At 34.0% G+C, this 72089-nt stretch overlaps 7 protein-coding genes and 2 long non-coding RNA genes across 21 annotated transcripts in view; 5 read left to right on the top strand and 4 right to left on the bottom strand.

Annotated features, from left to right (window-relative positions):
• The window catches only part of LOC126754416 (protein eiger), a 9749-nt gene extending 6906 nt beyond the window's left edge, over positions 1-2843 (top strand). For all 3 annotated transcript variants that reach the window (XM_050466363.1, XM_050466362.1, XM_050466361.1), the window contains exons 6-8: positions 1669-1805; positions 1952-2053; positions 2297-2843. In XM_050466363.1, coding sequence (XP_050322320.1) covers positions 1669-1805; positions 1952-2053; positions 2297-2667 — 610 coding nt within the window. In that variant the 3' untranslated portion in view covers positions 2668-2843. The remainder of the gene's footprint in view (positions 1-1668; positions 1806-1951; positions 2054-2296) is intronic.
• An 11081-nt stretch (positions 2844-13924) lies between these two features.
• On the top strand, positions 13925-27809 carry LOC126754410 (DNA ligase 1). The gene is made up of 8 exons (XM_050466337.1): positions 13925-14051; positions 18813-19092; positions 24323-25087; positions 25166-25346; positions 26233-26375; positions 26440-26677; positions 26749-27145; positions 27204-27809. Exons 2-8 carry the CDS (start codon positions 18879-18881, stop codon positions 27396-27398), a joined length of 2133 nt encoding a protein of 710 aa, XP_050322294.1. The 5' UTR covers positions 13925-14051; positions 18813-18878; the 3' UTR covers positions 27399-27809.
• Positions 27810-32609: 4800 nt separating this feature from the next.
• Positions 32610-34844, top strand: LOC126754423 (prenylated Rab acceptor protein 1). 2 transcript variants are annotated; one of them, XM_050466374.1, is made up of 4 exons: positions 32610-33045; positions 33136-33315; positions 33377-33570; positions 33626-34844. In XM_050466374.1, the coding sequence occupies exons 1-4, from the start codon at positions 32957-32959 to the stop codon at positions 33721-33723; spliced, it is 561 nt and encodes a 186-aa protein (XP_050322331.1). In that variant the 5' UTR covers positions 32610-32956; the 3' UTR covers positions 33724-34844. The 2 variants fall into 2 exon arrangements, with proteins under 2 accessions (XP_050322331.1, XP_050322329.1); XM_050466372.1 differs by having other exon boundaries at positions 32614-33045; positions 33109-33315.
• On the bottom strand, positions 34701-37286 carry LOC126754411 (dolichyl-diphosphooligosaccharide--protein glycosyltransferase subunit 2). Its single transcript, XM_050466338.1, has 5 exons — positions 37159-37286; positions 36715-36956; positions 35624-36658; positions 35326-35572; positions 34701-35268 (listed from the first exon to the last, which is right to left on the bottom strand). Exons 1-5 carry the CDS (start codon positions 37169-37171, stop codon positions 34874-34876), a joined length of 1932 nt encoding a protein of 643 aa, XP_050322295.1. The 5' UTR covers positions 37172-37286; the 3' UTR covers positions 34701-34873.
• Positions 37287-37506: 220 nt separating this feature from the next.
• On the top strand, positions 37507-42883 carry LOC126754428 (uncharacterized). 2 transcript variants are annotated; one of them, XR_007666292.1, is made up of 3 exons: positions 37507-37778; positions 37924-38006; positions 42699-42883. It is a non-coding gene; the product is annotated as an uncharacterized LOC126754428 (long non-coding RNA). The 2 variants fall into 2 exon arrangements; XR_007666291.1 differs by lacking the exon at positions 37507-37778 and having other exon boundaries at positions 37785-38006.
• LOC126754426 (uncharacterized) lies at positions 38145-39264 on the bottom strand. Its single transcript, XM_050466378.1, has 2 exons — positions 38675-39264; positions 38145-38610 (listed from the first exon to the last, which is right to left on the bottom strand). The coding sequence occupies exons 1-2, from the start codon at positions 38742-38744 to the stop codon at positions 38309-38311; spliced, it is 372 nt and encodes a 123-aa protein (XP_050322335.1). The 5' UTR covers positions 38745-39264; the 3' UTR covers positions 38145-38308.
• LOC126754412 (putative sodium/calcium exchanger 7) lies at positions 40011-59929 on the bottom strand. Of its 9 annotated transcripts, none has more exons than XM_050466347.1 (10): positions 59288-59682; positions 53309-53634; positions 52584-52658; positions 52488-52526; positions 51683-52045; positions 51492-51610; positions 51204-51438; positions 51086-51150; positions 42876-42922; positions 42759-42811 (listed from the first exon to the last, which is right to left on the bottom strand). In XM_050466347.1, exons 1-9 carry the CDS (start codon positions 59317-59319, stop codon positions 42920-42922), a joined length of 1257 nt encoding a protein of 418 aa, XP_050322304.1. In that variant the 5' UTR covers positions 59320-59682; the 3' UTR covers positions 42759-42811; positions 42876-42919. The 9 variants fall into 9 exon arrangements, with proteins under 9 accessions (XP_050322296.1, XP_050322298.1, XP_050322297.1 ...); XM_050466345.1 differs by lacking the exons at positions 42759-42811; positions 42876-42922 and adding exons at positions 50722-51018; positions 54971-55083 and having other exon boundaries at positions 59288-59681; XM_050466346.1 differs by lacking the exons at positions 42759-42811; positions 42876-42922 and adding exons at positions 50722-51018; positions 54971-55078 and having other exon boundaries at positions 53309-53658; positions 59288-59681.
• LOC126754430 (uncharacterized) lies at positions 43763-45650 on the top strand. Its single transcript, XR_007666293.1, has 3 exons — positions 43763-43839; positions 43907-44042; positions 44099-45650. It is a non-coding gene; the product is annotated as an uncharacterized LOC126754430 (long non-coding RNA).
• Positions 59930-71371: 11442 nt separating the features above from the next.
• LOC126754971 (putative 1-phosphatidylinositol 3-phosphate 5-kinase) overlaps positions 71372-72089 on the bottom strand; it is a 22296-nt gene continuing 21578 nt past the window's right edge. The window contains 2 exon segments of the mRNA XM_050467207.1: positions 71372-71641; positions 71702-71863. Of these exon segments, the coding sequence (XP_050323164.1) occupies positions 71454-71641; positions 71702-71863 (350 nt within the window). The 3' untranslated portion in view covers positions 71372-71453.

Raw genomic sequence — 72089 nt, 5'->3', positions numbered from 1 at the left:
ATTCTCAAAATAAAACTGGTATGGAAGAGTTAAGTTCGGGTGTAACCGAAAATTTTATACTCTTGCAAGTATCAAAGCTGGAAAAAACTCATTTAGAGTTTTAATAATACATGTACTATCTGACAGGTTTACCGCTACTTTAGATAAGAAGTTTGCAATAGGAACTGCTGTCCACATATTCCGTATCTGGGGCTAGAATAGATTTGATTCCACTTGAAAGGCACTACTCGTGCAAAGTTTTATATCGATAAATTTGTATACTGGAAAGTGGAAGCTCCCAACTTTAGTTCTTAAGAATTACAATTTCTTCGTTTTCTGTAGCCATCTTTAGTTTTTAACGCGCTTAAATATGCGCTATACAAAATCTATGGGCATGAGGAATTTTTGACAGTATTTTGCCACTGCTGCTTTTATTTAAGTTCAGTAGTTAGTGTAGTGTTATGGCTGATTCTCATAGAACTTCTGCGCTTTGACAAAAACAGTAGTTTCCAGTTATAATTGGTAAATGTAATGTAAAACATTAAAACTAAAACCCAATTATTAAAAATACTACTAATAAATAATTGTATTCGACTGTAATTTTAAGTTAACTTAAGAATATTTTAAATATATATAATCAAGTTCATTTTTTAATTACTACAAAATATCGAAACTGACAACCCTGCGAATGAGAGATCTAATTTGCTCAAATGTCTGCTTTACGGACGGTGGAAGCGGTGGTGAGTTTTCATTTATTGATCAAAAGAGAACAACAAAAACTACATTGTCACTGCGGAAGGGCGGCACGTCTGTCACTAACTGAGGCATTAAGTGCGGAACACAATGACAGCGACAGACTGCAGCAGCACGACAGTGAACTGAAAATGGCGTTGTGCTTCTTACTACATGAACATTCAACACAAGACAACACAGCTGTCCATTTTGCATGTACACAATTTCGTTGTGGCCATACTAATACCTTGCACTTCAATGGAATTTTAATATTTTGTTCAAAGTGAAAATTTGTATGCAAAAAATAAGTAAATTATCAATTGTTATTACAAATGATATAATAGAGCTATTTTATGCTTTTATTTGCAAAATAACGTCAAGTTTGTTAGAGCTGTGAATAATTTTACATTTTACATATTAGTGGCATCACCACTCTACCTCCTCTTTCTATCTTCCATTCTACTGTCAACTCTACTGTCGTTGGCAAATATAGGAGGATATTGAAGTTAGCGAGAACGACAACTGTCGGCCTGCAGTCGTGTAGTCGTGCAGCTGTCAAAATAACAGTGTCCATAAGAGCGTGTGTATTTTAATATTTGACAGATGTAGTTTGCAGTCTGTCGCGCTCTATGTGTTCCGCACTTTAGTCGTCATTCAGAATAGCGGTATTATATAGTCGAAACTGTTTACTGGTGTGGAATAGCATATGGCAGCTTACTACCCAATGTTATACCATAACATATCAGAGTGGGATAATTATGATGTCAAATAGTCTATTGCTCACATTATTTATGTACATATGTATTTCGCAATTAAAAAATTAAAACTGGAAGTATTTTATAAAATCGTCCTCCGAAGATAATATTATAAAACACATATTATTAATACGATACTTATGTATGTATGCATATACATATTCAAAATATAATACCCATATACATATAATATAATTTTTAGACTGCCACTTTTGCGCAAAGAGTTATCAGATGGTAAACATGAAGAAAATATTTCACCAATGGAACAAAAAAGTTCAAAACAATCTCAAAGGAGAGGAATGAATCACCGAAGGTATAAAAATTCGATTGTTAAAAAAGGTAGGTTGCTAAGGTTAAGTTGGTGGATTCCTTTATCCAAAAATGAAAGATTCGTTCCTATGAAAAACTACATTTTAGTACACAAATGTCTGTAATTTACTAGCTTGAGCTGACGTTTTTTTCCATATTTACATATTTTTTTGCAGCTAAGTCCGCGCGTCAAATAGAAGCTGTAGCGAACACTCCCGCCGCACACTTTCATTTGAACCACAAAATCCCAGACCGTTTTGCCAGCATTAGAATCGATTGTAAGTATTTATGGATATACATACATATGTATGTATGTATGTACATTCATAGGTAACAAACTTTTAATATACAGCTTATACAGCGTTACAAATATTTAATTTGTATTTAGAATTTATTTTGTTTGCATAATTCAAAATTTTTTATAGTCTTGTAACCTGTTGCGTAGATTTTTTTATAAGTCTCCAGTATTTCAAGCAAAATACACATGTAATTTTAATCATTGCTTTATTTGTGTTTAATAGCTTTTTCCGGCGATATTTATATTGGTCATCCCAGTTGGCCAAATGAAATTGACGTCGATAAGTATTTCAAAGTGGAAAATGGCGTATTAACAGTATATGAAACGGGCCTTTATTACGTATACGCGCAGGTTTGTTACAACAATACTCATGATCAGAATGGATTTGTGATATTTCATGGTCATAAGCCATTTCTTCAATGTTTAAATACTGTACCAACGAACATGCCACACAAGATTCATACTTGCCACACTAGCGGTCTTATCTACCTGAAAGAACATGAAACAATTCATTTACGTGATTTTCATAGTGATAGAAATGCTATTTTAAAGGAGTCCAATAATCGGAGCTATTTTGGGTTAATAAAAATATAAAATATATACAGAAATAATTACTAAATGTGTAATATACATGTAATACATACATATATACTTACTTATAGCTAATTTTTCTTGAATTTGGCTCTTAAATTGTTACTAAAAGTTTTGTCCAATTTGTACACGGTTTTGATTGATTCTAAATAAATTGATTAAGATTCTAAATAATACAACTACAATTGTGTATGAATATTCATGTCCGCATTATTTACTAGTTTATATAAATACATATATGAAAGTTAATATATCACATATATGTACATATGTACATGCATACATATGTATAAATAGTTTTAAAATATATTTGCTTCAAATATTCATTCTCAATTTCTTAAAATATTTTATTGCAATATATTGTGTTGATCAGTCGCGCTACTCGCTTGTTTCCAAGTGTATTATCCTGTGTAATATATAGTATATTAGTGAGAGTGATTGTTATTATCTGAATCTACCTGAATTGCATTATAAAATGAATGCATCAGGAGAAGATGAAGACAACGAATATGCAAAACATAAATGGCAAAGCATTTCAATCAAAAATGGAAAACGTTCAAACAATGAGTCTCCTAAAGTCCATCAAAAGAAGAAACAAATTCTCATACATCCAAATAGATTTGACCTCCTAAGTGATGATGAAAACACTTTTCCGATCGCTGAAGAGGATGTGACAGTGCATGAAACAGAAGTGCTGAATGCTCCAAAACCGCCGCCGTTGATTATACCAGGTGTTTTTAATATAAGTGAAATGATAAACTCTATTGCTAGCGTAATTGCCAAAAAAGATTTTAGATATAAATCGTTAAATGATGGCCAAATTAGAGTTATCATAAATGATATAGATTCTTACAGAAAAATTGTAAAATATTTAGACAGTCATAAAAGATCGATCATACAGAGTAGTCATAAAAGGTATTCACTTTTCCACTGCTTTGGATGAAATAAAAAGTAATATTACTTCATTAGGTCATAAAGTAAGAAATGTAAGTAATATTAAAAGCAGGATAACTAAGCAACCGTTATCAATGTTCTTTGTTGATTTGGAGCCCAACGCCAACAATAAGGAAATTTACGAGCTTAAACATTTAAATAATGCTATCATTAAGGTAGAGGCTCCCCGTCAAACTAATGACATTATTCAATGCTATCGATGCCAGGAATTTGGGCATACCAAAACTTATTGTAAAAAACCGTATAAATGCGTTAAGTGTAATTTAATGCATCCTACTAGTCAATGTACTAAATCCAAAGACACATTACCTATATGTGTACATTGCTTACAAAACCATACAGCAAATTACAAAGGCTGCGCTGTATACCAACAACTCGTTCGAAATAAACCGCTTTCTGCAAGCATTAGAAAAGAGATCAAACTCATACATACTTAGATCAACAAAACTTCCCTAGCTTAGGTAATGGGTTACCTAAATCAAATTACACTAACAATGTGACAAATAACAACACTGAGCAGACTTATGCTAATGTATTAAAAGGTAATGTTACAGATAACCAAAATGAGAAAAATGAACAAACTACGATGAAAAAAATTGAAGAGCTACTAGCAAAACAAATAGAATTAACAAACACTCTACTTAACATGATGTCTCTACTTATTAATAAGTTATGCAAATGAACTTAAGATTAGCAATATGGAATGCCAATGGCTTATCCCGTCACGCTCAAGAAATTGAAATATTTTTAAATGAGAATTATATTGACATTATGCTAGTGTCAGAAACACATTTCACAAATAAAACGTTTTTACGAATTAAAAATTATAATATAGTCACTTCTAATCATCCCAGTAACAGGGCTCATGCTGGTTGTGCTGTTTTAATTAAAACTTCTATCAATTATGTTGTTCTTGAACCAATTCAAACACCTTCAATACAAGCTGCTGGAATAAAAGTTAAAACCAACAATAATGATGTATATATGTATTTATGCTTTGTACTCACCACCAAGACACAATATACTATCTGCTTTTGAGTACGAAAGCTTATTTAGTGGTCTCGGTCCAAGATTTTTTGTAGGAGGAGATTACAATGCTAAGCATCCCTGGTGGGGCTCACGTATTCTAAACCCAAAGGGTAGAGAGCTTTACAAATGCATTATAAAGAATAATTTAAAAACTCTGTCAAGTGGTGAGCCAACCTATTGGCCAAGTGATCCATTGAAAATTCCTGACCTCTTAGATTTTGCTGTATATAAAGGTATCCCAACTCAGCTTTTAGATGCGGTTAGCTCAGAAGAACTAAGCCAATTATTGTCAGCTACAACACATTAATCAATGTTAAACCACGAAAATATTCTGCTTTAAACAACAAAAGTAATATTTGCATATTTCAAAACTGGTTAACTCAAAATATAGTACTTAACTTCTTCTTCTTCTTCTTCTTAATTGGCGTAGACACCGCTTACGCGATTATAGCCGAGTTAACAACAGCACGCCAATCGTTTCTTCTTTTCGCTACGTGGCGCCAATTGGATATTCCAAGCGAAGCCAGGTCCTTCTCCACTTGGTCCTTCCAACGGAGTGGAGGTCTTCCTCTTCCTCTGCTTCCCCCGGCAGGGTACTGCGACGAATACTTTCAGAGCTGGAGTGTTTTCATCCATCCGGACAACATGACCTAGCCAGCGTAGCCGCTGTCTTTTAATTCGCTGAACTATGTCAATGTCGTCATATATCTCGTACAGCTCATCGTTCCATCGGATGCGATATTCGGCCGTGGCCAATGCGCAAAGGACCATAAATCTTTCGCAGAATTTTTCTCTCGAAAACTCGTAACGTCGACTCATCGGTTGCTGTCATCGCCCAAGCCTCTGCACCATATAGCAGGACGGGAATTATGAGCGACTTATAGAGTTTGGTTTTTGTTCGTCGAGAGAGGACTTTACTTTTCAATTGCCTACTCAGTCCGAAGTAGCACCTGTTGGCAAGAGTTATCCTGCGTTGGATTTCCAGGGTGATATCAATATCTTCGGCATACGCCAGCAGCTGTACACTCTTATAGAAGATGGTACCTTCTCCGTTTAGTTCTGCAGCTCGAACTATTTTCTCCAGGAGCAGGTTAAAGAAGTCGCACGATAGGGAGTCGCCTTGTCTGAAACCTCGTTTGGTATCGAACGGCTCGGAGAGGTCCTTCCCGATCCTGACGGAGCTTTTCGTGTTGTTCAACGTCAGTTTACACAGCCGTATTAGTTTTGCGGGGATACCAAATTCAGACATCGCGGCATAAAGGCAGCTCCTTTTCGTGCTGTCGAAAGCAGCTTTGAAATCGACGAAGAGGTGGTGTGTGTCGATTCTCCTTTCACGGGTCTTTTCCAAGATTTGGCGCATGGTGAATATCTGGTCGGTTGTTGATTTTCCAGGTCTGAAGCCACACTGATAAGGTCCAATCAGTTTGTTGACGGTGGGCTTTAATCTTTCACACAATACGCTCGATAGAACCTTATATGCGATGTTGAGGAGGCTAATCCCACGGTAGTTGGCGCAGATTGTGGGGTCTCCTTTTTTATGGATTGGGCATAGCACACTTAAATTCTAATCGTTGGGCATGCTCTCGTCCGACCATATTTTACAAAGAAGCTGATGCATGCTCCCAACTAGTTCTTCGCCGCCGTGTTTGAATAGCTCGGCCGGTAGTCCGTCGGAACCTGCCGCTTTGTTGTTCTTGAGGCGGGTAATTGCTATTCGAACTTCTTCATGGTCGGGTAATGGAACGTCTGCTCCATCGTCATCGATGGAGTTCGGGTTCTCCTTCTCCTGGTGTTGTGCGTTCACTGCCATTCAGCAGGCTGGAGAAGTGTTCCCTCCATAATTTAACTATGCTCTGGGCATCAGTGACTAGATCACCTTTGGGGGTTCTATAAGAGTATGCTCCGGTCTTGAAACCTTCTGTAAGCCGCCGCATTTTTTCGTAGAATTTTCGAGCATTACCCCTGTCGGCCATCTTATCAAGCTCTTCGTACTCACGCATTTCGGCCTCTTTCTTCTTCTGTCTGCAAATGCGTCTCGCTTCCCTCTTCAACTCTCGGTATCTATCCCATCCCGCACGTGTAGTGGTCGATCGTAACGTTGCGAGGTAGGCAGCCTGTTTTCTCTCCGCTGCGACACGGCACTCCTTGTCGTACCAGCTGTTCTTTTGCTCTTTCCGAAAACCAATGGTTTCGGTTGCAGCTGTACGTAAGGAATTTGAAATGCCGTCCCACAGTTAACACCTCTATTAAAACAGTTGAAGGTTTTACAAACTTAATTTATGAAGCTACTTTTGCTGCTACTCCCCAAAAGAGGAATGAATTCTCGCCTCACAACACATTTCATGTGAGAAGATGTTCAGAATAAAAGACGTTTACGAAAAAAATGGCAAACCAGCAGAAATCCAACTGACAAAACTATTCTAAACAAAGCCACAAAGGAGCTGAAAGAAAAATGAGCTGATTTCAAAAATAAATCGATATCCGAATATATTGCGAGTTTAAATTATAGAAATAATGAAGACCATAGGATATGGAATACTACAAAATACATAAAACGGCCTAAAAAAAGAAATGTACCTATCAAAGACAGTAACAACGTTTGGTGTAGAACAGATAAAAGTAAAGCAAATGCATTTAGTAAATATCTTGAAACAACTTTCTCTCCTTTTGATAACAGTGGCAGGAACAATGATGCTGAAATATTAGAATTCCTTGACATAGCATGTCAAATGCCTTTACCACTGAAGCATATTACACCCGCTGAAATACGTACTGAACTAGAGAAATTGTCTAACAAGAAAGCCCCAGGATATGACAAAATTGATGCCAAAGTAGCTAAATGCTTACCTAAAAAAGGAATTATGTTGCTAACACTTATATTTAATTCTATTTTAAGGCTTAACCATTTCCCTACCCAGTGGAAATGTGCTGAAATTGTGATGGTGCCTAAACTAGCTAAATCTGAGAACGAAATCACTTCATATAGACCAATCAGTTTGTTGTCTTTATTCTCCAAAATATTTGAAAAAATATTTTCGCGCAGATTTTTGCCAATACTAAAAGAGAATAAGGTGATACCTGAACACCAATTTGGGTTTCGTCGATATCATGGTATTCCCGAACAATGCCATCGTGTAATTAATCACATTATTGATGCTTTAGAACGTAAAGAATATTGTTCAGCTGCGTTTTTAGACATACAACAAGCATTTGATGCTAGTTTGGCATCATGGTCTACTATACAAATTAAAAAAAGTATTCTCCTCTCAAGTATATCTAATTCTCTAGTCCTATTTAACAAGCAGGTCGTTTTATGTAAAGATAAATGACGATACGTCTGACATAAAATTCATTAATGCAGGAGTACCACAGGGAAGCGTTCTTGGCCCTGTACTATACACCATCTTTACATCTGACATTCCAGAAACTGAAAATGTATTAATTGCTACTTATGCTGATGACACTGCTCTATTGTCGTATAGATTCAGACTTGGTTAGATTGCTGGAAAATGAAAGCAAACGTGAGTAAATCCGTACACGTTTTATTTACATTAAGGCGAAGCGACTGCCCTCCTTTGCTTTTATATGGTAATACTATTCCTAAAAGTGATTGCGTTAAATACCTCGGCATGCACTTGGACAAACGATTAACTTGGAAACAGCACATACAAGCCAAAAATAAACAATTAAAAATAAAAACCAAACAACTTTATTGGCTACTTGGGCATACATCGCAGTTATACAGTAAAACCTGTCTAAGTTGGACGCCTGCGGTTCATCACTTTTTGTCCAACTTATGCGAGTGTCCATGTTATAAAGAAATGATTCTTTTCTTATTTTATTGACTTTATTTTAAAAACTAGTTAAAACAAGTAAGGAAGGGCTAAGTTCGGGTGTCACCGAACATTTTATACTCTCGCATGGTAAAGTGATAATCGAGATTTCATTATTCGTCATTTAAATATTTTTCAAATACCGTATTTTTGTAAAGTTTTATTCCGCTATCATCATTGGTTCCTAATGTTTATACTCGTATTATACAGAGAAGGCATCAGATGGAATTCAAAATAGCTTTATATTAGAAGAAGGCGTGGTTGTGAACCGATTTCACCCATATTTCGTACATGTCATCAGGGTGTTAAGAAAACATTATATACCGAATTTCATTGAAATCGGTCTAGTAGTTCCTGAGATATGGTTCTTGGTCCATAAGTGGGCGGCGCCACGCCCATTTTCAATTTTTGAAAAAAGCCTGGATCCAGCTTCCTTCTGCCACTTCTTCCGTAAAATTTAGTGTTTCTGACGTTTTTTATGAGTCGGTTAACGCACTTTTAGTGATTTTCAACATAACCTTTGTATGGGAGGTGGGCGTGGTTATTATCCGATTTCTTCCATTTTTGAACTGTATATGGAAATGCCTTAAAAAAACGGCTCTGTAGAGTTTGGTTGACATAGCTATAGTAGTTTCCGAGATATGTACAAAAAACTTAGTAGGGGGCGGGGCCACGCCCACTTTTCCAAAACAATTGGGTCCAAATATGCCCCTCCCTAATGCGATCCTTTGTGCCAAATTTCACTTTAATATCTTTATTTATGGCTTAGTTATGACACTTTATAGGTTTTCGGTTTCCGCCATTTTGTGGGCGTGGCAGTGGGTCGATTTGGCCCATCTTCGAACTTAACCTTCTTATGGAGCCAAGGAATACGTGTACCAAGTTTCATCATGATATCTCAATTTTTACTCAAGTTACAGCTTGCACGGACGGACGGACAGACGGACGGACGGACGGACAGACGGACGGACAGACGGACGGACAGACGGACGGACAGACAGACATCCGGATTTCGACTCTACTCGTCGCCCTGATCACTTTGGTATATATAACCCTATATCTGACTCTTTTAGTTTTAGGACTTACAAACAACCGTTATGTGAACAAAACTATAATACTCTCGTTAGCAACATTGTTGCGAGAGTATAAAAACGTACATTGTATTCAATATATAAGTGTGTAATAGAAAAACAAAAATTAACACATTTTAGAATACGGATATATGTATGTACAACTTATGTTTTAGAAAAATATCCATCTATTTCAGTTTGTTTTAATTTTGATAAGCTTATATTTTGTTCCAATTTCGTTTTAACTTTAAAAACTCCGGCAGCAAAGTTGATTGATGTGCTGATACATAAAGAATGACTTCGTTCATGTTTGATAAAGCTTATTTTGCAGTGGGAAGATTATAGTTTTCAGTGCACTCATCTTCACTTTCTCTTGAAGCAGTTCCTTGGGAGATGTGTTTTAAATCCTCTACCACGTTTTTAAAAATAGTTTCATGGGAATCACCCACCTGTTCATGTACATATATGTATCTATCGATTTTTCCATATTTTCCACAACTATGGCCGATACTAATTCATTTTAATATTGTTCAGGATAGTTGTGATTTATCAAACTTCCATAATTCAGATTTTCTTGCGGTGGACATTCCAGTAAATCGTGGCAAGGAAATCCAGCATGTTGAAAGCATTTTCTTATCACAAGAGGGTCTAATTCGTTCCACGAGGAAACCAACCATCGAATAGCATCCAAAACAGAAATTCTTCTGCCGTTAGGTTTGGTGGCAGAAATTTTACAAACACATTTGAATATTCATTTATTAAACTGTGGCTTGTAGCGTTGTCAATTAACAAAATAATTTTTCTATTTTGCTTCTTCATTTGGTCATTGATAGAACTGAGCCAATGCTGGACCAATGCTTGTCATCCAATCCTTTTTATAGTGAACCCATTGCACAATAAAATTTTGAGTGTCGATTTTATTTCGGTGAAAAGCTCGCGGCTTCGCAGCGTTACCTATAACCAACGGCATTAACTTTTCTCCTGAACTGCTGCAGCAAAACAATACGCTCAGCCTTTCTTTTGCCAGTTTACCTCCTTCACAAACTGCGCCTTTTGCAACGAGACTTCGAGTAGGTAATTGACGATAAAACAATCCAGTTTCATCCACATTAAACTGATTCTCAGGTAAATAATTTTTTAAAAGTGTTGGTAGTTTTTCTTTCCAATCTGAGGCAGCTTTAAGATCTACATTCGCCCCTTCACCACTTAAAGCTTTAAATTGAATGTTATGTCTCAAGCGGAAAGATTCTAACCACCCATTGCTTGCTCTAAAGTTCTGTATTTGTAACTCAGAAGCCAATAGCTTAGCCTTTTCTTGAATTATTGGGCCACTGATCGGAATATTTTTAGACCTGCATTTTTCAAAAAACGATTTCATTCCCTCATTTATTTTTTCAAAATCAGTTATACTTGTTTTTCTTTTGCGTTCGGATCGGGGTTGCTTTCTAATTCTTTTGTAATATGTTCCGTTTTATTTTTAATATTAGCGATTGTTGATTTGGAAACTCCATATTTTTCTGCCAATTTCCTTATACGAGTAGATAGGCTTTTATTAGCCGGTTCATTCAATATCTCACTTTTAATTTTCAGAGATAACTCCATACATGCATACATAATTTTGCAAAAATAACGGCATTGCAACGTATGAAAAATTTCATTGATGCCGAAATACAAAATTTGTGTGTAATATACATACATAGGTATATTTAGTACTTATGTAAGTAAATAGCATACAAATATGCATACATATTAAATGTATTGTACAAGATATAAGGGATTTTAATGCTTGCTGTTTAAAAACTTAGACAAATTTTGTCCAACTTCCAAAATAGACAGTGTCCAAATTAAGCAGTGAATATATGGATAGTTTGTACTATATTATTTTGGTACAGAACTTTTTGTCCAATTTGATCGAGTGTCCAAGTTATAAGGGTGTCCAACTTTACAGGTTTTACTGTATCTTGAAAATCAATTCTGGATGGAGTCATGTGTAGAAGTTCACGCAAGTGAGGAAAGTTCTCTGATCGCCATTCACTTGGGAGTGGCCAGAAACGATTCTTTTACACATGGCTCAAGCAGCTCACTACTTCCGGTCTTTGACCAAGTATCCTCTGGGTAGCCTAAGAACATCCGTTCGAAGGCGAGCTAAAGTGAGAAGGCGAAACATTCCCTACAAGGGTTGTGCGCTGGGTTTGGGACCCGCCACGTAAAAAACACCCCCAGTGAAGAGCTACAACCAGCCTCGGATGAAAATAAATTACTGTTATATAAATCTATACTAAAACCTATATGGACATACGGTGTGCAACTTTGGGGCACTGCTTGTAATTCAAATATTGAAATTCTACAAAGATACCAATCGAAAACTTTAAGATTAATTACAAACGCGCCTTGGTTCATAACAAATAAAGCCATTCATTCAGATCTGAATGTACCTTTTGTTAAAGATGAAATTAAAAGATTTAGTTCAGCATATTTGCACAGGATAAGTTATCATGACAATCCTTTGGCAGTCATGTTATTAGATGATAGTAATGAAACTATTAGACTTAAAAGACAACATGTTCTAGATCTCCCATTTAGGAATTAAGTAAATGTTTAATTATATATGTTACTACGAAATTAAATGTATAATTAAAATTTTTATATAAACATTTATATTTAGAACATATTGTTACATATTATTTTTGATCTCATGGGAGACCAAAAATATAAGTCAAATTATGGTTTTGTTATCAAATTTGCTTATTATTTACTGAAATAGATTGCAAATAAAATGTATTTAACAAAAAAAAAAAAAATATTCATTCTCAATATTATAAAAATAACCTCAAAAGTAACAAATTAATTATCAAAATTAAATGATTACAAGTTTCTGATAGCAAAAATTTGCACGTAACAGGTGTCTCTGAAATGATTAAGTAAGAAGCAATTCTCTTACTCTAAAAATACGAATACTCGTATGTGTCTACACATAATTTCACATGTTATATACACATACATATGTAAGTATGTACATACAACAATAAAAGACGTCGCACGGCAATTGCGCAGGACAGAAGCATGCATAGCTTTCGGGAAACTATAAAATATACGGAATGATTTCAACGTGTGAGCTTTTCCTCGTTTGGAAATTGTTCGCCTCAGTTTTCACATATGTATGTATGTATATACATACGTATAACGACAAAGGAAGTGACAAAAACTTCAAGATTTTCGATGGTAAATATATGTACCTACACACATACTACATACATATGTTTATATTTGTAAAAAAATTGAGGGGATACCTGTATACATACATATTTAATATGTAGTACATGTTTATATAAGCGTATCGCTGGAGAATTTATTAGTTCTCAAACAATGTTATTAACTTGTTGCATTGTAAGCATTTTATCTTAGTTGCCTATTTGGGAATGCTATCTGGTTGCCTGTTTGGGCAATTCATAACTCAAACTCAAATTGAAAAACCCTTCAGTGTGCAAGTTAACCCATCTTTGTGTTCTGGTGTTGCAAAGATCGCTGAGAATTTTTAGGTTGTTTAAAATATGAAGATGATATTATGACCACTCAATGGAAAGTACGTGTGATTTTTTGTAATTTCGCAAAATAATTTTTCCTTTTCTATTCCTTAAATATGAGGAGGTAAAAATAAAAAAAAAATTTAAAAAGGAATATACATACATTAAACTCAAGTGGAATGTCAACATACGTACATAAAATCTTGGCAAAATACAAAAGTAGTTGGATTCTTGCAACTTTACTATCATAATTTATATATTCAATTTCCTCCCAATCGTTTCTGAAATCGTTTCGGAAATAAAAATTATATTGATTGATTTTTAAGTGTTGATATGATGTGATAATAAAAACAACATTTTGATTTTTCTTGTTAATTTCGATAGTTTCTGTTAGTTTTATGTTTCTTTACCGTTGCGTTATTTCGCTCTTTGTGAGAGTAACTTGCTTTCTTGTTCATCCTGATAGCTAGCAGCTACTCGCAGTTGTGAAACAAATCTTTTATAACCCTCCCAAAATCTCGACATCTTTTTTAGGATAATCCACCAAAACATCTGTTAAACAAATCAATTAATTTGGTATTCGGGATTAGTAAGTATGCTTTTGATTACACCTTATATGTATGTATGTGTAAATTTGTTTACAATGATTGGTATGAAAAAGAATCAAAATAAAAAGGAACAGCTGATAGTCGATATACAAAAGCGCCGTAATAATGAATCGAAAGCACTAACGAGTGATTGAGCTTTCACGAGGGCTCTGTACGGCGCGATTTACAAGTGAATACATACATATCTATGTATAATTATACTTGTATAAGGTATAAAATGCGGTATCTACGAAGACGAATACCATTTTAGAATGTGAACAGTAAGGATATTGACTAATTGTGACTGCTGACGTATACTCCCATTTCTCATAAAGGTGAAAAAAATAAATAAAAAAAGTGATACAATTTGCAGGATATTGTTCATATTGGGTGAGTAAATTATTGAGTAATATTTTTTGCCTTATTAAAAGTGGAACATTTGCGAAATCCTTTTCATCATGATAACACACTGATTAATATTTTTGCGAAGTATTTTATATCACATAAATCGAAATATTAAGAAATCAATCAAATGTTATAATTTGTATATCCGTTTAACGAGTGTAGGTTTGAGAGAGGTCTTTAATATTATATTTACATATTATAATCATAGAAAACGTTTAAAAACGTTAAAAAGGTAATACATACAATATACGTATGTGTGTTTGTAATACACTTTGGATACAAATTGCCTATGTCTAATAAAAAAGTGTATATACATACATACATATGTTCGCTCATATAAATATATGAAAAGTTTGTTTGTAACGTTTTCCGGGTTAATAGTAAAAAGAGTTTGTCTAAAATATAAAGATCTTAAATTTTCTAATTATATTCACATATGTAAGAATGTATGTAAGTACATGTGTATACATATTTATAAAACGTACAAGAAAAAAGTGCAATATGTGTGGAGTGTACAAACACCTCCTCAATACCATTTTTGTTTATATTAACAAGTAAAGCTTAACCTGTTCGGGCGTAAGCATTTCATACTTTCACAACTTGTAGGACATGCCATCTTACGTCCAAAAATTGTTCCGACCCCAACTGTCCAAGCCCCCAGATATCGTTTATGTTTATTCCAGTATATACTTATGACTGACTTTTCATCGAAACTAATGGTCAATCTGTGAGATATGTGTATTATGGAATTTCAGACGTAATCTCGTGTAATATACTACATACAAGGACTTTATTAAACTAGGACGTTTTATATCGAATATGTATGTAGGTCAGTTATCTTTATAAAGTTACGTAGAAGATATTGTCGAGCATACTATACTCGGCTATAATCGCGTAAGCGGTGTCTACGCCAATATAGAAGATACATTCTTGAAATATGGATTTCGCCTTTCCCCTCACTTTAAACATTTCGTGTTGGTCAAAATGTTTGATATTTAATCAACTCAAAAGGACATATTTTCTTAAATAAAATGTGGCTTAACGCTGAATATGTATGATTTTGATCTAGGCCGTGGTCTAAATTTCATATCACTTATGTTATGATTTTTAATTCTCTGGTTGACCTTAACCTAAGGTTGATTATAATACAAATATTTTGAACAAATGTTATTTTATTCATTCACAGTTTCGTCAGTTAATAAATGTTAAAAACAGAAAATGTTCTTCTTCAAAAGTTGGCACCAAAAGTTAAGTTATGATTTAAATGAATATACATATGTATGTAGGTAGATATTTTTACTATTGTTAAAATCTGAGGAATATCTTCCGTTTAATGCCAATAAACGTACATACATAAGTATGCCTACGTATATACAACAATGTAAACTATGCACAAACCATACTTGCACGTACATATGTATGTATGTATGTACATTTCCCATAAAGAATTCAAAGGAATTTAATTAGTGAGATTCCGAAGTAACGTCAAACGTGATGGCTGGTGGTAACTTAGCGCGTGTACCATATAATAAGATATTGAATAGAGGAATGCGGCAATCAACAGTAATATACCTAAATATCTACTATATAAGTATGTATCTAAATGTTGGTTTTTCAAAATTCGCACCAATTTTTATTAATATAATATTAGTACTTTTTATTGAAAATATTAAAAACTCCCTTAGTGAAATAAATTATTTTGCCAGCGCGATTTCCTAGCATTAAAGGCGTCACGGAAGGCATTCTCCGGAATAGCCTTGAGAGCCGAGGTGCAAGCTGCTTGGATCCGCTCTGTCGTCTCAAAATGCTTGACTTTCATCGACCTTTTTCAGGCAAAACTTTTCGCACACGAGTCACATTGTCGGTGTTTGTCGAAGACACAGTTCTCCCAGCGCAGTCTCCTTTAGAGACCTCTTCCCGGCCCTCCAAATAGGCCTGGGTAAGCTTGCTTGATGATATCAAACGTCTCTGCCGCAGATTTACCGAGTTTCACACAGAATTTAATTGCGTACCTCTGCTCTAACAAACGCTGCATTTTCGGATTGCACCACAGAAACACGTCGCGCGAAAATGTTTGCCCTGACTCTCCAGGTGCTCGGAGACAACTGACCACCCGCTCGTTCGTTAGCTAGGAACGCCCTCTAGCGAATCCAGTCGGTGCGCGCACGCTCCGAAGTACAGACGCGGCATAGATAAATTGATCAGAATCTCTTTTCTTGCTCTCTCGCTAGTCAGCTGGCAGAGAACCCTGATCTGTTTCCTGAGCAGGCAACAAAACATAATCAGGGTCCCGTCACTCAGCAGTTAATGAAAAAGGCGGGATACCAGAAGAACAGCGCTAAAACGAACTGCCAAAATTATTGCGTTGTTAAAATTTTGTAAAATTAGATGTCAGTAGTGCGTAAAATTATTGATATATATGAGTGATATAGGCCTATTGGGGAACCGAGCACTCAAAAAAATATCGGTAACGCGCTATTTGCATACCTCAGTGGTAATGTGGAAACTGCAAAATGCACAAAAGTTGTTTATAAAATGCCCAATCTAATATTTTTCAGCAGTGGCATCATTGGCAAATGTTATAAAAAATGCGAGTTTTGACAGCTCTCCCTCGAACCAAAGAGACTCGTATCAAGTTATCTATGGTCGCGGCGGAAGAAAACCAGTCCTATTACTTTCCGGACAATCGCTGTATCTTATGCCTTCCATATTTTCTGAAGAGATATGACCATTAGTTGAGGTCTATATAAAAACACTATTATATACTATTTATTCATATCACATTCAAAAAAACATGCGTACATGCCTATGTATACACATAAAAACAAGAAAAAACGTTACCTTTGGTTGCACCGAAACTATTGCATTACTTTATAGCATATATGTATTTATATTGCTTTTGTGATATGCTATAGTAGTCTGATCTGAACAATTTGTAGATTGTAACGGTGTCTTGAATAATAAACTTTGCCGAATTTCGTGAAGTTGTCTTGTCTAATATCAAAGTTTTCCAAACAAGAATCTGATTTAGTAGGTCACAGCCTTCCAGCTTCCAGGGGAGAAAAGTTCAAGGGTATATAGACGGACATGGTTAAATCGATTCAGCTCGTTACGCCGGTAATTTATATATGTACTTTATAGGGTCTCCAACGCTTTTTTCAGAGTGTTACAAACTTCGTGACAAACTTAATGTACCCTATTCAGTGTATTATTTCTTCCTACCGGCTCTTCCCCAGAGAGTGTGAAAATAGGTGAAATCGGATGATAATCATACAAAGTTTATGTGGAAAACTGCTATACATAAGTGTGATAACTTTAGGTAAGAGGCAATAAATTTCTAAGATGGTACTTGAGGCTTCATAGGAATCGGTATAAAAATTAGAGAATGGGCGTGACTCTGCCTACCTTTAGGTAAAATTTTATATGTCAGTAACTTCTCGACCGATATTCCTAAATTTGCTGCATATTGGTTAAAACATTCTTATGTTAAATTGAGAAAATGGGGAAGCCGGACTATGGAGACATGATCTCGGGTACATTTGAGTAATGTTAAAAGTTAATGAAATTAGGAGGAAGACCCTATCTTACCTTTATCTTAACCCCAATATATCTGATATAGTGATATCTTTGCACTTCAGTTTAAATGAAACATTCAGATTGAACAAGCTACAGCGTTCCATATCTAACTTCCTATTTATGTATGTAACGTTATAAATAATTTGTTACCGAAGCTTTTATAATCTTAATTCTTGAATAAAATTGTTTTTTAATTTGCATCAAAAACATTTCTACTTGTGCCAAACAGAATTTCCAAATTCATATATAAAACATATACATACGTACTAGGGTGTTTTTTAACTATTAATATTTTTCAATCTCGTCTCGAAATTCCCTTGGAAATATCGTAAAAAAATTCCCTAAAAATTTTGGCCCTTAATGTTAACATTAAGAACTGGACCAAAGCATGTAAAAATTTTCCATAGAAAATAGGCTACAATCGTGACTTTTGTCTTTAAATTCCTACAGATCAGAGGTATTTTATGGCATCGCTTTGACTTTAGACGCATATTTCTAAAAATTGCTCACTCCACAAAAGTGCCCAGTGCAACAAAGTCGTAACTCACATCGGGAAGGTAGTACAGGGCACTAAACCTGATTTTTCCACGAAATTCGATTTTTTTTATATATCTCGTAAATGACAAGAGCTATAGAAAAAATGTTCATGACAAACTTGTAGCAAAAATCGCTATCATTAACACTTCTCCAGATATTCGGCTTTTTAAGTAAGGCTTTATAGAATTTTCGTAGATGGAATGTAATTAAAAGCTATGAAAATTCCATACAGCCTTACTTAAATGGCTGAATATCTCAAGAAGTATTAATGAACGCGTTTTTGACTTCGAACCTTTTTTGTAGCAAATCAAATTTTCTACAAATTTGTCATGAACATTTTTTCTGTAGCTCTTGTAACTTACGAGACAAATACAAAAAAAATGCGATTTTCATGGAAAAATCAGGTTTAGAGCCCCGTACTATCTCGCTATGTTAAGCATTCAGACTTCTTTGTTTTGTTGTACCGTGACCGATGCTTGCTTATAAAGTCAAATTGTATGTATAACCTTATGACTATTACTTTTGATTTATGTTATTGAAATGCTATGTATGAACTGCGTAATAACTACGTTACAAAATTAAGCACAAATAAAAGTAATAACATAAACTTTATACACATTTATCTAATTGCAGGTATTCAAAGAGTCTTTCATAGCTTTCAGAAAGAAGTATCGAATTAAGCAAATAATTGCATACAGAATGAATGTTGCTAATTATTTTATTATTTTAATACAACTATTTTGTGTGGCAAGTGCTTCATTGGTTCAGCGGTCACCTTATTCCCTACAGGGAGCAGTGGACGAGTTACATCATCGGGATGTCGGAAAATATCCATTAAATGCACCACCTTCACAACAATACTACTTTAATGGTGCTTTCAACACTGGTGCCGAGCAAGATTATTGGATCGATGGTAAATAAACGCTTTTACAAAATAAATAGTAAAATAAAAAAATAATATAATATACACCCAACTCTTTTTTTACACGTTCCTCTGAAATCCGTGTAAAAAAACCATGTAAAAAAAGAGGCATTTCCTATAGGAAAATGGGGGATACGTTCTATGTCATCTGAAAACCGTGTAAGATGAAATAAAGAACTATCTATACTCTTCGGAAACCCGTGTAAAAATTTTGAAAATTATAAAATTTCAGATATGCATACAAATTGTATGTTCGTATGGCATTTTATTGAGCATTGAAACTTAAAATACATAATTCATACTGGTGAAAAATTGGTAGATTGAGCAAAAAACAAAAGAAATGTCCTGTTAATCCAGAATTAAGAACGGAAAAATTAGAATAGAAATAAGGAAAATTATTTACATAGGTACATAATTATTCGTCGCTACTTGATAACAAGCGCAATTGTTTGCGACGAACTGGACTAAACTCGGTATCATCGCTTGAGATGTCCATTTCAGCAATGTAAATATCGTGCGAACTTATCGAATAAGGGGACTTCCCAATTACTACTATGTATGTTCATTCCAGCAATGGTGCTAAGTGTGGTAAAAACAAACATAGTTACAAGACAGTGATTTTAAAACCGTACGAGATTAAAAATTTGTTATAATGTTTTTTTTCAGCCGTGTAACTTCAAATCCGTGCAAAAAAAAACCGTGTAAAAAAAGAGTTGGGTGTTTATAAATACTATATGTACTTATTCTAATAAAGATAGTAAACCCTACTATATCTCCATTTATTTAGTGCAATGCTTTAGGATATATCGAACATACATACATATGTATATAATATTTTTAGAATAAGAAATTTTATGTCCACAATTTATCTACAAACCTCTCATGTATCTCTTTTTGAATACCTTCATAATTATCAATTATAATTGATTGATGTTCATCCCGTTTCTGAGTACCTATGAATATATGTATGTATATTCCATCGCGGCTTATGAATTTGGGCTACTTTAGCCCTTTTAATACGCGTTTATTAGCTTCACTTGTATGTATGTTTGTTTGTAGCTTTTTTAAGTGGTACTGAAACCTAGAATGTTTGAGCGACACTGTAGGAAGGCGATAGTAAGTTTAAGCAGCTCACCAAAAAGATGCGCTTAAAAGTATGCAACATCTATATAAAACTTGTTTTGGTGACATTTGAATAGCATACAGAGTTGGGCGTCGACCGTTCATAAGATGTAAGGTTGTACAGTAGATCATGCAGTAATTTATCTGGGTTCTCGACTGTTTGCTGCTGGACAAGCTTATGTAGCACTTAGTCGTTGTAGATCTTTGGACGGTATTCAAATTGAAGAACTAGACTGTTCAAAGTTGACAGGTAAAACCCCATGTAATAGTGAAGCTTTAGAAGAAATGATTCGATTAAGAAGTAGTAATTCGTAAAGTCGTCAATAGAACTTGGTCGCAAATAATATAACAATTAGTCAATGAAAGGTTACGAGTAGATATTGAATGCTGCCTAATTATCGATTTACTTAACCAATACTACATGTCATAGTTCATATTTTTACAAATTTGGGGTTTCTCAAAAAATTAAAAATAAATATAGTTTAAAAAAACTAAAAAAGACGCTTTTAAAACATATCAAACTAAAAAGTGAAAAATAATTCTTTGTATAAACTAACAATAATAATGAAGGAAAAATTCCTGCATTATTGTGAGAAAAGCGTGGGGTTCTTTGTGACATATTTTTCACATATCGAGCATTGCACGCTATTTTATTTATAATAGTATAATAACAATTTTTTTAAAAATAATTAATAATAGTGCAAAAATTTATGATTTTAAGATTTTACGATGCTTTATGATAAGTTGAGAGGACCCTACATACATATTTCCTTATTTGAAGATTCTATTCCTCCTCTAAATAACATCAAAATTCTCAATAGAATAAGATTCTTGCAAATTATTGGCTTTGAACTATCACTTATAGTGTAATTCAGCAAATTAGCAGTACGTCCACACCATACCTATCCTTCCAGATGGAAAATTGCTTCTTCTTGTTAAGAATATCGGAGTGGCGAAAAAATTCATGACATATGTATGTTCCATAGCAGCCACCCTATACTAAACTCTCAACCACGTAGAGGGCATGATCTATTTTTCTAGTTTTGCTCTATTTCGAAACAATTATTAGAGGAGGAAATAGTAAATGAGCTCAGCTTTCAAGGTGTTGTGTCATTGGATTTTAAGATCTATTGTTGATTGAAATTAAAATCTATAATTTCATTTGGCAAAATTTTTTTTTATTAAAATACAAACGCCTTAATGGTTTGAATGTTATGTGAATTTGAAAAATAATAGCTATATTACTTAAGAAAGTAAATATTATTGCTGGGAGTAGCTGGGATATGTGTTTCTTGAATACAAATTTTAGATTTTGATCTTTGATGAGCAGAGAATGAAAAATGTTAAAACAAACGCTTATAATATGACCAAAAACGCAAAAATATGCGAACAAAAAAAAATCATAATCTTCAAATATGTATTTTAACTGCGTTTTAATTCTTTTTTTTATTATATCTAAACATAAGTCACATGAACATTTTATTTTACGATGTATACTCAAATTTATTGTTCTTCTTGTAGGTTATTTCGACTACAATAAATCATAAAATATTTGCCAAATACAAAAGACTTTATTAGACATCATCAGATGACAAGGGATATATGATAATAGAGTTACTTCCATTGGAGAAACTCTTTCGCGTATGAATCTGTGGCTTTTATACCTTGTTGCAAAATATCATTTATTTCCTTAAGGGTTTGTATCCCTTATTTCTTCCAAAAATGTCATTAAGGTTTTTAAAATAACTTTATTTTCGAAACGAGAAATCGACTTCGAGAAGGCGGACAGATTTTTTATTTCTATTACCTCGGGTTTCGAGTCTTACAATAACATTTGTAAGCAAACAAACAAACAGTTAAAAGTAGAAAACTGTATCCGCACAAACTCTTCTAGTCTATGTAATCCATACGAAAGACAAGTGAAATGCATCATATTAAAGGGTTATATATTGTTAGAATTAAAAAAAAATATATATATATTTAAGAATACAAATTTAAAAAAGCGTTTAAGAGTGCTTGGAAGTGCATTCCAAACTTTAAGCGCGTTTTTCTCAAAATGGTGATTTCAAAGTCGGTGACCAACATTACTCGAAAACGGCTGAACTGATTAGTCTCAAATTTTAACACGAACTGCTCAAATACAAGAAGATTAATTTATTTCACCGATAAATATTTTTTTTTATAAAAAATTTAAGATCGAAATTTTGGTCAAACATCGAATTTTTTTTTTGAATAACCACTATGTTAAAAAAATTTATCTTGCTTATTCCTTCGATTCATGACTAAATTTAACATTTCTTTCACGAAATCTGTTTGGTTTTTTAGTTTCAGAGGATCCTGTTCAGAGATATAAAGGTCGCTATAAAATATCGTTTTTGAGATGAGTTCCCGAAGATCAGCTTAAGATCTTTTTAAATAAATAACATTTTTAACGAAACTCATCTAAACGATTTATTTTCCCAACTATCCCCATCGGTTTTGTGGTCAGGGGATTTCAATGCGTGAACCCACTTTGAGGTTCCCGAAAATCAAATAACACAATATTATCCGATTTAAGAATAGCGCTCCTACACTTTTTTCAACCCATTCGTCCCTAAGGAGAATCGACCTTTCTCTATCATCTCCCTAGTTCTCCTCCAGAATTAGTTGGGAAGCTTCCTCTATTCACAGAGATAGTGATCAATCTCCCTTCAAACAAACTTCCACTTTGAAATATATAAGTATCTCCTAAAATTTAGAATTTCCCGCGCAAACTGGGGCATGTTTCAAAGAGAAATTATAATAAGTATGGAAGGGTGTTACCGAACATTTACTTATGCAACTTGCAAGAATCAAGCCTCGGAAAATACCTTCAGGTGATAGCAAAACTTTATATTAAATAAATGAGGAAAGACCAAGTTCGGGTGTAACCGACCATTTCATACTCTTGTAACTTGCCAGGACCAAGGTATATATAAGATAGTATTGACCCGAGATTATATATTTTTTGCCAATACTTCATGCAATTAAAAGGTCAACGGCTAATTGAATGGTGCAAAGATTTCGTTAAGGTTCCTCACATACAATCACTTATTATATTTCAGACTTTCTCCAACAACAATAGGATAAATTGAATTAAGCTATTGTAGTTGGCCTTAAAGTATATATACAGGGTTTGTGCGGATTTGAGGCCCTATGTTCCACCTAGGAACTACGGGAAAAATATATATTGTGCGGAAAGTAAGGACTTTTATCCGCCGCAACTGTACTTCGGAGCGTGCGCGCACCGACTGGATTCGGTAGAAGGCGTTCCCAGCTAACGAACGAGCCGCAGGATAGTTGTCTCCGAGCACCTGGAGAGTCAGGACAAATATTTTCGCGCGAAGTAGTGTGTTTCGGTGGCACCAGGCCGTTTTGGAAGGCTGGTAAGAGGTCACTGATGAATGAGCAAATCCAAAGTGTAAACGATGCTCATTGTCTATGGTTATTCCAGAGATTGCCTTTCGTGACGCCTTCAATACTTGGAAATCGCGTTGGCAGCGCTGCATCTACACAAAAGGAGCCTATTTTGAAAGTTTTTAAAGAATTGTAAGGGTTGGTTCAATAATTTCTTTAAATCGACTCAGTCCTATTACTTTCCGGACAAACCCTCTTCTATTACATTCATTTAAAATATTCTAAACTTTTGGTCAATTGAAAAACATCTTTATGTTTTACTTTGCGGAAAGCTTTGTCGATAAGGAATACGCTTAAATCAAGTAACAAAATGATATGTTTCAGACTACGAACCTATCTCTAAGTTTGGTAATAATTTAAAACTATGCGAAACAAGTAAGGGAAAAGGTAAATTTGGTCGCAGTCGAACAATAGATATTTTCAGAAATTATAAAATCTTTTTATTGGCATGTTTGCAAATTTATCTAAAAAAAGTGACTAAAGTATTCCTGAATAATTTAAACTGTGCAGTAGAATTATGGACATGAGTCAGAGTTTCAAATATTTCTATTTAGTATTAAATCCTATTATTATTATTGAATAGTGAATTTATCATATCATCCTATACATACAACCTTGTGTATATATTGAAAGAAGATTTAAAGACTGTATTAAACAATTTCAGACTTTCAACCCACTTCGGTATTTCGAGAACGTGAGATTCAAAAGACTCCTGCAAGCATTACAGTTCCTGAACGTTCTGAATTAACAAAAGAGTTCTTAAGTGAAATCGAAGATGCCCAGGAACTTGAACGCGAAGATCGCTTTAGAGAAACATTGCGTAATCTATGGGAGAAATATCAACAGCAGGAGAATGATATTGAAGACAATAGCCTCGAAGAAAAAAAACGCATGCGAATGCCTCCCTACTATATGCTAATGCAAAAGAAACGCTCATATCCTGTACTTCCATGGTTACCATATTCAGAACGTAAGAAACGCTTTCCAGTCGCGAAACGTTCAACTAAAACGTCTTACAGTGAAAATATGAATCTGGGAAAAACTGATGAAAAAGTGGCTAAAGAGTTGAGCGAATTGTTTGGGTCTTCTTCGTCTGCAGCAAGCGAAGAGAAAAAGAAACGTTCCACTGATGAACAAACACAAACTTCTATCCATGATTCTCCTAAAGGGCCAACTATTGGAAATGGTACGCTATTGGAAGTTCCGTCTAAACAAGAAAATGTAACGGTATTGTTAGACGAACACAGCATTCATCATCACAGCTTTGAAAATGATCACGATAGTCCCCATGTTGGCCATACACAAAAAGAACATAAGCACCGAAAACGCAGCGATCGTCATGGCTCTCATGAGAGTCATGAAGAGGATGAGGGAAGCACTGAATCTGAAGAGCGAGAAGAAGAAGAAGGTGAAGAGGAAGACGAAGAAGGTGAGATCTTTCTAAATTTAAAGTGATACCCTAATAATAAAGAAACTTTTAAAATGCTCTAAATTCGCCTTATCAAAGAATTCGAAGAAGAAGACCTAGAAAACCGAAAGAAAAAGCGAGAATTAACTATCGCAAAGAAATTTCTTCGAAATGACCCTTTTCCATCAGCACGCATTAGTAATCTGAGACGTAAAAAGTCCATAGACTGGTCAACATATTTTGGGATAGATCGCAAAAAGAAATCTACTAATGGTCTAAAGTAAGAAAAAATAATGTTTAGTTTTTCCATTTTCTTAAATCCATGAAACAAAACATTACAAATCACCAAACAGCTTTGGTAAAGAATGGAAATAGTATGTTCTTATATGTAGAATATTATATTAGTAATATAATGGGTTGTCAAAAAAGTTTTGCGGTATTTTTATTGATTCTTTTTATTGAAATTTAAATGAATTTTTGATGACTCATGCCCCGCTCTTGACCGATGCTACGGCTGCTACTATGCCGGTCTCTTTCGACCAATTCAGCGATTTTATCGCTATTTTCGACGACAGGCCTTCCGGGGCGTGGCGCATCCTCGACCACCTCTACAACAGAACGAAAACGTTGAAACCATCGTTGTGCGGTGGAAATGGAAACTGTATCGAGTCCATAAACTGCACAAATTTTATTGGCGGCTTGAGATGCATTTTTGCCTTTATCGTAGTTGTACTGTAAAATATGCCGTATTTTTTCTTTATTTTGCTCCATGTTTGCGACGCTATAACTCACGAACGACTTAAAAGAAACGACAATCAATCAAACACGCGTTAGCGCGTGAAATGAGCTTTCCACAAAGGTATAGCATGACCCGATGAGACGAATAAAACTAGAACTACGCGCTTTCGGCGCCAACTAGCGAAAATACCGCAAGACTTTTTTGACAACCTATTATTATATAATGGTATTTAAATGAAATCCGTTTATGATTTCTGCATTTCGTATTCCACAATAAAAATGCATGAAAAAAAGAAACCTAAAAGCACAGGTCAATTGAAAACCTTTATATTTGTAAACTTGTAACATTATCCTATTTTCCTTCCGTTTCCATTTTCCAAAATTTAAAATCACAATTTTCTTGAGTTAAGTGTTTCTTTGTATTCTAGTGAGGAGGAAGATGATAAAAAGGAAGAGGAAAAGAAAAAACGAGAATTAAATATTAAAGAAATAAGAAATATGGATAGAAAGTTACAATCGATTGAAGACTTCATCATCGATGAAACCATAAAATATACAGGTGCACATGAAGGTTAGCTGGGTGGAAGGCAACATCAGTATTTTATATGAATCAATATAATTTTTTGTTGTTGTAGGTATAGCAAATCCTGATGAAATAAGGCGATTGAAGGATCATGTGCTTTCACGTTTAGCTACAGCGTACAGTTTGGAAAAAATGCGTCGTGCTTTGGAAAAATTGAGGAAATATGTTGAAACTGATGATCATTTACAGCGCAATGTAATCGAACCGGACGATAGTGGTGAAAATGGATTAGAAAAACGATTGTCAGTTAAGAAGGAACAGCCGGCTGAACAAGATATGGAAATGAATAGGTAAATTCATATAAAAAAACTTGCCTACATTAATTGAGCGAATGTATGGATGTACATTTTTATTTTAACAGTATATCCTCGGAAAATGACATAACAAAGGAGATTAACACGAAAACGATGACAGACAACAGCCGTGCTTATTCTACCAATGAAAAGGCCGGCTTAAAAAATCGTGATCTTTCGGAAAATTTAAGAAAACTGAAGAAGAAATTTAATGGTTATGTACGTTATCCGGAGTTACCCAATAATTTTAGTGATAACGACGATAGCGACAAGGATGTCGGTGCTGGACTTTATGAGACATTAAACGATGCATATTTGGGCAATAAAAACTACGTAATTGGATCAAATAAGTGTCCTTTAATTGAAGCAATGGCAGCACGTTGTAGTGGTATTGAATTTCTAAGTGGGGATACCAATCAAAACCTCTTGCCCATTTGTGGAGTACACCAGATCTGTTATTTATGTGTAAGTGTTAGGAAACAGTAAATATGTAAATTAGGCATTCTTAACCGTTATTTTATAGGGAACTTCGGAAATGGCTTGTGATTATCACTATTTGGCCGAGGTCGATTCTATTTGTGGCAACAACAATGATTGTCAAGTGGCGGCTCGTTCTATATTGATGATATTGCGTGGCACTCTAAGCCAACAACTTGGACCAAAAGAATGTATGAAGAATTCATGTTTACGCAGTGCCATGCGAGAGATTGGTTTGTAGATCATCAAGGGCAAACCTTCTCAAAAATATAAGTAAAATACATATAATGTATTCATCTCTATCCGAAATACATGTACAACTAGTGGGAACTATAAAAATATAAATATATTTTGAAGTATGATATAGTTGGATAAACCAAATGTAATACCTGTTATGAATTTTGTCGTTGGATCTACTGAATTTAAGGTTTGATTGCGTACATACATACTATAAGTACATATTAACATTTGTACATGTGTAGAAACACATAAACATGTAGCATACAAACATGCATACATTAAACAAATTTAATTGACTATAAATATAAACAGATATATAGATATATTGTGGAATGTAGACACATTAACAATTATTTTTAGGTACGTGTACTTGTTTTTTAATTAAAATAAAATTAATTATGTTTAAATCAAATATGCATATGTATATATGAGGTTGGGATAACAATATAATTTAAAGTAAAATTATAAATGTTAAATGTGTAATTGAACTTATAAATATACATATACTTATAAAATTATAAATATAGCTAGTTATGTATTTTATCTGTTTAATATACATATTGTATGTGCACGCGTCGCCTGTCTCAATTCAATAATTTAACTGTGGAGAGTTACATGAAAACAAAAATCTGTTATCTTGCAAATAAGGGCCTATACCAGTGTGACACTTTCTGCTGTTTCGATAGCTTGTATTTCCGAAAATATTGAAATCGGGTCGTATCTTGAAAAGTTTTTGGATGGCATATAAAAGTGAAACTTTAAACGCGTTTTATCAAAACGACATTTTTCAAAATTGCATTGTTGCATTTTGTTAATTGTAGATATTTTTGAAAACTTGTAGGTCATTGTAGACATCAAAACAAATTCGACGCGAGGGTTGAAGGCCATCCCGGAAAGTGCCTATATGCCTATGATGTTACTTTGAGGCGATAAAATAAATTTGGATGATGATTGAAAAAATTAGGTTTTATTTATAAATTCCCGATACTTTCTTTCTTTAAGTTTAATAAACCTTTTGAATTTTTTTCGGTCAGAATCATGCCAGCAGTTGGGGTACTTTTTTTGGCACCTCCATCTGCACATAACTCCGTTATTTTCCAACATTTTTGTAAACAATTCTTAAAATATACCTTATTACGTCCAATGAAGTTCGAAACGTTCAATCGAGTTCATACTTTCTTTTAAAAAAATTCACGAAATCGCCTAATTTTTACTGCGTTACACTGGTATAGCCCCTTAAGTGGAGTTACCATAAATATTGCGATACATCTTCAAAACTTTCAAACAGAAAATAAATGATGGAGGAATATAGTGTTAGGAGAAGTTAAGAACCGATTTTATCCACTTTAGGTACAGAAAAAAAGAAATATCTCTCAAACGATCGGGCCATTGATCAATATCAGCATGCACAGTTTCTATTGGTATTGACGACGCAGCTTGAACCAAAGATTTGTTGAGAATTTCCAAATTTCTGTGAGGTATCGGCAGGCCATGTTCTGGAATTCTGACCACATACTGTAGCAAATGTGTGGTGGCTATGAAATACATTTTTTTTTTATGATATTGGCTGAACATTGTTGAGTTATAGTGGTGTTTTGGGTGTGTATTTGAAAAGTTGTTCAAAATTCCGAATCTCGGCAAATAGCAGCTGGAATTGGTTGTAGTCATTCAACTATTGTTCGTCTTTTACAACAAAAAAGAGAATAGTGACGTTTTATAGCGTAAAAAGGGATCAGGTCGTCCTCGAAAGTCAACTGAAAGAACAGATTACTTTCTATAAGGGCGGAGATATAAAATCTTCACCAATTGGATTAAAGTGTCGAACCATACGGGGACGGCTTAGAGATATGGAAAACGCCAACACAAAATGAAGACTGTACGACTTTCTTGGGCTAAAAAGTGCCAAAAATGGGATTAGAATGAGTGGCACTAGATTATGTGGTCTGACAAAAACAAATTTTATTTGCTTATCTCACAAAATTTGCTTTACTCCGTTCAAAGGTAAGCGTAAACGTTCAAGGATAATTGTGTATTAAAAAATATAAGTTTCCCCAAAGGTAAGTGATTTGGGGCTGCTTATCGAACCATGTTTGGGAGCTCTGCACCTTGTTGATGGTATACTAAATGCACCAATATATCCGACAGCGGCGACAATTTTTTAGAACCCGTAATTGAAGAGCATTATCCTTATACCGCCTAATCTTCCACGATGACACAGGGTCATGCCGTCGTTTATTTAGATTGGAAACAAAAACATCTATACAATATTGGTGTATATGGTCCCGTTATAAGGGAATCAATTGAGGTCCTAATGAATTCCATGCCTTGAAGGATCACGGCAGTTTTTGAGGCTAAAGAAGGAAATACTCGTTATTAAAAGGGCCTACTTATTATTATGCTTATTTCTACCGTTAGTGGAAGGTAAAGGTCTTAAGCGACACTTCACATTTAGGGGTTTCACATAGTCTCATAAAGTTATAAGTTATAACGATCCGAAAACATAGAATTGAGAATTGTAAATGTGTAAACTAATTTTTTGTATGTAATCCAACAACAATTTTTTAAACCAGTGTAAAAATTTATAATTTTATGGTTTTACGATGCTTTATGACGGGTTGTGAGTACGCCAATTACTTTCTTTTAATTAACCATGAATATCATGGAAAGTAAATTTTTGGTACACCACGTGGCGAAACAAATAAAAATGGCTGTAATATTCTATCTTTATAAACAAATTGCTCTTGTAATCTTATTTCAATTATATTTGGTTATGCGTTTTTATTGACCCTAAGTGTTTTTTTCATGATTTGTATTTCTTTCCTTATCAATTAAGTGTTAAAGCAGAGTATTATCGTTGAAGATGGTGCTTTTCTTATTTTGTCATTCTTAAGCCATGACTTTACCAATGAGAAATGGAATTAAATTGCTGAATCCGGTTTTTCGAAATGTAAATAACATTAAGTTATATGTGTATGCTTAGATCTTTAAAATAAATATTTTTATTAAATATTTTCGGCTTCAATTCTCAGTCGGCGATTTGAATAAACGGGTTCAACAGATGAGGTTGATGATCAAGTGGAATCTAAAAATTAAACATGAAGAATGTATTCAATGGGTAAAGCAAAATAACGTCGATTTCACAAAATTTATTGTATTGACTGAACTTCAGGAAGAAGCCATCTAATGTAATCTTCATATTTCAACGAAGCGAACGACGATAAATAATTTTTTTTAAATAACTACAAAAACTTATATTACTGATATACAAATATTTTGATTTCGTGAATTTGCTTTTTAAGCACATCACTTCATTTTAGATAACATGCATATGCGCATAAAATTGTTCCATTTTACTAATTATTTCGGAATACTGCTGCAATTCTTATTTCACATCAGTTTTATAGATATTTTTAAAATGTTATTGCGGATGATGTGAACACTTAGTTTATATGAGGAAGAGGAGGAAAAATATAGGGACAGGGGAAATTCACATTTTTGTCTCTATAGGTATGATATTCCTAGAATTTCAATCAATCCAATATTGTTATTCGAGTTTGGAATTTGAAAGACTAATGTTATACATCTTGTCATACATAGTATCTTCTTTACTAGCGTAGACACCGGTTTCTCATTTGTCATTTTTACTATCCATTTTTTTATATGTTTTTTTATTGACATTTTAATAATATAAAAAAAATTGCAAAAAAAAAACCAAAATTCGTCGAGTAACGGGCCGGTGGAGTGGGGGCTTCAAAAAAACGGTACGTAAAACACAAAAAAAACAAGAAGATTCTTCATTAGGAAGGATGTCGTTATCGGGTTGACCATTTTCAAAAAAATAAAAAATAAATAACAAAATGGCGTCGACTTCACCCGATTTTTTCGACCTTTTCGAATTTTTTAAAAATACAATACTTCAAATCAAAATTTTTGGAAATCCAAGGCAGACACGATAGAGCATTGTTTAAAGAAGATATATACCAAATTTCAAAGAAATCGGTTCAGTAGAACTTGAGATATCATGTCAACCACCTCAAAAAAGGTAGTTTCGAGAAAAACGCGTTTAAAGTTTAGGAGACACGGACGCCATGACACAAAATCGGCTGTATCTCCGAAAATAAGTCGAATTTTGAAAAATCCTTGCAAGGTTCCAAAATATGCAAAAAAAAATCGGGTTTTTTTTCAAAATCCTAGACCAGAATACCTCCTTAATCATTCACTTAATTGGCAATTATGTTGTCAACAGATAAATGTAATTATTTGAAAATTACCAAAATATTTTCACATAACATTTTCTATTTACCTCACTAAATTTTATCCTCTACAATACACAAGTTGTTTTTCTTCTTCTTTACTGGCGTAGACACCGCTTACGCGGTTATAGTCAGTCGTTTCTCCTATTTGCTATGTGGTGCCAATTGGAGATTCCAAGCGAGGCCTGGTCTTTTCAACGGTGCGGAGGTCTTCCTCTGCTTCCCTTGGCGGGTACTGCGTCGAAAACTTTCAGGGCTGAAATATTTTCGTTTATTCGGACGACATGACTGAGCCAGCGTAGCCGCTGTTTTTTAATTCGTTGAACTATGTATGTCAATGTCTTCGTATATCTCATACAGCTTCGCCTTGGCCAACGCGCAATGGATCAGAAATATTCCGCAGAACCTTTCTCTCAAAAACTCGTAGCATAGACTAATCAGATGTTGTCATCGTTCATGTCTCTGCACCATATAACTGGACGGCAATAATGAGTGACTTATAGAGATTGGTCTTTGTTCGTCGAGAGAGGCCTTTACTTCTCAATTGCCTACTCAGTCCAAAGTAGCACCTGTTGGCAAGAGTTATTCTGCGTTGGATTTCGAGGCTGCCATTGTTGGTGGTGTTTACACTGGTTCCCAAATATACGAAACTATCAACAACTTCAAAGTTATGGCGTGGGAGCCTAGTCGTGAGTGCAACAACTATTTGTTTGATGACAGGAGATATTTCGTCTTGCCCTCGTTCACCACCAGACCCATTTGCTTCGCTTCCTTATCCATATGTAAATAATTTACTATAATGTAAAATTAGGTAGGTGAGCGGTTCTCACATTTCCAGTGACAGGAGAGTTGGGGATCTCTTTACCTCTGGTTAAAAATTTTACCATTCGGTGCACAGCCACATTAACATTTTTTTTTAACATTTTATTTGTATTGGCAACTCTGTATGTGTTAAATACAGTCCTACATGTTTACAAATTTTATGGAAAACAAGAAAATTAATCCGAGACATACATTATTAAAATTAAAAATCTTGTAAAGCAATCATATTTCGTCTTTTAATGCACAATAAACTGTAAACTTACTTATTTCTTATTACTCTTTATCTAACGATTATGAAGAATAAGAATGATGTATAACAAAAGAAAAACAAAACAAAACATTGCGTCAGCAATACAATATTGCGTTATAGTGTTTTTTTTTTTTGTATAACCAACCATTGACATCAAACTTGCCGAGAACGTAAAATTTATAAATTTATGCAGTTCTTCTTCAAATTAAAACGATTTTTTTATCAACATACAAAATGTCTAAAATAGAGGAAGTAAAAGTTGAAATTAGTGGCGAAATGAATGTTCCCAATGAGCAACAAAAACTGCAATTGGATTTTAGCAGGTACATGTCATTTATAAATACATTTATATTAAGGATGTTAGCTATGATTTTTATATTCCATAGTTTCACTAACTTTCAAAAAATTCCAAGCCCAATGGATCTCATACAGATGACAAGGAAATATATACGTCCATGGTCTGAATTTATTAATACTTCAAATTTCAAAACAGCAGCGAGTATGCCACGTTTAACGAATCGATTTGTGCGCAATATAAGTTACTTCCAAAGCAATTACATATTTATATTTGTATTACTGATGATATACTGTCTGTAAGTTTGTTGTAAAAAAAATATGCTTTTAATTTTTTTTTAATTGTCAATTAATCTGAAGAATCACATCGCCGTTATTACTACTAATTTTGGGTGCTGTGGTATATGGATGCCATAAAATTAAGAAAGCTCAAATACCTATCACTATTTTTGGACAGCAGCTGGGAACTAATCATCAAATAATGGTTATTAATTTTGCCTCTGTGCCAATTTTGTACTTGGCAGGTGCGGGTGCCGCATTGTTTTGGACATTAGGTAATTTTCTTCTCTGGTACAGCAGGAAAGTATCAATGTTATTATTTTTTAATAGGCGCATCTTGTTTCGTAATCTCACTGCACGCTGTATTCTACAATATTGATGCTATTGTAACTGAAGAAAATGAAGGATTTCTTTCAGAGGTTGTGTAAAAAATATCACGTGGCACATAAGGTTCTTTTACAGAAATCAACCATAGAGCGTTAAAAATTAATAAATGCTAATTTTTATACAGTAGAACTCCAATTATCCGAATTAATGGGGACCGGGACCCATTCGGATAATCAAATATTCGGATAATCGGATTTTTTTTTTTAAATTGCCATTGGAGAGAATAAAAGCTACGTTTTGATCTTGCACTATTTTTTTTATTGAATTAAATGAATGAAACATGAAATTTTCACATGTTTCAAATATAAATAAAATGTACTTATGTACAAGTTTAGAAATAAAAATCATTGTTTTTTAAACATCTACGTCAATGTTAGCTGTTTTGCAGTCTTCAACCGTTTTCGGGCAGCCAGGTCACGCATTCGCTTGACGGTGAGCAGTTGCAAGTGGTCACACTCGGGCTGACGCTCCATCCACTTCAAAGCAGTCTCGAGGCCGGCAAATGCTTCACTAGCTGATGGTCCAGCTTCTACTTCAACATCAGCAGAAAGTTCTTCTTCCACTTCCACTTCAACATCTTCTCTCACACTTACAACAATTTAATCGTCATTGAGAATTTGAAAACTAGGGTCAGACGTGTCACAAGCCATCCACTCTCCTACATCTTCAGCACTTACTTCTGTACAACCAGGCATTTTTACAATCATTTTTCTTATTTCCTCTAGTGACAACGCATCTTCCTCATCATCATCCTCTCCATATTCTTGTTTCTCATTTTCTTCTTTTCAACGGCAAGTTCAGACAAGTCAAGTCAAGACTTGACGCGCAAACACTGGCTTCGCGGGGGGAAGAATAATAGCGCGCTTAGACTTTTTTTGGACAATTTTTTGTGATTCGGATAATCGGCGATTCGGATAGTCGGAGTTCGGATAATTGGAGTTCTACTGTACATAAAAACAATTTTTGAACTAATTATTAAAATTTCATTATAAAATATGTATATTAAATTTCATCCAAATAATGTTTACATCATCTACAAAAACATTTTTGTGATTCTTTCTTTATTTAGTTTTCCTCAAATAAAAATTACATATGTATATGCGAAAAACATGACAGTAAAACGGAACGTATACAATACGCCTTCCGTTGTGCAAATATTATATATCTTTAGTTTGAAATTAAGTGTAGATTTTAGGTGGAAGCATTACTCGATGAAGATGATGTTGGCTTTCCTAATCTTTGTGCGTATATACGTCGTAAAAGACGGTTGCCGCAAATAAAAGTGAATACTGCGATGGGGATAAGCAAACGTAGAGTTTGGAACATATTCAAATTTACCCAAAAAACTGCAAATAGTGCAAGTATGCCACCAAACCCGGAATGAAATCCTAACGTGCTGAGCTCGAAAGTAAAATTAGACAAGTTCATGCCCAATTTTCCCCAAAAAATTAGTAATAATACCAGCGGAGTTAAGCACAGACCGGTAAAAACATCAGAAACAAAACGCGGAGGTCGTTTTTCAGGAGGACGAAACATATGCTCTATCTCTGGAAGCGTATTACGGATTGGCAGCTTCATTGATGTTTCTGAAAATAAAACTAGAAATATATAAACAAGAATTTATATATAATTTTATATATTACCTGTTTCTTGGGGAAATTTCAATTCAACGTTCGCCACATGCCAATTGAACGAGTTCGAAATTGATGAATCCCCTATGATTAAATGGAGTTCATAATTTCCAGATTTGTATTTAAAATCAGCTCCGTGCGATCCTACATCCATATCAAATTTGTAAGCTTTATTACTGTCTTGTTCGGCAACGAAAATTATTTCTTCTTCCGTTTCCACATTAAACATAAGAACGAAGGCTTGATGAACTGTTATTACCTATAATAAAATGAAAATATTAAATCCATCCAAATTGTGTATGAATACTACCTTCGTTGTGCTTTCATCAGTGAGAACTGTTTTAAGTAGTATTTTTTGAGTATTATCGGCCTTTAAAGTTTCAGGTAGAGTTTGAGGATACGTAACACTTTGTTTCTTAACAGACGAACTTGTGTCGGCTTCAGCCACACCAATTTCCAAAGAGTGTACTTTTACACGGCCAAGAACTTTGAAAAACATTGTTTGTGTGAACGTATTGTCCACATTGATAACTACGGAATATATACCGCGAGTTGGTTTATAGTTAGATAGTTGGGCTGCAAATATACTTTTGTCTGAAGATTTTGGTGTTAATTGAACTTTTTCAGCAAGAACACTGTTGTCTTTTTTTAAAAGTATTTTTCCGTATATGTTTTGTGGTGGAGGTATTATAGGATTTCCCAACAAATCCAGAACGGCCACATTCAGTACTGGATCATCAGAATCTAACTGTCCATTTCCAATCAGTTGAATACAGACTGGGGTACTTTTCCCAGCACTATTTAATGTCTTCAATGCTTCAATTAGGACATGAGCACCTTTAGCTGATTGTACGGAACGGCGATTAAGGAAATAGGTAGCAAATTTGACTGCTTGCTCTGAATCAAGGGGTATTGGTTTTTTGAAAATATTTGTCACTCGGAATATTCCAGTCACAACCAAAGCAGTTATGCTAAGACCTCCCTCAAATTGTAACATCTTTCCATCAACTTCATCACCTTGAACAATTGCGTCTTCAACACGATCTGCCACAAATGCTGCACCACCACCCAATTCGCTGGCAATATGAAATGCATACCCAAGACTAACTATAGAATCATCTTTCTTTAACAAATCTTGAAGTATTTTTAAAATGGATGCGGTATTTTGTTCTTCAATTTGTACCCCCAAAAGCTTATGGCTGAGGACTCTATAAAAAATCTCTTGGGAAGAACTAGGGTTTGCCTTAAACGATGAATAAATTTTCCCTAAAAATGCTTCAGGCAATTTTTCTTTGCAAAGTAAATTCTTTCTTGCTCCAATTAGATAAAAGTCTTTTTCATAAGCCTGCAATAAAATATATATAAATGGATTAATGATAGTATACATAGTTCATTTCTTACATTTAATTTAGAATCTTCGTAAAGTTTCTGCAGTTTGGAACATAAATCCGCTGATTCTTTGATATCCAAGTCCTTAAGATTTAAGGAAGAGTAGTAAATGGCCTGCAAGTCATTCGATTTTAAGCCTTCAGAAAATACTCGTTGCAAACGGTTAATGTCTTTTTGTCCTAGATAATCTTGTACAGTACGCGCTCCCATTGTTGTCGCACTTAAAGACAACGCTAACGCAGCGTATACCAGTACTAAAAAGATATAATTATTTACTTTTTGAAAATTTTAGTTTAATGTATGTATGTATATAAGCAGATATGCCGCCGGTAAACGAGTTCTCAGCAAGTGGTAGAGGAAGTCATTCGTGAAAGTTCTCAACCGGCTTTTATAAAAAACACTCCTTTAATTATATTAAGGGTATCTTTAGCAGTAATTTTATTTAAAATATCTTACCCAATATGTACATTATGAAACACTTTCTAAACGAACCAAATTATTTAGAATTTATTAAATGCACTTTGAAGAAAATTAATTATCTGCTTTTGGACACTGAAGAAATTTGACAGACACGTCAACGTGAATTTTTGTTTTGGAATTATGTAAGTGCGAGAACAACAACTAGTGCGTCGCATTAATGATCAGTTGTCTCTTTTATTTTCCAAGTGACTAGTTCGAACGGTTGCCAAGTCAAATTAATTTAATAAATAAATGGTATTACAACAAGTGTATTCTGAAATCTTACATGTTGATATCGTTGTTGACAACGTTTAATACTAAAAAATGCCCAAAGTATACGTAAATACATATATTGCAGCGTTTTTTGTTTTCCGCAAACCGTTTTGATTTCTCGGCACCCTTACTCATCAGATGCGGCCATGTTGGTTTTATTGTAAACGTTCACTTTGGATGTTGGAAATTACTCTAAAAGGTTACTTCCGCTACTGGCCTTAATTAGCTTTGAACGCAAAATTTCAAACTAACGCGTTGTTAATTTTTTTCCATGGTATAAATCATTAGACAAACGTGGTAAACAAACAGATGTCAGACAGACACTAATTGTCTTATATAAAGTGGTAAATTTCACTAAAATTCTAAATCTAGTACAAAAGAAACAAAAGCGAATTATTTTATTATTAATACTTATATCCATTTGGAAAAACATTAGATATCATGTGGCAAGATATTTTTCAGAAAAATTACAATTTCTTCCTCTTCTAGATAATAGATAGTAGATTTGTATAAGGATAATATGTCTTTTATCGTTCTTGATAGAGACCAGATTTCACATGAACATAAAAATGGTATGTATACCTCTTCAACTCTTTAAGTAGAAATAATTTGGAGTTTGTTTAAATCAGTAGTTGCTCTTACCATAAAATTATATTCATACATATGTACATGCATATGTAACGAGCATCATTGACTCAGTTAAGGTAAAAATTATAATTAAGCTATGTTTTAATCGTGTACAATTTTCCAGTTTTAAATTTTGAAATTGGGAAAGACAATTTGTGAACATATGAGCCATATAAGCGTTAGTGTATATGTACATACATATACTAACTTATTATTTAAAAATACAGTTTGACTCTAGACGCTCATATTATCCGAATTGTTCAGCTTGTTCTTGCACCGGGCGTGTTATAATGTAACGCTTTTTAAAATCTCTTGTTATATCACCATTGTTATTCCACATGGTTATCGCGCTAGTGCTGTACAACGGGTAAACGTTAATCAAACGCTCCTTTTTAGCCATATCTTCCTTTGGAACCTTCTTACAATATTCATCAAAATATTCTGTATTTGCTTTGTCCGGCTTTACATTAACTAAACGGTCATTGTAACGAATATATTCGTTGTAAAGCTCTTGCCAAAGGAATTGCTCATAGCAACGGGCTCGTGTAGCTGAAAACAATAATGAAAAATAAGTTAACTATAATTTGAGAATAGTTCCTTCTTTTTAACTTGCTTGTTGGCTGTTTCAATTTGGGTGGTTTAAATTTATCTTTCATCTCACTGTATTGATCCTTCGAACACATTTTACGGACTCTTTATCAGTTTATTCCAACGATAAATAAGAGCACCAATAAACGTCTAGATGCATAAATTGTTTCGAGAAAAATATGTACATACATATGAGGAAATAAAATCATGACAGTAAACAAAATAATTGTGTTGCTAAGATATAAATACGCGTACATATCATAATTCAATTCAAGAAAGGTGTATCGACATCAGATGAAAACACCGAGACACCATATTTGGTCATAAGATGGCTTACTTCAGAGCACTAATCATGAAAAGTTTTATCCATTGTATTAATTGGTGCCTTATTTGATTATATTATATTCTGCAGCAACATGTGGCAAGAGTATAAAAATGGGAAAAACCAAACACTGGGCCTGAATGCCGAAAATTGATAAAAATGTGGAGTATACAATGTAAATGTGAAAGGGAAATAGTTCGTATAGTTGTTTGCTAAAAAAAATGGTTGAGAATGAAATAAATGACAATAAAAAATCAGAAAATAAGGGCAAAAAATCAAAATAGGTGCGGTTTTGGGGTGGTTCACCATTTAGTAATAATTAGTTTAAGAGGTGGGTGTTTTAGTGGTGGACTTTAGATCTTTAATAAGATGAAATTCATAATCATATGAAATAAATTTGGTTATCTGTTACATATAATATGAACCATAGCTATGGAAATCACGAGTAAACATAAACATATGTATGTGGGTATGTACCTAATAACATTGAAGAACATTATTTATTTACCGACTCTGAATCTTGAAAAAGATAGGAAATGCTCTTTATATTATTCTAAGTATTAAAACTGTAAATAAAACCAAAAGAGAAAAATTTAACAGTCACCGAATACCGAATCAGATCCTGGGAGTATCATTTAATTTATAAAGAATATTAAGTGGACTTGATTTAGTTTAGCTTTTATCTGCCTAGCCGATTGAAAAGGGTCCGACTTGGCGATTGTTTTTCTTTTTTAGCACCTTATTTCCTGGTTTTCTTCGAAGAGGCTTTTGAATATACATAGTTGTAAAATTTTAATTCCTCCATTTTAAAATAATTTTCCTGGAAAATGGAGGATTTTAAAAGAATTAAATAATATTTTACCATTGGTACGGGGTATGCCGCGACCCACTAAAGCCCCATATAACAAAATGTGTTTTAAATTTTATCCTAGTAATACCACAAATAAAAAATATTTTACTCACTCTTACTTTATTTGTTAAAATGCCATATATTCGTATTTTTCCGTTAAAAGTGAAAATAATTTCTGAAACACTGCTATTTGAATGTTTCTTTGAAACACGTGCTTGCAGCTGAAGTTTGCCTTTATTTTCCATATTTTACTAACATTTTGATGTTTAGATAAGTTTTACTGACTTATCAGAACATTTTAAAGTAAACATTTATATTTTTAAAGTTGCTAAATATATTTATACAAAACTGCCATAGTTAATGCTATTGTTGCAGCTGTACATATAAATATACATACGTGTTGCTTTTTTGGAATTAATAATTACTAAATAATTTCATTGAACATAATAACATGAACCTCTTCATTACACATATATGTAAATCCTAAAAGTAAGTATTACCAAAGAGGAGATAATAACTTTTACAAATATTAAATGCATTATTAAAACGTGACTGCCAAAACGGAAGCATAAACAACCGATACCTCTTACTTCTTCCTATTATGTGTGTGTACAATAATAATATATTATATACAGATTTTTTGTGAATCCATAAATTGTTTAATTGAATCTTGACTCCATAACAAAGAACTTTGTATTTTTAAGAAAACAAAAAATTACACATATTTCATAAACGTTGTTGTTATTGAATAATGTTTATGATTCATACCACGACTTTTTCGTCCAGGGAGACTGCTTATAAGGTTCATTCAACACCACAAAGGGGTTGTCGCTAGTTGCCTGATCAGAAACAGAGGACTCGAATACCGATGAATTAGGAAGTACGGAAGCACGTCTACCATATTTTGGGGCATTTTTCGTTGCACAAGGGACCTCTTTTTCCGAACCTGTTCCTTGTTGATGCTCAGTGGGTTTTAATCGATTAGACAAAATACGTCGCTTCTGCTTACCAGCCATTTTCGTGGAAAGAAAAGAGTTTTTTCGATCTGTCATAATCGATACAAATTTGGTTTTTGATTCACGACCCACTTCAAAATCGCCACCTTTTTTCTCGTTTAGATTCCTAACTGGCGTCCGTTCACGCATCTGATACTGATAATTGGCACGACGATATTCTGGTGTTATGATGATATCTGAGAGCTGGTTTTCATGCTTTGGGTGTACATTTGTTGAACATGACTCCAATTTTGGGCGTAGTGACTGTTTGATATTTTTCGTAATTGCCCCTTTTGATGTATTTGATGCGTTTGACAAGCGTAATGTGGAAACTGGTTTTCGAATAACGGGGCGTGAACGAGGAAAATCCAAAAAAGTGTTTCTATATTCAGGATTAAATTCAATTTTACCTTTAAGTCGTAAATATGGTTCACGACATTTGCTACGCTCAGGCATATGTTTGATCTGAGGATCGCGGAAACTTTCATAATATTCTGGTAGATCTTTTGAGAATTGACCACATAGATTTATATGATTATTGACTTTCAGTAATTTTTCGTTTGATGTAAATTCGGTGGGATCTTTTAATTTCGCGCGATGCTCTGTAAATTTTAAAATCGCATTTGTTTCGACATCAACTTCTTGAGCACCAGGCATTCGCAAATTATCGCCTTTTTTAATGGGTGCGCTCTTTAAGTAGGTTTCGTAGGTTTTAAAACTGTCTTTATATTCGGGCACACCACCAAATTCCCCTTTTATTTTCAGGTGACTTATTTGTGGAATTGAGCACGCCTTTTCAATAGGAAATCGTACAAACTGTTGCTTATACTCAGATGGGGCTGTGTTATATTTCGTTTCAACACAAATTTGTTGTAGACTGTTTTCACTAGTAATTTTATCAACTATAAGCTTCTTACTTATAGTATTCTTTACCTCTTCTGGGTGAGGGTTCTTATCCGTAGGGTCAGAAAAGAGACGAAACGCTTCTCGAGGTAAAATTTTTGAGGTGCGGTTAACCATTGGATAAGAAATATAAGATGAACGATATTCTGGTTCCATGTTGATAATGCCGCTCATACATAAATTTTCTGCCTTCTTAATAAGACTGCCACGGGACCTTAAAAATAAATGATAAAATAAGAGAAATACCGAAAATATCTTTTACACATAAAATTCATAAAGGAATTTTGCAGTAGCGCGTAAGCTCACAGTTCCGTCTGCCGTGTCAATTAGTACAATTATCTAATATATCTTGAACAACTTAAACTCAACCCTGTTTATTAAAAAAAAATTATATTTGCCAAAAGAAATAAACACGTCCTTTTGTGTGTCTGCGACTGGTGGTAGTCTCTTTAAATGTTAATATAATTATACACCTTCCCCATGTGTGCGTACATACATTCTCTTATGCAAATTTGAATTTTTCGAATTGATGACAAAATAAAAAGTTAATCACTACTGTTTCCAGAGTGATATTTTTTTCATTTTTACTCACAGTTTGTAGTCCTCAAACGTATATGGTTGAAATTGCTCTTGGTGTTCAGATTTATTTTGCATCAATCCTTCTAAATGTAAAGATGTAGATCGTCTTAAAATACTCGGCTTCGAATTAAAATATCTCTTTTTAAATTGACAACTGTATTCGGATTCAAGGGAGTTAAATGGAAGCCCTGATTCATCAATTGTTTGCGGGTGTATAATGCTTTTGGTGTGGAAGCCTGTAAGAGGAGAGTATTGGTATCAATATATATGTATGTAGTTAAGTAAATATTGTAGTATTGTTTTAAATAGATTTAAAATTTTGCGACAGATTTTACTTTGTTTCTACATGAAAATAGTATATACTTATTTTATAAACCTCTTTTATTACATACATTTTCAGTAAATTGTATTTACCTGGGGGATACTTCTTTCTTCTGAAAATATTAAGATCGTCTATGGAAATATACTCATGTAGATATTTGATGCCAAGCCAACTGGAAAGTCTATATGGATCTATTAATAAAAGCTCTGTACTGTTATATTCTTTATAAAAACAAACATATATTTATTTTACTACCTGTTAAATCCGATTCAGAAAATGAACGATTCTTATTGTGGTTATTACTGTAAGTAAATAAAATTTGGTTGTTTAGTAACGGTTTCGGCATATCATATATTTTTATTTAGCTATATGAAAGTGTATGTAAATGGCTGAGTAAGCGAATGTGCATCTTATTTTCACATAAATATTAAAAGATTAAAATTTTATTAATAACCAAAAGCCTCTAAAATGTTAGAATATATGAAAAAACATAATTCATGGATTCATTTGCAGTGGCGAGCAAAATTTTTGCTTTTTCCTAACAAATAAGATCATGACAAATATTCCTGAACAAGCATTGAATTTCTTTGATGCATTTTGTCAATCTATGTATATCTATACTATCTATACATACATATCTACATATATAAATAAAAATGAATCGTCAAACTGTATGTACGCGCATAACTCAATAACGCCTGGACCAATTTGGCCAATCCTTTTTCTTAAATGTTCGTTGAAGTTCAAAGATGGTTTTTACGGCGAGAAAAATTCGAATAATTTCCGGAAAACCCCTAAAAACAGCCTTTTTCTTTTCCCCATACAAACGTTACATACATACATACATATGTACATATGTAAGTATATAAAAAATGAATGTTTGTTTGTTAGTAACACTAAGAGAACGGTTGATGAAATTTTTAAAGGTTGTTTGTTGTGGATCAGGAAAGGTTTAGAAACAAATACCTTATACTTTTCATGAGGAGAAGTCGGAAAATTGGACAATTCCAAAAAGTAACATTTTTCAAACACATTTTTTTCAATTTTTGTTTGTTTTGTTTCAATATTTTGATTTGTAAATTATTTGAATCGTTCAATTGCGGTCGCTTGCTTTTTTATTCCGGCTATCCAAAGGAAAAATTATTCAGTGAAAACTTTATGTGTGTTTCAGACGAAGTGATCAATTACTGATTGAAATTTGTTACGAAGCCACGAAGAGGTCGCGCTAATATTTGTCGGCGTTCTTTTTGTCATAAACGTATGGCAGCCCAAAGAAAGGCAAGAAGTACTCCCAAAATGCGATGACATACGTGCGGAATTATGGATCGCGGTCAATCAGCTAGCGATCGTAACGATATCACAGCACGACTTTTTAAACAATAGCTGCGATGTTTGATGGTCTTTATCTTGAAGCAACCTATGGTATGTATGTATGTATATATGGTGCTGTTAGATGCTGAATGTATTCTCTTAAGTAGCAAAAAAGAGGTTTGCCGCACGCACACATTCTTCTTTGGATGCGGATGGTGATTACACCAGATCAAATTGATGAAATCATTTCAGCGGAAATGCCTGATTCAGAGATAGATCCAGAATTATACGAAGTGGTGAAAACCAATATGGTTCATGGACTTTGGGAACCTTACAATCCCACTTTGGTTTGTATGTCTGGCAATAAATGCACGAAACACTACTCATGTGCTTTTCTTTCGGAAACGGAAATGGGAAATGATGGATATTCACTGTATCGGCGTCGCTCGCCAGACGACAATGGCAGAATATTTAGCATTTAGAGGCGTGAATATCGACGTTAACAACACATCGAAGTTGACAACACATGGATCGTACCATATTCGGCACTTTTGCCTAACTCACATTCAAAACTCATGTCAATGTTGAATATTGTAGATTGGTGAAATCGATCAAATACGTTTGCAAGTACGTCACCAAAGAAAGCAACATAGCGGTTATTGGCCTTGAACAATATGAGATCAGCAGTATCAAATGGGTCGATATGTGAACTGCAATAAAGCGCTTTGTGTTGTGCGTCTCGCGGTTCATCTTCATTTAAGTCATTGCGTATTGTGAATGGTAGAGTTTGTGCAACTTTTTGAGAAGCATGCCAGCAGTTGCATTTGCTGGAACATGATAATCACTGGAAACAGACGATATGCGATAGTTACTTCGCATGCCACTGAAGTTCGCATAGTTTTCGCGAAGATCATTTCGACATATCAGCCTTCAAATTCGCGTTAATTATGGGATACGAAAAAATGACATTGCCGATGACATTTTACATTGTATTCGCTAAGAATTGGAGATGGGCAAATTTCGCTTTATATGTACTTCCAGGGGTGTGATATCAATTTCACCTCCCTTTTGTCAATTCACTTCAAAGATGAAGATGAACTCATCACGAATGTTTATCCGCACATTGGCAAAATTATCGTAACTGCAATTGCTTGAGTGCACGCGCAATTTTAGTTGCCAAAAATACCGATGTTAATGACTTAAACTGGAAGATTCAGAGTCAAATTCCAGGAGGTTTGCGCTGATATAAATCGATCGATCGTCTTGACAAGAAAGACGAAACCGTAAATTATCCAGTGGAATTTCCAAATTCTTTGGAGAGCCTTGGTATGCCCCAGCATCATTTGCGTCTCAAAGTTGGATCTATCATTATTATGTTTCACAATCATCATGCGCCGAAACTGTGTAATGGAACCCGACTGATTATGACGCAGTTATCGAATACAAGGGACAGCCATTTCAGTTCAAAAGTATTCAATTTCCAGGGAAAATTGCCTTTGCGTTGACAATCAACAGGACACAAGGAAATCGGGAAATGCTATGTTTTTCACACGGCCAGATATGTATATGTATGTATGTGGCGTGTTGACGAGTTGGAAACCCATCTTCTCTGTATATTTACGCAACAGAACAGAAATCAAAAAATTATGTTTATTAAGCTGCGCTACGTTAAAAAAAATGAAGAAAAATCGAAAATAAATCATTTTCGACACAATATAATTTCAACTTGTTTTCATTTCAAAACACATAATTTCACGAAGGACAACGACTGAGGGGTCAGCTAGTATGTAAATAAAAATTAATCGCCAAACTGTATGTATGCTCATAACTTTCATACGACTGAACCAAATTTGATAATTTTTTTTGTAAAATGTTCGTTGAGGTTCATGGATGGTTCTTAAGGAGAGAAAAATTCGAATAATTGCCGGAAAACCCCTAAAAACAGCCCTTTTCTTTTTCCCATACAAACGAATGAATGTTTGTTTGTTAGTAACGCTAACGGCTGCACCAATCTTGATGAAATTTTCAGAAGATGTTCGTTGTGGATCAAGGAAGGTTTAGAAATGAAAATACATTATACTTTTCATAAAGAAAAGTCGGAAAATTGGATAATTCCAAAAAGTACAATTTTTTTTTAAATTTTTGTTTGTTTTGTTTTTCAATATTTTGATTTGTAAATTATTTGAATCGTTCAATTTCGGTCGCTTGCTTTTTTATTCCGGCTATTCAAAAGAAAAATTATTGAAAATTATTCATTGAAAACTTTACGTGTGTTTCACACAAAGAGGTCAATTGCAAATTGAACTTTGTTACAAAGCCACCAAGAGGTCGCCCAAGGCAAGGCAAGGCAAGAAGTACTTCCAGGATGCGGTGACAAACGTGCGGAATTATGGATCGCGGTCAATCCGCAAGCGATCGTCACGATGTCACAGCATGACTTTTCAAACAACAGTTACTATGTTTGATTGACTTTATCTTGAAGCAACGTATATGTGGTGCTGTTGGATGCTAGATGTACTTTGTTGAGTGGCAAAGGAGAGGTTTTCCGCAATGTTCTTTTGATGATGGTTACACCAGATCAAATAGATGAAATCATTTCTGCGGAAATTCCTGATGTAGAGAAAGATCCAGTATTATACGAAGTGGTGGAAACCAATATGGTTCATCTTTTCGGTTTGTATGTCTGACAATAAATGCATGAAACACTATCCACGTACTTTTCTTTCGGAAACACAAACTGGAAATGATGGATATCAACTCTATCGGCATCGCTCACCAGATAACAGAACATTCAGTAATCAACTTACAAAAGTTAATATCGAAGTTGACAACACATGGATCGTACTATATTCACCAGTATTGTCTAATTCATATTCAAAACTCATATCAATGTTTAATATTGCAGTTTGGTGAAATCGATAAAATACGTTTGTAAGTACGTCACCAAAGGAAGCAACATGGCGATTATTGGTCTTGAACGATACGTGAACTGCAATAAAGCGCTTTGTAGGATATTTACTTTTGCAATTCATGAACGTTTTCCGACTGTTGTGCGTCTCGCAGTTTATTTGGAGAATGGCCGAAGAGTGTATTTCAACCCAAGGAATACAGTACAGCCAGTGGAAACACCGCCAGCAACAAAATTAACATTGACGAGTTTTTTCTTAACTTTCGTCACTGATCCGTTTGCGAGAACATTGCTCTATTCGGAAATACCCTGATATTATACATGGAATGCATCGTCGAAGAAATAGTTGCGCAGAAAGCAAGGCTAACCAGTAGATTGACATCCAGATGTGTTCTCAACTAATGCATTAGGACGAACTTACACAATCCACCCGAAAAACGAAACAATTGAATCCACTAAAGACAGGGCACACTTTAGTCGTATTTAATAATATGTAGGTGTTATATAAAATTAAATATGCTCTATAATATAATGTATATGCCTAGAGGATAGGTTACATTATTTATGGTATATTGCCCGCTTGTAGTTGTAATTTAAAAGTATAAATATTCAACGACAATTGATTGTGCTCAATAAAAAAAGACCAATTGAAAACAATTTGTGCATAAAGTACTTTTTTGATGGTCCATATGCATCTATATACATATGACTATTTTCACCACAGACAAAATATTAAAGACTTAAAGTTAAAGTTGCATTGTTATAGCATATCTATTATAGAATATAAATAATAAAATTTAATGCACATAACTTTTAATTTTATTCCCAACTAATTTCGATATATTCGAACGCCATGCCACGCAGAAGTTACTTTCCTAATTTCCATATTTCTATTGTCAGTGCTTTGGAAGTATAAGTTTTTAGGCAATCAAAATAAAAAACCTTGTTAAAAAATCGGAAGACTTGTGATTTTGAATAACTATGTTTTAGGTACATAGTTGAAATTGGAATATCACTATGCCCCTGAACTCATTGCAGATTTGGCATGAAATATTATACACACTAGTAGATCAAGATATTATTTCACAAGCTTTGACGAAACTGAGTAAAAACTATATTACATATCTATAATTCCAATTTTTTTTAATACTATACTCTCAGGAGAGGATTCTAACCAAATTTCAATTATATATCTCACACATTGACCGATATTTTTGATTAAAAGTCAACTAGTCATTGGGGCCAACATGTTAAGTATCTAGTAATTTGTATCCTGTTTTATAAAACGGTGCTTTACTTTTATATCGAATATGAAAGAATCAGATGGAGTTTTAATTTGTGTTATATAGTAGTAGTAGGTTTAAGTAGGTTTTTAGTAGTTTTTAAAAAAACTTTATATGAGAAGTGGACAGGGTTATCATCCGATTTCCCCTATTTAACATTGTCATAAGAGTGCTTAAATATATTTGTCCTGTGTGAATGAGGGTGATATAGATTTATTGGCTTGGAAGATATGTACATTAATCTTATTAGGGGATGGGCCAAGCCCACAATTGTAATTCGTTGTGTTATATTTGTGTTCTTTATCTTTATTTACGGCTTAGTTCTGACACTTTATACGTTAATAGCGTTTTGTGGGCGTGGCAGTGGTCCAATTTCACCCATCTACAATACCAAATTTCTTATAGCCAAAGCCTATGTCTACTAAGTTTCATCAAGATGGCTTAGTTTTTACTCAAGTTACAGCTTGCTTAATTCGTACCAATTTTAAAGGTATCAATGCGCAAGTTCTAAAATATATATGAATATTGCAACAGAATTTCCTGAAATCGGCCTTTGAACCATTACACTTAAAAACCACCTTCAATATTTGTTCCAAAATCAAACAAGTTTAACAACTTTTGTGCAGAAGCTTCATCCTATTATTAACATTCATTGATAGACTGTTCCAATATCTAGGTAATTGACGACATCATGATTTCTAAGTAGTTGATGCAATTTACCTCTGAAACCATAGTGAAATCTGAATTGAGTAGACTGAAATTCTAGATATCTCCACGTTTGAGTTTTATTAACACCTTAAAAGGTTCCGCTAAATTTTCGGTAAGAAGTCTGAGACTAAAAATCACATGACGTTTACATGTACGGAAAAGGTTCGCAGAAACCTAATCATGACTGTAATTCTGTTTTGATATTGTCCGTTCCGACAAATGAGCAGATTATTAGGGAGAAAAGAACATATGCACGAGATCGATATCTCAAAAACTGAAGGCGTATATACAGACAGACGGACATGGATTAATCGACTCAGCTCGTCACCCTGATCATTCAGGTATATATTTTATAAGTTATCAAACGTTTCCTTCTACATATATCTTACAAACATCATGGCAAACTTAATATACCCTCTTCAGGGTATAAATATAATAATAATAATTATTATTATAATTTTAAGTAAAATGCTAAATGGATTTTTTTTATTTTTTCCATTGACAAATATTATAAAAATGAATCCTTCCGAACAATCCCTTGGATTCTTATACTGACAATAACGTTTTCGCCTTTATTTGTAATTAATATTTACACTGTGTTGAATACTTTATTATAATAGTATTTAATGTTCGAACGGTGTTCAAAAAATAATGAGAATTTGACTGCTTGAAAAAAAATAATTCATTAAGATTGTCGCCTTCAAAATAGTCCCCATTCAATATTATGCACTTATGCCAGCGCTTCTTCCAATCGTCGCAATACCGTTTTTTGTTAAAAAACGGCCCTTTAAAATTCTCTTTATTTTGGAAATACGGAGCTATGTCTGGCGAATATAGAGGCTGGGGCGTTATAGTATTGCTTTTGAGCAATAATAATAATAACAACCAACCACCAAATTGTTTTAAGGTGGTTGTTATTTTTGTGTTGCCATGGTAAGGCTTCAGTAGTACAAACATTCTACTAAGCTTGGTTGACTTATGGCCATTTCCCATATATACTTTTTTAGTCAAAAATTATGCAGTGACTTATTTTCTGTCCCCGATAATAACATGCCACACCACTCTATCCGGTAAAAACTGGCATATCCTAATAAAATAAACATTCGCCTACAGACACCATCACATCATACACAGGATATCATCACAAAAAGGGATTGGATCTTCGTTTCCAAACCTCTTTTGCAACAACAATGATCCTGAGTGCTAAGTACAATTCGATTTTAACATAATGTTAAATCGGTTTGGGTTCTTACACACTAATTTCGTACTATATGGTATCTGTCCATGAGATATACTGAAAAATGCGTCACCCACGCTTACCTGCTAGTGAACATTATGAAAATTATATTTAATAATTATTAGTTAAATAATAGTACTAATAAAAATTTTGATTTTTTGATATTTATCCCGTATCTACCATGAGAACATTATGAAAATTATATTTAATAATTATTAGTTAAATAATAGTACTAATAAAAATTTTGATTTTTTGATATTTATCCCGTATCTACCATGAGAAAAGGATTAATTACAGTATATGTGACCTGGTCTACGAAAAGGGGGCTTAGGTGTCAAAAAAAAGGAGAACAATTAATGAGATAACGAGAAACTGACGATTATTTTTAACAGCTTTTCCCAGAAAACTAGTTTTGACACCTAAGCCGCCTTTTCGTAGACCAGGGCACATATAATAAAAATATCCACAAGGTCTTTTGTTTTCAATTCATTTTCAACTGTATAATTTCCGCATTTAGAAAGATATCGAAACAAATCATGATGGATATAGAACCTTTGATAAAATTCTAAATCATAATTAGGGTTTGGCTGCACTCAAACTTACCTTTCGTTAATAGTGTTATTTGTAAAATACAAGTATATACATGTTTGTGAATTTAGTTAACAAATATAATTTTATTTGCATTCATAATACAGAATATTGACAGCGACTTTTCAGTGCTATATAGTGTCACTCATCTATTATTTCTTCTTCATTTTCAGGTGCGAAAGTTTCTATTATTTCCAATTCTCCCAAAAAAACGAAAACTAGAAATATTGCATATAGAATGAAGTTAAAAATGCCAATGCTTCGTCGAGCAGAGAAATTTGTTAACGTAGACCATATTAACACTGATATAGTTGCTATAAATTGAAAAACGACACAATTTTCGCCCAAACTACCTTGAGGGACCTTAAATGATTTATTTATTAATATGAAATGTACATACGTAGTCAAGTAGTAGAAGGTATACACTTACAAAAATAGGGGTTTCAGAGCGAAATGTTTCATATATGAAAACCCCACCAAATGAAGAAATTGAATCTGAAAAAAGAAATTTGTATGAAATGAAAAACTGAGGTCATTAGTTTTATTACTGAAAAATGGACCACCGAAGCAAGCAGCATAGCCCATTCTCGGATACCCATGACGTGCCAAAGCTATAGTTGATACCAAATCACCGATACTGTTTCCCCAAGCTTGTAAAGTGCATCCGAGAAATGAGTTACTTCTATTGGTCACAATACCAATGACTCGCAATATTTCAACTGATTCACTTGCGGAATAGTAAATTATTAAAATTGAACAAACGACACCATATAACGCTGTGATCTATAGTGGAAAAGTTTTTTAAAATGTATATACAAACAAATTAGGAAACTAACATGGTGATAATTAGGCGGAATGTCTGTTCGCGTTGTATAAAGCATATAGATAGTGATGGGGACTGTAATCAATAATGTATAGCAATACAACGGTATACCTAATATAAACAAATTATCAGCTGTGGATAAAACAAAGGTTAGCTAATTCAATGTATAGAATATTATAAGTGAGAGTTAAATTCAGTACTTACATAATGTATATATTAGTATCATTGGTACCCAAGGAATTTGGATAGAGTTCAAAAGTTTTGACCATCCATGACGTTCCTTCTCATAGTCTACGACAGGTATAAATACTTGTAGAACAAAAAGCACTGGCACCGTAATGGCAATATAAAGCTTTCCTGCAATCCCACTCTCCAACCATTCTTCTTTTTGTATAGGATTAAGAGACTCAAAAAATTGTTTCATAAGATCCTTATTGGGTTTATTCAAAATTGCATCAAAAGACATTGTTCGTGTTCTATTTACATCTATTGATAATCGTGAGGTACGATCGATAATTTCTATGCCGGCCTCTGCTCGTAATTGTTCCAATTTCGCAAGATTTGCCGCTAATATGAGTAAGTTATATATGTTTAGAAAAAAATGTCATTATCGTCATAACCGTCAAAACAACCTAGACGACAAAAACTGAGTTTTATATAAAAGATCTGCAATAATTTTTTTCAATTCTTTATGTGTGCGGATATACTCATTTATTTGATCCTAATATAAACAGGTAAGGAAGTGATAAGTGCGGTGTAACCGAACATTTTATAATCTTGAAACTTGAAGGGATCAAAGCCGATTTTTAGTGTTTTTTTAAGGTTAAGTAATGATTCTAGAATGTAGTGTATATCTGACAATCTATAATGAAATATATAATCTTCTTATGAGCAACTTGCTTGTCAAACTTTACTTTTGTTTCCGTATACAAGTGTAAGCATGTTCACAAACGGAAACATTTATTATGTAACTTCGATATTTACCACAACATTGTCAAGGAAATATTACCTGTGGCGTACTTTCTGTCCTTAAGTTTCGATTGCAACACTATGAAAAGAAAAATCGAATGATTGTTATATTCGAATTTTATTAAAATATACTCACATTTAACAGTTTGTTTGAGTAGAAACAGTTCGATAAATATTACCATAAGATACAATATATACACCGACATTATCACTAAAAAAATTGGATAGAAGAAGTTTAAATTGAGAGAAGTTTAAATGTGGTCGTATAATTTACATAAACATATGCAAGTACAGTAGAATCTTGAAAAAATGTTCCAAGGGTATTTAACTTTTTCGAATTATAAATTTGGTTGATACATACTAGCCTTATTCCAAGCTTGGTTTGAAAAAAATTAGTACACTATGAAACTCATAAGTTAACTTGTTAAAGACCCATTCACATATGCACAACTTTCCTCGTTTTGCCTGACAGTTCATAAGCCACAATGAACGCTTTGCTTTCAGTGTGCCTCTCTAATAAATAAAACAATGAGAGTTGCCTAACATTCTGCTCGCCTTCGCATCGAAAATTTTTTATGTGAACGTACTCATACATAAGCGTACGGTACATCGAAATATTCTGTGAAGACAAATGTCGAAGCGAAGTTCTATGAGAATTGGCTATAAATAAATTAAAAGTTAACTTTTTAGCTGTAAAGTATGTGAATGCTGAAATTCAGTTAACTTAGTCGAGCCTTTTAATTTTTCGAGAATTAACTTTTGCGAGACCTTTCTTCAACTACTGTACTTATAGAAGTAGAAAACTTTGAAATGGGTTAATTTGGTTACATCCTAATTCTGGTTTGTTGGCTTTTCACTTACATACAGACTCAGTGCGTGTGACAACTCCATCCGATACACAACAGTAATCAACGTATATGATTCCGAAACTTAAAAAGCACGCATCCCTTAGAACATTATGCCATTGTATTTCAAAAGGATAAAACACGAAAATCAGGCCTGCAACAAGAAGTACCACATATACACCAGCTCCAAACAAATCTGGGAACATAGGACCAGCCCCGTCTAAATTTGAGAATGTGCCAATTAGATCGGGAGATCCATTGCCAAACGCTAATAGAGTAACACCAGCTAAATGCTCGTTAAGGCCCAACATTTTTGAAACGACTTTCAAAGCAGGACAAAAACTGTACAAAGAAAACGTATTTATACTTACATCAAAAATTATATTATTTTCTTTTTATGGGTTTGAGAAATTATATTTTTCATTTACATATATCATGATGGAATAAACCACAGAGATATCGATAGTATAATAACGTTTTTAAAATTTTGATATAAAATGGCCCCACTCAGTATATGCCATAATTTAATGCGTATACCTGAAGGTGCTTCAAAAAAAAAATTTTGAATTTTTTTTCAACTCTTACCCCCTCAAATGTTAGTGATTGACAAACAAAAATCCTCCCCCAAGCCAGGCGCTGTAGCTTAACTCTAAGGGGTCGCTATTTTTTTTTAGGTTCCCATACATTTTACATAGGAATTTTCGTTTTTTCATTAAAATAAAATTTCACCAACTAATTTTCGTTTCTCAGAAATAACCATCACATATTCATAAAGTTGGCTATTCAAACTTTCAATATTCCCGCGACAAAATTATTATTGTCAGAAACTTTTTTTATTTTTATTGAAAAAATTCCAATTTTCAAATCACTATATTTAATCGTCTAATTGAGATAATCAAACTTTGTAGCAGAAATTAAATTTTTTTTTTTTTAAAGTGAACTTTCTGAATATGTGAAGGTTATTTTCGAGAAACGAAAATTAGTTGGAGAAATTTTAGTTTGAATGAAAAAACGAAAATTCCTATGTAAAATGTATGGGAACCTAAAAAAAATAGCGACCCCTTAGAGTTAAGCTACAGCGCCTGGCTTGAGGGAGGATTTTTTGTTTGTCAATCACTAACATTTGAGGGGGTAAGAGTTGAAAAAAAATTCAAAAACTTTTTTGAAGCACCCTAGTATACCTACTACTGGATACCTGACTTAGCCAGGTACTAAGTACATATATCTTTTTTTTCAGATAGTTTTATAGGTGTACTTGCAAGTAAGATATATATATATATTATCAAGTAAGGAAGGGCCAAGTACGGGTGTAACCGAACATTCTGTACTCTTACAACTTGCAAGAATCAAAGGCAGGGAAATTCCCTCAGGCGCTGGAAAAGTGAAAGAATCAAATGGTATTTAAATTTTGTGCTATGAATTCCGCGTACTAAATTTATTCGAAATCGGTCAGACGAGTCCCGAGATATGAGACTTTTTACTACATAAGTACCATACGCATAAGCTCATTAATTGTACGCACACACACGTAGTAATAATACATTAATTAAATGTTCATGAATAATTTCATTATAATACTATCACCTCAGTATTATTATTCCATCATGCGTCGATAGAAGTGAAACTTCTAAGCACAATTATTGTATATATTAATAAAATGTAGGTATATAAAACTTACTTAAATACCCGGAAGAAATGTGGGAGACCCTATAAATCATATGTGCATGTACGCGAATTAGTCCCTGGAGAGTATTCCAGGCAGATCGGATCTTTATATAGCTGCCATCTAAACTGACGGATAAAAATCAAGATAATACTTAGTACTTTTTCCTTATAAGATAATTAAAATTCGACTTAAAAGTTTATTTATATCAAAAAACATGGCTAGAAAAGTATTCCGCTAGTATATGCCATACTCCTGTGAAGGGGTTATAGCTTTTTTTGTTGCTACTACCGCGTTGTAACTATAAAGTCGCTTTGGTTTAAGAATGATATTTGATTTGACCCCAAGCATAGTATAAAAAACTGCAAATTTAATTTTCTTAAAATATCTTACATTATAAAGTGCATACTTGCTGTCCTAACTTCATATTTCAATTAAAAAAAATAATAATACAAATATTAGATACCAAATTAAAGAGGTTTAGCATAACTTGTGATGTAGATATAAAAATAACGAAGGTCGGAAATCAACTCGTCTCGTAATCCTGGTCAGTTTCATATACAGATGTATATATATATATATTTTAGCGCTCCTGGTATTCGACTAGGGCATTATTCGAATAATAATATTCGGTTTGCAGTATCCGGATAGTCGTAAGTCGGCGACTATTCGATTAAGTAAGCGTTCAACTTCTACAAATTTTGTCTACGTATATCAGTTAAAAGAAGCTTTGCGGTATATACGCGCATATTTGGCATTTTCACAAATTTAAAACTAGCAAAAATCAAAAGCTGTTTAGATTTCAAACAAATTTTCATTTACTCATATACTCGCAGCAGAGTAACTATTGGAATAGTCGCAATGTTACGACCAGTCCATACGAACGGTTACAAACCGGATATTCGAATAATCGGTTTTCAGTATATTCGAAAAATCTTAAGAGCCGTAATACACATATACATATTCATAAACTTATCTTGTTTAGTTTCAGGTGTACAACTAGAGTATAAAGTTAAAAGGGTCTGATGCGTTAGTCATATCTTGTGCTGAAGAAATTTCACTTGCATTGATTAAATATATAGTACCTAAAATTACATACATATTTTCAACCGTACATCCCAACACAATATAGATTAGTATGCAAATAGTCATTAGAAGAAAAGAGCATAAAATTTGTTCGGTATCATTGTGTGGTTTCAATTGGCAGTACAAAATTTCTATATAATTTCCGAAATTGCCCATACGACTGCACGTTGTTGTTTCACGTACATAAGCGCAACGTTCATCATATTCCAACATTTGAACCACGCTGCAACTTGGCTACAATAGTTTATTATTAAGTAAATTCTTAAACTGTGATATATATATGTACATATATACATAGATACACATACATATGTACAAATGCACATATTGTTTTTAATACATATACTTATATGTCATTTACTGTAAAACTTTTTACTTACAAGATTCGAGACTGAGGCGAGAAGTCCATCTTCAGGCATCGTAAATAATTTATATTAACATATATGTACATATAAGTGGGTTTATATTTATATGATAAAACAAATTGAAAGTGAACCGAATTCAAGTCTTTATGATGAAATAGAAGAAAAAATCTGATATGAACTTAAAAAAAGTGATTACTGGGGTGAAAAAGTTCTCTGACTCATTCCTTCTATTGTAGTTTTCTGCATTATATTGTATTTATATAGAGAAGGGGCATTCATTGTATGATTAAATGCTAGAGAGAAACGTTTTCCACAAGTTTGTCTGATATTTAAATTGAGCTTATTAAGGGAGGAAAACATAGATGCTCTTAATTAATGTGATCATTGGTTCGAAATTCGATATTTCAATTAAAGTTATTTTGGTGTCAATGACTTGAAAGCTTGGCCATGCCATGAAGTAGTAGCTAAGAACAGTAAATCTGTGGAAAACTATGTTAATAATTTATTTTACTACAAATCCTCGTTTAACCTATAGAGGTAGCTCCATAACTTTGAATATAATTTAAGATGACAGGTGACAGCTCCAATTAATTATACAAGAAAACACTGATGACTTGAAAGATTACATTTTTTATAATGTTTTTCATATTTTAAATTTTTGAAACTTATTACAATACGTAGGTTGCCTTTTATATTTCGGAATTAGAGAATACAAATAAATTTTAATCACCAAAATCCCTATTTGTTTTTCAAAATATTCTCCATTAGGGAATATATACTTTTGGTATCTCCAAAACATGCATTCCGCCTCGTCATGTGGCGACAAACGTTGTCCTATTATTTCATCTTTTACTCTTTTTCAAAATTGCAGTTGCTTCAGTCGATGCGCAAGTGTTTCCATTGACGTGGTGAGTAGCACTCCGCCTTCGGTTGTTAGTTTTCAAGATTTCTTGGGACAACTGGAAAACCGATCCACGTTACGCGTAAATCCACATTTCATCATCTTTCACGATTTCATAGACGTGTTTCGAAGCATTGCTCTCTTATTTTTTGACAATCGGTACGGCCCTATTTGTGAGCGATCGACCAATTGTGTGGGATCCAACGTGACATTTTTTTACAGTCAAATGTCTACGCAACATGTGGGACCAGCATGTTCCACTAATGATTATTAGATATAGGCAACTATCTCACGACAAGGGAAAAGGGGAAGGGGGGGATAGAAGGTAACCTAAGTATCAACTAAACCGGTTTAATTTCTTCTTCTCAGCATGGATAAAAGGCAATCTACTCTAACAAATTTACTTGAATTTCTAAAACATCTATCATTGAGTTTTAGAGACCACAAGCATACGGATGTTATATACACTATTTTAGCAGAGCTTTCGATAAACAATTTGATAGTTTAGTGTGACAGAAATGATTTGCTATTGAATCTCAAAAAATGTAAGACGATGTGCTTTTCTCGTAGATACTACTTTACTAGAGAAAGTTTGGTCTAAAGAATTTAGATATCAGTATGTTACTAATTCATTTTTTACAACTTTGAAGCCCTAGTTAACAAATCCAATCTGACAAGTTAGAGGCGGTCCAAAAACAATTTCTACTTTTCGCGTTAGGGCATTTCCGATGGCATAAGGCGAGCCAATTCAGCAATGGAATTGCCTGATTTTGAAGTCACTGGGTTACAGGCCTTGACTTATGGCAGTGCGCATTGTCCTGTTGGAAAACTGCGAAGGTGTATACAAAAAACAGTAAGTCTTCCTAAAACGGTACGAGATTATTTTTATGCAAGTTCTGGTATGCTTAGGATTATAGCTTGTCCGTTATCTGCACTATAGGATCAACACCATGCTTCGTAAAGCAATCCCACACCATGACACTTCTCCCGTCGAACTTACCCGTCTTCCTTGCATATTTTGTGGACAATTCTTTACTTGAAGGGCGTCGCTCATAAGTTCTTCTATCCGGCTCGTGTAAGTTGACTTTGGATTTGTCACTCCAAACTACAGAATTCCAAAAAGTAAGAGGAGAACCAATCGAGCCTTTCGATTATTGTGTGTAACTTTTGGCTTTTTTAAACTTTGGCATCCCCGAAGGTTGTTTTCCAAAAGTCGCTGTCTAACAGTCTTACTGGCAATGTTTTCGCCATATTTTTCGTGCATTAAAGCTCGTATTTGTGAGGAAGCTGCAAAAGGATCTTTAAGCGTCTGCCGAACAATAAGGGGATCTTCTCTTTTTGTGGTCTTTTTGCGTCTAGATCTCTTTTTATTTGCAAAATGTCACAACCTTAAACGTAAACGATTTACTAAAAACTTTTCCGATTAAAATGCCAGCTTAAATTGAAAGCTTTTACGAAATAAAGGCATACTTCTTTGAAAGCTACCGTTAAATTTTCACTGATGCGTGATTTATAACGGCAAATTGACACTTATTATATTAATAATATGCAAAAAAAATCTCCTAAAATACCGTTATCTTTAATTTTCAAGCAATACTATTGGAATATGTAAGGGTGTGCTAATTAGTGTGCCACCGGTGTATAAATATATAAATGATCAGTATGACGAGGCAAGATGAAATCTGTCCAAACAACTACTTTAAATTGTAATGAACGTTGTTGTTTTTCATTTTTTATGTTTCTTTTTATGATTTCTGTCAAACATTTCAGCAATGCTACCAAATATTTTGAACAACGGTTCCAAAAATGTTAACTCGGGTTGCTATCTGCTGTTATCAAGTAGACTTTCTTCTATAGAATTCCGCAATAGTTGTGTTAACACATACATTATCATATATTACTACGTACGTTGCAACTTTCGCCTTTTGCATTACACTTAAAGTATATAAATTTGTACATATAGTATATTTGTTCACATACCTCTTCTTATTCCTCATGGTAATCGGATCCATTATTTTCGGATACGCATGTTGTAAAAGATGGTTGTAGTTAGCGTTTTGTTTTAAAAAATAAATAAATAATAATTTTTAAATAGTAATCTCTTGATTTGAATATTTACAAATCGTGAATAAACAGGTAGTTCACTTAAATTACGTTTATGTAAATAACCGATATAAAGAATATCAACGTTTTAATAAAAAGCACATCAAAAAATCCAATTAACTTTCACTATATATACTAGATTTTGCGTTGTTTTAAATTAAATTAAAAGAAGTACATTTATAAAAATACTATATACTAATATAACGTGTGCTCTGAGCTTTAATTTCAGCTACCATCTAATATGGCACGCAAGAAAATACTAGTCTATGAATGCTCTCTATACATTTTACAGCAGGGACCATAAACTAATGTACGTATAATAGTTACAGCTAGCATATTGTTATATAAATACCACCCTCATATGTATATGTACATGCGTATATGAATATTTTTAAATACAGAAGCTTAGTCAGTGTAGTCAGGAATATATTTAGTTAGAGGAATATATTTTGATTAAGTGAACAAAACTAAGGTCAAAGCATTATCTTTGTCGGTCAATTCAAGGTGTTCACAATGTATATTTATACCAAGGACAGGGTTTATACAATGTTTGTAGAATAAATAAAATATCAATAACTATGGAAAAAAAAGAGAATGACCACACTAGCTTAGTTTGTTAGGTATTGGTATGAGTATTATTTAAAAAAAATTTAAACCCATTAAATTAGAGAAGAAATGTGATGAATCAATTAGAATCGTAGAATTTTGCTGATCATTGAAATTTATCCAATCAGTTCCAATGAATAATTATGAAAAAGATGTGTGAATACACATATAAGTAATGTTAAATACTTATTTAAACGAATTATAAATCATATGTTTTACTACGCCTCTGTGTACTTCAGCATTTCTATATAGAGGTAGTGAACATTCGGCAATTTGAACTACTGGATCGCAAAGATTTTGCAAATAATAATAGTTATTATATGTTCTTATCTTTATTTTAAAAATTATTTATCTGCGGAAAACTTGATACTTATACTTGTACTATATTGTGACATAATAATTTGGAGTTAAGTTTTCCTTTGGTTTTAATGAATTTCACAATTTTTTGCATAAACCTTGAACCTGCTCTTTTGTTTAAATAATAAATGTTGTCACTAGGAAAAGGTTTTTGTTCCCTCTATTTTTAAATTGTAAATTTTTAATTGTGTAGAGTACAGAAAAGGTTATAAAGAGTATTTCCAAGTTTCGACAACGACTTACCTACCACAAAGTGTTACCAACGAATCGATACGAAATACATACATACATACATAAGTATGTATGTAATAAATACCCATACAACGAAATATTCAGTCAAACATACCAATAATTAAATATGTGGTTATGCTACTATTAGCTTACATACATACATATATTACACTCAGTGAGCGATTGAGTCGTTAAGAGTTGTCATGCAATTTACCCGACCCTTCGTCGATAGACATGGCAACTATGTACTTATATAGTGAAACAAGTAAGTGGGTAACCGAACATTTTACTAGCAAGAATCAAGGTCAGGGAAATACCTTAAGATGCAAACCGTCAACCAAGGATAGGAATTTAAGCAACTATATATGTACATATGGGGTATTCCATACCAAATCGACCACTTTTGAACCCTACCCCTTTAGATTTTGCTGAAACTTATCCATCCTTTTCTACCCTTTGAAAAACATTTTTGAGAATTTTTCTAAATTTTTTGTCCAACTTCAAAAAAAGTTACGAATTTTTCAAAAAAAGGCATTTTTATTTTCAAATAGCCATAACTTTTGTCGAAATTGACTTTTGAGGACCTTTTTTTTAAATTTTTGTTTTTGAATGAACTTTTCGAAAAAATACACGATCAATATCGATATATCGGTTTTTTTAGGTAAAATCGTCATTTTTTGGAAGTTCGCCATTTTTTGAAAGTTCGCCATTTTCCCGGAGTGGGCCGATTTTTTTTTATTTTTTTATTTTTTTCATTTTTGAAAATTTGAGAATTTTTTTTGAGGTGAAAAAAGAGTGTCACCTGGAAGTTTAAAAATCCATTCACTCAACCCATTTTTGACAGGAAGACATACATATGTACAATTGTCAAGAAAAAAAATTGTTCCTGAATTTGAATTATATATCTCACACATTGGCCGATATTCACGGTAAAAAGTCAACCATAGGTAATGGGGTCCAAATATTCGGTACCTAGGCTCTTGAAAAGTTTTACCTGGATTTGAAGATTTTTTGGTTATAAGGTGAAACACTCTAAAGATTATTCGTGCAAAGTTTTATCCCGTTATATGTATTAATTGCTTCTTTATTTGAACACAGGAAAATGAAAGAATCAAGTGGAACTTATAATCGTGTTATATGGAAAGTAGGCATGATAGTAGCCCGATTCCGCCGATTTTAATACTGTAATATAAAAATTTCGCATGTCATTTACCGAATTTGGTGGTCGGACGGGTCTCGAGATATGTAATTTCACCTAAAAGGGGGCGGTGCCACGCCTATCGTCCATTTTTATATTAAAGCACAGTCGTACCTTCTCGGAAGTTAAATGTAATATCTATGTCGTATTTAGTTATTGATTTATCGTGCTTTAAGTAGTTTTTGACAGTACCGTTATATGTGGAGTGGCCGGAGCTAGGTATGTATCATCCGATTTCATCCATTTTCACACGGGTGGCAGTTGGTAAATTTTAAGAATTGTATTCAGTTAATTTAGCTATTGTAGTTGCAGTGGTCAAGGAAATAAGTACAATAAACCTATTACTACAGGTGCTCCTTACTATTACAGCCCTTTTTGCCAGATTACAGTTCTATATCTTATTTAAGTGCTTAGTTATGGCACTTTATAGGGTTTCATGTTATTACTCTATCATCAGAACGCATGGCAGGCTCAATAAAGAAATGAAAAGTCCTGGAGGATTACACTGGCAGCGATCACTATCGATACTGGAACAAACGCTAACCAGTACAGGAAAAACACTGCAACACGGAAGTGGAACATTTCGAAGCTAAATACTTCGAAATTGATCTCCGCAATAGACGACCAAATCCCATCTAGCAGTTCCCCAAAAAATGCAAAAAAAAATTTTCGAGCACACAATGCTTAATGTAACAAGAGCCTGTCAAAAATCAATGACCAAGGCTTCCCACAGCAAACATAAGGCAGCAATTCACGGGTGGACTGAAAATATCGCATAACTCAAACGCACATGCCTTCGCCTTCGCAGATCTTTGAAACCGGAATATTCCCTGGAACGAAACTGGAGGACTGTCCCCTAGACAACATGGCTTCAGACCCGGTAGATCAACTATAGGAGCTATAAAATGCGTCATTGAAAGCGTAGAAGCAGCGCAGCGTAGATGGCATAAATATAACAGAACTGCGCTACTGGCGACTTTAGATGTCCGAAACGTCTTCAACAGCGCTAGATGGGTGGACATGATCGACGAAAAAGTTTCAAGAAACCCGACTACCTCAGGGCTGTGGTGTGAAGCTACCTCAGCAACAGAAAACTGCTGTATGAAACTAGAGAAGGATCACGACAGATAGCGATTACGTCAGGAGCAGCACAAGGATCCATTCTTGGCTCAGATTTATGGAACATTAGCTATGACGATATATTAAAACTAGAAATAATTGGCCTCGCGGACGATATTGCGGCAGTAATCACAGCAAGGCATACAGAAGAAGCGCGAAGAAAGCTGAATCAGATCATGATACGGACGCAAGCATGGCTCGACACACACAACCTCCAATTGCAGAGACAGAGCTACTACTACTAACAAACAAGCACATACCTCTCGAGATAAGCATGCATACAACTACGGACATTCTTAGGACACAGAAGAAGCAGTAAACTACCTAGGCGTACGACTGGACCCCAGACTAACCTTTTGGGTACAAATCCAGCACGCCGCAGGAAAGGTAGCGAAGATTACCTCTCAACTGAGCCGATTAATGGCCAACATAAGAGGCCGCAGCCAAGAAAAGAGAAAGCTCCTAAAGCGGAGCTAAAGAAATCATCCGATAATAACAAGAGCGAATTACAACAAATAAGGAAGGATACAATAACAACATGGCAACAAAGATGGGAGAATGAAAGTCGCGGCAGATGGACGACCAGGCTAATAAAAGATCTAGACTTATGGACAAGCTGTAAATTCTGAGAAGTCGATTTCTACACAACCCAGCTATTGTCCGGTCACGGATACATCAAAAAGTACCTCCACAGAATGGGAAAAGTCGGAGAGCCGTCATGCCTATATAACGACACAACAGAAGACGACGCTGAGCGCACATTTTTTTAATGTGTGCGTTGGCAACGAGAACGCACCGCCGTAGAAAACCTGGTTGGCCCAATAAACGTGGACAATTTAGTCAGCGTCGTGTTGGAGAGTGAAGCAAACTGGGAGATTATCAAGAAATTCGCAGCAAACTTGCTTCGCATCAAAAAGCTGCGCAAATGTTAATCTCTCAATGAGAAAAATGGAACGCCACCCTGAAGTAATGCAAATGCGGTCTCAGGGTGGGTGACGGTTCCTTAGAGGGGGGGTTTTTAGTGACCTGCAAGTGGCACATACCGCTGCTGTGACGATATCACCGATGATGCGGAAGGCATTTTCCACCCCCTCACCCGCAAAAAAAAAATTAGGGTTTCATGTAATGGCGTTTTTGTGCGCTTCGCAGTGGTCCGATTACTCCCATATACGACCATTTCCCTAAATTTTTGCTAAGGAACATGTGTAGCAACTTTCATGAAGACTTTCAACTTTTTCTCGTCATCCTGATCATTTATGTATAAACAAGTATAACCCTATATCTATCTCGTTTAGTTTTAGGTGATACGTATAACCGTAAGGCGACCAAAACTATTTTACTCTCTAGCAATATGTTGCAAGAGTATAAAATCTCGGTCATATTAATATTTGTTTATATATACGTCTGATCAAATCACCGAATTTCGACTTTTTGAGTATATTAATCTGTATATATTATACGTATAGTACAAGGTCTGTCGCAAAAGAAACAGAACTTTTTAAATATAACTGTTTCTGGTGGCGCCACCTATTGGTGGGTATATGAAATAAAAAGTTTGATCTCTTGTTGACATTTCGTAAAAATTTTAAGACAATTGGATAACTACAATCGATGTTATCGATCAATAAGTGACAGCAGCTTTTGGTCATCGGTCGTAAAATGCAAAGAGCAAATATTAAATTTTGTTTTAAACTTGGGAAAACTTTTACTGAAACATTTCAAATGATGAAAAAAGTGTATGAGTGGTTTAAGCGATTCCAAGAAGGTCGTGAGGACCTCTGTGACGATCAGAAGTCGGTCGTCTTCAGAAGTCAAAAATAAAGACAATGCTGATTTGTTTTTACGATTCCGAGGGTATTGTACACCGAGAGTTCGTCCCATCTGGCCAAACGATTAATACTGTGTTTTACCTTGGTGTTATGAAGCGTCTTTTGTCACGCATTCGTCGTGCTCGACCACAATACCGTGAGGCAGAGTCCTGGCGCCAGTTGCACGATAATGCGCCGTGTCATCCGTCGACGCTTGTCACTGATTTTTTGACAAAAAACTCCATATTAACCATTAATCACTCAGCTTACTCACCTGATCTGGCACCCTGTGATTTTTACCAATTTGGAAAACTTCATTTGCCCATGAAAGGACACTGGTTTCAGGACATTTCAGCTATTCAAAAGGCGACGACCGATATTCTCAAGAGCATTCCGAAAAACGACCTTAAACACTCATTTGAAATGCTAATTGACCGGGCTAAACGCTGTATCGAAGCACAAGGAAACTACTTTGAATAAAAAAATATAACTTTTGAAAAATATTAATTTTTTGTTGTTTTTTTTAACAATCTTGTTTCTTTTGCGACAGACCTTGTATAATTATAATATTATCCTTATACCTTACTAGGTGTATGTATAGGTATACCAATGGATATTTTCAAGCTACTAGATGTTTTAGTTTTTCGTTAATATCCATACCTATCTATGAGCAATAGAAGAACAAGCAAATAGACCAAGATTTTTTCATCCATTCGGACGACATGACTTAGCTGTCGCCAGAACCTTTTGGCTTGCTTCCTTATCCAGAACTGACAGAACTTGTACCTTCTCTATTCAGCTCTGTAGGTCGAATTATTTTCTCCAGGAATAGATTGAAGAAGTAGCACGATAGCGAGTCGTCTGGTCTAAAACCTCGTTTGATATCGAACGGCTCGAAAAGATTCTTTCCGATACTGACAGAGCTTTTAGTATTGCTCAACGGCAGTTTACACAGCCGTAATAGTTTTGCGGTTTATTTTTCAGGCCTAAAGCCACACGGATAAGGTCCAGTCAATTTGTTGACGGTGGCCTCCAATCTTTCACACAGTACGCTCGATAGAAGCTTACATGCGGTGTTGAGGAGGCTTATCCCACGGTAGTTGGCGCAGATTGTGGGGTCCCCATTTTTGTGGATTGGGCAGATCACACTTAAATTTCAATCGTCGGGCATGCTTTCGTCCGACTATATTTTACAAAGAAGTTGATGCAAACTCTATCTACTTAAACAAAATATCATTTAAGCGGACGTTCTAGAAATAATTGACGGAACACGAAATAAACAGAAAGTTCTGTTATAAAGCATCGTTGTATAGTGACAAAATATTTAAACCTATTTTGATAAAAAGAGAAGCATACGGGCTACTTGAAAACTACAATATCTCATACTTGAACGAAGGACTTTTTATTTGAAACAAGAGTTTTTTGGGAATAAAAATTGGAAATTTTTAGACCCACAAAAATCTTCACCACTTGCGTAAAAATGTTTATTTCGCCAAATCCCAAGTTCAAATACTGCGTTCTCATATAAACTAAAGAAAACTGTTCTTTTATTTGATTGACATGATTCCATCCGAAGAATAGCTAAAACAAAAAAATTATTATTTTTTTTTGAAAAAATATCAAAAATTAGTAAACTGTGTAGTTTGGAAAAAAAATTAGTTTTTTTTATGAAAAAAGGGTCGTTTTTTAATACCAAATTGACAATTTTCAACCAATCAAAATGATCGTCATTGTGAAGTAAATATTCAAGAATAGTCAGTTCAATTTGAAGACGATTGGTAAATTTCTCGTTGAATTATGATGTCAGAAATTCTTAAAAATGTCCTTTCGAGAAAAACGCGTTTAAAGTTTAAACTATTCAACTGGTATAGCCCCTTAAGCATTATGTGCACAATGTAATAGTATATATCGTCACCTGAAATGCAAAATAACGTAACATCACATTTCGTAGGTTTACAGGAGAAGCAAAAAACCGTATAAAAAGAAAACCACTTGAGATATTGAAACAAAATTTTCAAATCTGAATTAACATGAACCTATAAGTATATTTTAGAAAAAAAAATAATGAAAAAATTAAGCAAATTTTATAGTAGGTGTCTTACGTTATTTTGAATTTTCATTTCTGAAACAAAATAACGTATGATCAATCTAAATTTGTATAAAGATTAAAAATTTGAATATTAATACTTTTTTTTAATTTTAAATAAAAACAGTTGCAAGTTTTTAATATTTCATGTTATTTTTATTATTATTATGTACATATAAGTACCAGAAAAAATTTAAATATTTCAAGCTAAAAAATGAGGATAATGTTTAATTATTATTTATTTAATAACTAATTATTCAAAAGGTATATTATCATAAAAGTAATAACAGTCTACTGAAATTAAAGCTTCTAGGTCCTGCAGATGTTGCCATTTCTTCTTAGTTATTGTTAAACTTTGCAATAGAATAGGCTGCTGAATTCCTAAAAAAGCACGGGTCTGATTACTTGGATCATGGAGTCCCTAAACCGAACTCTGGCGGCTCCTTCTCTACCCATATTCCGAGGGAGTTGTGAGTGGGAAGAAGCCATTGGAGAAAAGTTACAGTGAGCTTCTTCATGGATGGGTCAAAGGTGGAGGGGTCTACTGTCAGGAGCTCTCTATCAACTCCAGTTTCTCCAACTTCCTAAGTATTGCAGTGTCTTCCAGGCCGAGATTGGAGCCATTAAGGTAGCAGTAGATTTACTACTCCGGAGTGCACCCTCCTTCAGAGGAGTGACCATCGACTCAGATAGCAGAGCGGCGATTCCAGCCTTGAACTCATTAACAATGAGAGAATTCAGAGCTGATCGAAGACCTAACCTCGCTATCAGTAGCATCGAGTGCCTTTGTGATAAGAATGATATAGTGCCAGACCACAGCGGAATTGCAGGAAACATGAGCTAGCAAGAAGAGTCTTACCAGACGCCATCTGTAGAAGCTGTATGGAAAAAGATTAGGTGGAAACAACTCAACGCTTCCTTCTTGGCTGTCTTGAGTTAGGAAGGTCAGGACTTAATCACTTGGGGGCGCATACCTTCAGACATCCCACCGAACTAGCGGGAAGCGTTTTGTTAATTTATAAGTTCGAACACAGGAGTTATTCTTTTCTATGGCCTCACAAAGGACTACATATGCACATATATGTATATAGTAGTCCACGTTCGATCAACGATGTAGCCTAAACTTACCAAAGCACATTGAACTTAATCACTAAAAATAAACATAAACAATAAATGAAGGCTAACTTCGATATAAAACAAGAAAACACTCTGTTATATTTACATACTTTAGTGATGATACGTTATTTTGTTTAACGAAATCAAGCACTTGATGATACGTTTTTTTTTGAATTTTTAATATAGCTTGGGTATTTTTGATCGCAGAAGCTTAAAATTTGCGACACATATGTAATATGATGTGGTGAATCGTAATCAGTAAAAAACTTTTGAATTTTTTGATGATACGTTATTTTGCATTTCAGGTGACATACACACATAAAAATTCATATAAATTTTAAAATATAATTTATCTATATAATCTACTTATATGTATGTATATGTAAATAAAAATGAATCGCCAAATGTATGTATGTACGCTCATAACTCAATAACGCCTTGACCAATTTGCCCAATTCTTTTTCATAAATGCTCGTTGAAGTTCAAAGATGGTTTTTACAGCGAGAAAAACTCGAATAATTTCCGGAAAACCCCTAAAAACAGCCTTTTTCTTTTCCCCATACAAACGTTACATACATACATACATACATATACATATGTACATACATATGTATATAAAAATGAATGTTTGTTTGTTAGTAACACTAAGAGAACGGTTGATGAAATTTTTAAAGGTTGTTTGTTGTGGATCGGGAAAGGTTTAGAAACAAATACCTTATACTTTTCATGAGGAGAAGTCGGAAAATTGGAAAATTCCTAAAAGTAACATTTTTCATACACATTTTTTTCAATTTTTGTCTGTTTTGTTTTTCAATATTTTAATTTGTAAATTATTTGAATTGTTCAATTGCGGTCGCTTGCTTTTTTATTCCGGCTATACAAAGGAAAAATTATTGAAAATTATTCAGTGAAAACTTTATGTGTGTTTCAGACGAAGTGATCAATTACTGATTGAAATCTGTTACGAAGCCACGAAGAGGTCGCGCTAATATTTGTCGGCGTTCTTTTTGCCATCAAGAAGTACTCCAAAAATGCGATGACATACGTGCGGAATTATGGATCGCGGTCAATCAGCTAGCGATCGTAACGATATCACAGCACGACTTTTTAAACAATAGCTGCGATGTTTGATGGTCTTTATCTTGAAGCAACCTATGGTATGTATGTATGTATATATGGTGCTGTTAGATGCTGAATGTATTCTCTTAAGTAGCAAAAAAGAGGTTTGCCGCACGCACACATTCTTCTTTGGATGCGGATGGTGATTACACCAGATCAAATTGATGAAATCATTTCAGCGGAAATTCCGGATTCAGAGATAGATCCAGAATTATACGAAGTGGTGAAAACCAATATGGTTCATGAACTTTGGGAACCTTACAATCCCACTTTGGTTTGTATGTCCGACAATAAATGCACGAAACACTACTCATGTGCTTTTCTTTCGGAAACGGAAATGGGAAATGACGGATATTCACTGTATCGGCGTCGCTCGCCAAACGACAATGGCAGAATATTTAGCATTTAGAGGCGTGAATATCGACGTTAACAACACATCGAAGTTGACAACACATGGATCGTACCATATTCGGCACTTTTGCCTAACTCACATTCAAAACTCATGTCAATGTTGAATATTGTAGATTGGTGAAATCGATCAAATACGTTTGCAAGTACGTCACCAAAGAAAGCAACATAGCGGTTATTGGCCTTGAACAATATGAGATCAGCAGTATCAAATGGGTCGATATGTGAACCGCAATAAAGCGCTTTGTAGGATATTTACTCTAGTTTTCGCGAAGATCATTTCGACATATCAGCCATCAAATTCGCGTTAATTATGGGATACGAAAAAATGACATTGCCGATGACATTTTACATTGTATTCGCTAAGAATTGGAGATGGGAAAATTTCACTTTATATGTACTTCCAGGGGTGTGATATCAATTTCACCTCCCTTTTGTCAATTCACTTCAACGGAAGATGAACTCATCACGAATGTTTATCCGCACATTGGCAAAATTATCGTAACTGCAATTGCTGATGTTATTGACTTAAACTAGAAGATTCAAAGTCAAATTTCGGGAGGTTTGCGCTCATATAAATCGATCGATCGTCTTGACAAGAAAGACGAAACCGTAAATTATCCAGTGGAATTTCCAAATTCTTTGGCGAGCCTTGGTATGCCCCAGCATCATTTGCGTCTCAAAGTTGGATCTGTCATTATTATGTTTCACAATCTTCATGCGCCGAAACTGTGTAATGGAACCCGACTGATTATGACGCAGTTATCGAATACAAGGGACAGCCATTTCATTTCAAACGTATTCAATTTCCAGGGAAAATTGGCCAGATATATGTGGCGTGTTGACGAGTTGGAAACCCATCTCCTTTGTATATTTACGCACCAGAACAGAAATAAAAAAAATTATGTTCATTAAGCTGCGCTACATTAAAAAAAATGTAGAAAAATCGAAAATAAATCATTTTCGACACAATATAATTTCAACTTTTTTTCATTTCAAAGCATATAATTTCACGCAGGACAACGGCTGCGGGGTCAGCTAGTAGTTAATAAAAGAAAATTGGTAAAATAATTATTTGGCACTACGCCTCCTGATCCCTTCTTACCTGCGGCCATCCTATTGGCTTCTGTTTAACTGCTCTCGCATAAAACAAAAATGGAGTTACCTAAGTTATTAAAATATTTCATTAAACTATCTGAATTTAGATCTGCTAAGGTTCCAATTAAAAAAAAAATAATATCTTGGAATGTCAGAGCTCGAACGTGTGTACTTCTTCGCGTTTACCATCTATACAACGTCGAAAGAGAAAACACGGCGCTTTGGTTATTGTTTTATTGTTATTGTTTGCTTTTTGAGATATTTTCAGATATTGCTGAAATTTAAAAATTATTAAGGGATAATAAGATATTTTAAAGTTGCACTTTGCGCAACTCTTTGGTTAAGTGTGCTTTAGCCATGCTCAAATGTATTACTATAATTTCCCGATTTTGTAAAGAAGGCACTGGATTACACACAAAGGAATATGTGAGATTCCGAGTTCTCTATCTACGAACCGATAGGCAGAAATAATTCCCCTTTCCAAATGGCGCAGCTGCTTTCAACACAGTTACTGATTATTTATCTAACATATTTGAATACCACTGTTTAAAATCCAAAGTTTGATGATATGTGTAATAAAATTCTCAAGACAACCAGTCTTACGTTTCCGGAATTGATACCGATTTTATCCGAGCAAGGGTTGTTATTCCGGCGATCTAAGCCTGTTTGGGTTGGTGAGTTTTAGATTTTAGATCTTGAGCGTAGTATTATATTTCCTTCAAAATTTAAACATCGCTTTTCTCTGTTTTTAAATAGATAATAATTAAGAAGCAACTTTTACGGTATATTGATTGTATAAAGATATAAAGAACATATTACAATACAGATATAACTTTGAATTTATTTCAATATAAATATTTAATTATACAACATGAATCACTTAAAAATCTCTAGTAATTAAGTTTTTGACAAACCTTCCCAACGATCCGGAACTGTATAGAAATAACGATCCATTGCATCAATAAATCGTTGCTTATAACGCTCTGGTGATATAACTGTTGGTAATTTCCCCATGCCACCTAATATGCCAGTTTGTTTTACAAATGACTCAACCTTTTTATCGAAAGTAAATGTTCGTATGTAATCTGTAATACATTATAAGTAAGATAGATTGTAACGGTGTTTTGTTTTGTTATTGAACTTACCGATTATTCCCAATACTAATATACTGTTATCATGATTTAAGCCTACAAGCAGCGAGTAATCCATTATTTGATTTTTCTCTAAAAATGTAGAGTCTCGATTGATAGCATCTTTGAGAACTGCTTTGCTATGTGACAAAATGTATAGTGGTTTAGACCAAGACACTGTAAAACGTAATTTGTTAAGTTAGTTGAATTGATATTGACGTCACAAATTAAAGTTGTATTATAAGTTTCATTGTATATTTTATTTATATATACAGTGCGCGCATTTCGTTTAGCCGAATGTATTTTTTTTAAATTTCTACCACTTAAAGTACAAACAAGAAAATAAACCTTTTACAACTAATTCAATATATATTTTATTATTAAACAAAACAAAGATTTTCGA

This window comes from Bactrocera neohumeralis, chromosome 4 (genome assembly GCF_024586455.1).
Source record: "Bactrocera neohumeralis isolate Rockhampton chromosome 4, APGP_CSIRO_Bneo_wtdbg2-racon-allhic-juicebox.fasta_v2, whole genome shotgun sequence".
Taxonomy (NCBI): domain Eukaryota; kingdom Metazoa; phylum Arthropoda; class Insecta; order Diptera; family Tephritidae; genus Bactrocera; species Bactrocera neohumeralis.
This window is presented reverse-complemented; position numbering and strand designations above follow the sequence as displayed.

Excerpts from the sequence above, each read along its gene's own strand:
- LOC126754412 (XM_050466339.1), bottom strand. The coding sequence starts at position 51,254 with ATGGGTATCCGAGAATGGGCTATGCTGCTTGCTTCGGTGGTCCATTTT. Across the intron at positions 51,151-51,203 it reads CTTCGGTGGTCCATTTTTCA|ATTCAATTTCTTCATTTGGT; the intron begins GTAATAAAACTA and ends TTCTTTTTTCAG. Across the intron at positions 41,934-42,311 it reads ACGTTTGAGGACTACAAACT|GTCCCGTGGCAGTCTTATTA; the intron begins GTGAGTAAAAAT and ends TTTATTTTTAAG.
- LOC126754411 (XM_050466338.1), bottom strand. Across the intron at positions 36,659-36,714 it reads ACGAAGATTCTAAATTAAAT|GCTTATGAAAAAGACTTTTA; the intron begins GTAAGAAATGAA and ends ATTTTATTGCAG. Across the intron at positions 35,573-35,623 it reads CTGATGAAAGCACAACGAAG|GTAATAACAGTTCATCAAGC; the intron begins GTAGTATTCATA and ends ATTTTATTATAG.
- LOC126754423 (XM_050466372.1), top strand. The coding sequence starts at position 32,957 with ATGTCTAAAATAGAGGAAGTAAAAGTTGAAATTAGTGGCGAAATGAAT. Across the intron at positions 33,316-33,376 it reads TTACTGATGATATACTGTCT|AATCACATCGCCGTTATTAC; the intron begins GTAAGTTTGTTG and ends ATTAATCTGAAG. Across the intron at positions 33,571-33,625 it reads CGCATTGTTTTGGACATTAG|GCGCATCTTGTTTCGTAATC; the intron begins GTAATTTTCTTC and ends ATTTTTTAATAG.
- LOC126754410 (XM_050466337.1), top strand. The coding sequence starts at position 18,879 with ATGAATGTTGCTAATTATTTTATTATTTTAATACAACTATTTTGTGTG. Across the intron at positions 25,347-26,232 it reads AAATCTACTAATGGTCTAAA|TGAGGAGGAAGATGATAAAA; the intron begins GTAAGAAAAAAT and ends TTTGTATTCTAG. Across the intron at positions 27,146-27,203 it reads ACCAGATCTGTTATTTATGT|GGAACTTCGGAAATGGCTTG; the intron begins GTAAGTGTTAGG and ends GTTATTTTATAG.
- LOC126754426 (XM_050466378.1), bottom strand. The coding sequence starts at position 38,744 with ATGTGTTCGAAGGATCAATACAGTGAGATGAAAGATAAATTTAAACCA. Across the intron at positions 38,611-38,674 it reads CAAATTGAAACAGCCAACAA|CTACACGAGCCCGTTGCTAT; the intron begins GCAAGTTAAAAA and ends TATTGTTTTCAG.